General features: G+C 42.2%; 1 protein-coding gene and 2 pseudogenes across 1 annotated transcript; 2 read left to right on the top strand and 1 right to left on the bottom strand.

Annotated features, from left to right (window-relative positions):
* Positions 1-43,455: 43,455 nt before the first annotated feature.
* On the bottom strand, positions 43,456-54,731 carry LOC111968191 (alcohol dehydrogenase class-3-like; annotated as a pseudogene).
* An 885-nt stretch (positions 54,732-55,616) lies between these two features.
* LOC111967573 (H/ACA ribonucleoprotein complex subunit 1) lies at positions 55,617-58,833 on the top strand. Its single transcript, XM_023992695.2, has 7 exons — positions 55,617-55,719; positions 56,137-56,365; positions 56,598-56,752; positions 56,936-56,995; positions 57,709-57,829; positions 57,941-58,060; positions 58,173-58,833. The coding sequence occupies exons 2-7, from the start codon at positions 56,149-56,151 to the stop codon at positions 58,181-58,183; spliced, it is 684 nt and encodes a 227-aa protein (XP_023848463.1). The 5' UTR covers positions 55,617-55,719; positions 56,137-56,148; the 3' UTR covers positions 58,184-58,833.
* Positions 58,834-68,733: 9,900 nt separating this feature from the next.
* LOC111967010 (alcohol dehydrogenase class-3-like) overlaps positions 68,734-72,089 on the top strand; it is a 6,818-nt pseudogene continuing 3,462 nt past the window's right edge.

The following is a 72,089-nucleotide window of genomic DNA, read 5'->3' as shown; positions in this document are numbered from 1 at the left end:
ACGATTAATTTGGGCAAGATATGACAGACTTCAGAGTCCAAACAGATCAGGGCCTCGGCCGTGGTGGGAAAAAAGCTAAATACAGCTATTACTGTTTGTCCTCACCCTTATCCAATTCTCCTTAATCCACTCCACAACGCTGTGCTCTCCCACTTACCGGAAGCTTCAACATTTACCTCAGGATTTACCAGGTTTGGGCTKAAGTGGCTGTGAATGGGAAAGTGCTAATCTACAAGGCAGATTTAGGATTAGTCTGGTGAGGCAGGTGACATCAGGGCAGGGCTCTCATTGGCCGGAGGGGGGGGGGACTGGCTGGTTTCTTGAGTAGACAGGGTGGGGGGCTCTGTCTGCATATCTGTTTCTCTCTTTCTCTTTGCCTCCCTCTCTCTCTCCCTTTCTCTCTCCCTCACGGAGCCCTGATGAGAGAATTCCATTAATCAGTCGAGGATTAACAGGGACTCAAAAAAAAACGACATCTAATTCCCCCCTTCACAGCCACTGGGACAAGCCCTACACAGACACAGCACAACACAACAGCAGATCAGCATTCACAGTATCTGAAAGAGTGCCTTCTAATACAAGTTATTGATCAGTCTACCAGTTTATGTATTGATATTTCAACGCATTGAAGTAAATGAGGGATACAAAGTGTATTGAAAACAGGTGCTTCCGCACATGTGGTTCCTGAGTTAATTAAGCAATTACAATTCCATCATTCTTAGGATCGTGTATAAAAATGCTGGGCATGCCATTATTCTGGCCATTATTTTGGCTGTCTCAGTCACCACATCTCAACCCAATTGAACACCAATGGGAGAATCTGGAGCGGCGCCTAAAACAGCGTTTACCACCGCCATCAACAAAACACCAAATCATGGAATGTATTGATGAAGAAAGGTGTTGCATCCTCCAATAGAGTTCCAAATAATTGTAGAATCTATGCCAAGGTGCATTGAAGCTGTTTTGGGTTGTTGTGACCCAATGCCGTATTAAGACACTTTATGCTGGTGTTTCCTTGATTTTGTCAGTTACCTTTACATCCGCATACGTATAACGACGTTTCAGTAACTCTATTGTCGCTATGATGTGCCTTTGTTAAAATACTTTACATGTTGTTGCTGGGTCAGATTTTTTCCATGCGGTTTCCTTTTTCTACTGAAATATGATTTCAAAATGTTCATGGATCCTAACCATTTATGTGCTTTTATTCAAGTTAGGCCTCTGCGGGATCTGTCTCATATGTAGTATCTTGTGTTGTGATAAGCATGTCTGGCTGCAGGATTCTGACCTCAGAGCAACCCACAAAGTAATACTAACAAAAATACTATAAAATCACCAGGAAATCAGCCCAACATGATTTTAATATAAGAAATCTGCTCCCAACTATTCCCACACATAAATAGAGAGGCATATGTGATCGCATCTCAATGTAATCAAGGTTTGTAATTATACTGTTTTGGTCAAATACTATCTGTTTGTGGATTCTTGCGGTCAATTTGCAGTGTACAAACTATCTTCTGGTCCCCCGACCAGCCTGCTCAGGAATAAATTGACCCACGGCTGAAAGCAATTGCAGACCCCTGCCCTAGATCTTACCCAGTTCCCAAATGCTGTTAAATCCAATGCATTATGTCACATGCACAACTCACAATAATGCATCAGAGGCGTCAATGGGAAGTGGGTACATTTGCAGACAGGTTAAGTACATGTTGGCATGGCTCCGGCACTATCTGGGAGACAGCTTGGCTTCCCAGCCTCCCACAGTTTTCGCAGTAATGAACGAGCTGCCTTACCCAAACAAACAGGCTCTCTGGAGATGTACCTCAGCTACCTCCCTAATCCAGGAAGTCTCTCTTATCTCCTCACAAATGGTCCAGTGCTGAGCCGCCGCARGCTATGGTGTCATTCATCAGGTTGAAACCAAGACCATTGAACAGGTATGGATGTTTCAGTGAAAGAAAGTGACTGTTCGCATCAGGGCTCAGTCCTCAACCTACTGTTTATTTACACAGCCACCAGTCACATTGACATGTTTCTATGTGTCATAGATGTATTGCTCACTTTTTTTTACATAGAAAGGTATGTTATGTTGAGCTGGTTGAATGGGGGTACAGGTGTGTCTGCATGTTGAATTTATTGTGAGATTTGCTGACAAAAACAAAAAAAACACTGAACACTTACTGCCTGTATCTCATTTAGAAGCTTCAAGAAGATAACGCTCATTTTGTCTTTAGGGGCTAATAGTTTCAGTGTTGGCACGTCTGATACAAAGCATATAAACAACCGGGTTGTGCGAGTACAGTGCACATTTCTCCATCATGGAGTAATGACATTTGATTATGAAAAAAACCTACTGTATTTACCATAATAAAAATCGATGGTTGTATAGTGATAGTCCAAAAAGATTGTGCCGCCTTCCAGTGTTGACAGGGAAGAGGGAAAGTGGCAGTAAAAGGAAATCAGGGTTTGGCTGGAGAGGAAGGTAATTTGTGGAGGCGTTATGACGGGTGGCGCCGTTCATTAGACAACTTTATGGAGAGCTAAAAGCTCCCGTCCTCCCACGCAAACCTGACTGGTCCGTGTCAGGCACCGCACCCCTGCCTGCTCCTTCTGTACACACACATACACACACCACACCTACACCAACACACACACACACATAACAACACCAACCAACACAACCACACACACACACACACACTACCACCACACACACACCACACCACCACACAACACACACACCAACACCATACACACACACATACACAACACACACAACACCACACACACATACACACACACATACACACACACATACACACACACACACTACACACACACACACACATACACACACACACACACACACACACACACACACACACACACACACAACACACACATACACACACACATACACACACACACACACACACACATACACACAACATACACACACCACATTACACACACCACACCACTACACACAACACTAACACACACACACACACACACACACACACACACACACACACACACACACACACACACACACACACACACATACACACACACACAACGGGTTGAAAACCTTACCACCATAATCTGTGCTTTGCTTGAGGATGAATCTACACTTTTTGGAAATGCAAATACATTCCTCCTCTCAAGCATCTTACCCTCTGATTGGCTCATCAATTATCACATGATCAACTTATGTATTAAATGTGATTTTTTTTTTTTTACCTATCAACCATTAAACTGGCCTGAATCAAGTGTGATCAATTAATCATTTTGCATGAAAATGTAAACCCTCCTTGAGATTTGTACACTTTCTGCACACAGAATTGTTCTTTATTTATTTATTTATTTATCTTAATTATAATCGTGTATTGCCCGTTTCGAGGGGACTCCTCAATTACAACATTCTCACACTAAGACCCTCATCAGGTTAAGCTTTGATCGTGATACTCTCCAGCTGGTATCTTGTGTTTATAGGTGTCTGCGTTAAACGAGCTAGCAGTTTCCCATTGCTATCAGTTACCCTTGAAAGAGGTTTGAACCAGTTGCTAAGAACTTTCACCCATCAGTGTTGAGCGTCAATAGTGACCTGGACATTTCTTCCGACCAAAGGTTGTTATAAAGAGCTAAGTCCATAAGACCATGTTTGCGAGTTTAGAGACTGCGCCAACAAGGCAACAAGGACCTGGAGAGAATTTGAAACCAAGCGCCGCAGCAAGTTAACAAAGCCCAAAACAGCTGTGTTTTTACAATCACTGAAATACTACGCTGGAGAGATTTTTCATGCCGGCTACACATACTGCACCTGCCATTTCCATCGCAGCCGTGTGGTCACAAAGAGAGCATTTCATCTGTCAACAGGACCAAGCCCTCAATAGACCCTGCAAGCCAGTCAATCCTCCGAACACCCTGTGCACCCCCTTTGCACAACCTCTCAACCTGGCCATCTTGGCCAATTCAAATGGGATGTTCCCAAAAGGAACGCAAAGGAAGATGTTTTCCCTTCACCTGTCAAACCCATCAAAACATTGAAGGAGGGCAGTTCGGATGTGTTGTGACGTTCAGGACAGATTCACTGGCTGTTTTCCAATGTTTTGACGATCAAAATCTGTTGCTCACATTGTGGCGTTTGCTTTTAAATATTTAATTTAACAAACAGGGAATGATCATTATTGACTCTGCCACATGCCATTTTCATTGGAGGAGTGACATTTCACGAAGTTCACAAATGCAAGCGTGGGTAAATCGATCTATTTTTCTACGGGAACATCAAGGTACAGAACGTCAGGCTATGCGATATGCTTAAGATACAGCATATATTTTAAGAAACCTTATTTACAAGTGCCATTTCACGGAAGAGCTATAGGCCGATTAAAAGCATTGACCCTCATAAAGAAAGCTGTCATCGGGGCCATAAGCTCTAACTTAGTGACCGCAAATGGCTCTTGTCCTCAGTCCCCTACAACTGCASTTCAACCAGACACACCATGGGGTAGCATAGCCTACCCTAGGGTAAAACAAGAGAGGGAGAGAAAGAGAGTCCGTCGACCCAGTAGGGATTAGAGGGGTCACAGTGGATCAGCTGGGTCTTCCTCTCCCACAGAGGAGCAAAAGCAAATATTAATCACCTCTAGTACTTCACACACAATGGGCCCCTGGAGTTGTCAGGAGGGCCAGTGGAGCAGACGACACAGGTCCCGGGGACTAATGAAAAACGATGGACCAAAGGACGTCTGTCTGTGTGTGTGGTTACGAGTGTTTTGTGTAGGGTGTGCATATGTTTGCACTTCTGAATATGCACAGTATGTGTGCGTTGACAGAGAATGCACGCATGTGTGTGTCCATGTGGCTGTATATGAATAAGGTGGTCTATGGATGTGTGTGAGTCTATATTTTGGTGTAAACTGGCGCAAGCATATTCACACGCATGTCTGTCTGTGTGTGTGTGTGTGWGAGAGAGAGACCGGAGAGGACTGGAATGTGGCATTGTTTGTTTTACTCCCTGGCTTGGCACCATATCCTGCTCACCCTCCTGCCAATGCCTGGTCATTCGCAGTGGGACCCCAGCCCAGCAAGCCGCTCGCTTGCAGCGACAGCCCCAACTGGCGAAGCGCGGCGACAACGGCTGTGCCATCTGGTCCCGACGGCGGCCCACTATTGGCCCTGGTGCCAGTGTGGCGTGTTTAATGAGCACATATGAGCAAACAGCGCGTTGCCAGGTGGCGGTGCCCGCCGCACCATGTGACCAGGCGGGCTCCAACCTCGCTGTTCAAACCCGGGGGCATCAAAGGACGGCGTGGGATTTCCAAAGTAACCAAGGCGTAATCTACCCCCTTATTGGTCCCATTCATATTGAAATGCATGATCATAGGAGTTGCAGGAGCCCCTAATCTTGCCAATGAGCAGTCCGGCACAGCTGCGGGGATAAAGTTAGAGTGAGACCACCACTATATTAGAAAAGCTAAGGCCTTGCTGATTGGATTATGAGAAGTGGAGTGGGCGGGCGAGAGCAGGGGGAGATGGGGGGGTGAGGAAATGTCATCTTTCAGTGTTGGCCTGTGTGTGGTGGTGGTTGTATTAGGCTTGGCTCCATAAGGCCGATGGGCGGGGGAGGATAGGGGGCTTTGTCCCAGGGTTTGAGCACGGGACAGAGAATGGGGAACCAAAAGCGGCAATCAGCATCTGGACTCGGGCCTTGATTCCGAYTTGGCCTCCCAGCGTGAGCTCGTCTGGTATTAAGTTGTAGCGCGACAGAGTTTCGAGGACTAAACCGGGCATTAGCTGCCGACTTAAAGGTTTTTGCCGGTTACTCTGGTAGGAAGAGCCACCCCATTTAAGTGTGATTGAACACGGCTTAGATGTGGATCAATGATTATCCTCTTGACTGTTTTGTTTTGAGATTTCTTTCAGCATTCATTGGAGAGTGGGAGAGGAGTAGCCATTTTGTTTCAATGAGAAAGAACCAATGTTCGTCACTGAAATGTCGGATATTTTGATTTCGGAAAATGTATCCTTTATGCCCTTTGATTAACATATGCATTACACATATAGGTCTTTATTTTAAAGTAGACCAGATTAACAATTTTAAAAGGAATTCACACAACATGAAATCCTGCATTGAAATACATAAGTCAACCAGATGCAAATGGTGGTATATTGGCAATATAAATTTACTTACATTTCAAATGTAGCATTGTTCAATCACGCAAATGATTGCTTTTCCTTTGGACTTTCCCAATAATAGCTGCTGCAAAGTTATCACACATGCTGTCACTCTTGAATGAAATGTATTAAAACAAGTTGCTTGAGAAACCCTTCACTGGAAGACTCCCCTCTACGATATTCACTGGTAATTTGGGAAAGCACTAGAGGCATGAGTTCTCAACACCGCCTTCTTTGTTAACCCTATCCAGTTAACAGGCAACCCAATGTGGAGATAGAGATATGTGCTCCAAAGATTTCATACACAGCAATCTAATATACATAGGTGTTATATATTGACACAGTGTAGACTGTTGTATTCCCACAGTCTGAAATAGGTATAGGCCAGGCTATTTCATGTGAGTTATTTAGGTGCATCTGTTTCAGTCCTGTATCTGAAGGTATGGAAAAACAATGCCCCATTCCCTATCATTTAATAATCTGGCCGTCTACTTTTCAGATTGACATAAGAATGTCCTGGAGATACATCCTCTCACCTAAATCACACATTGTAAATATGACTGTGTGTGTGCCTGTGTGTGTGTGGGGTGGCGTGTGTGTGTGTGTGTGTGTGTGTGTGTGCGTGCGTGCGTGCGTGCGTGCGTGCGTGCGTGCGGTGCGTGCGTGCGTGCGTGCGTGCGTGCGTGCGTGCGTGCGTGCGTGTGTGGTGTCGTGTGGTGTGTGTGTGTTGTGTGTGTGTGTGTGTGTGTGTGTGTGTATCCGCAAGATGAGCATGCGTTCTGGGGTGAGAGGGCTCCTTTAATCCATCTCAAGCATGTTTTTAGTTTCACACTGGCAGACCTCATAGAACTCGGTATCAATTTAGCCAGCTTCGTTTGGTACAACCGAATAGCTCACACACTTGACATCTCATTTTAAAGCTTATTGAGTGTGAGGAGGACTTTGTGCCAAGCAATTTCACGGTTATTTGCAAAAGATTAACCTTGGATCGGGAATTGCAGAGTTTTAATCTGACAGTGCTAACTGTTACCACAGCTAAAGCCAGGTTTATTCCAATTAAATGAAACGCATTCACAAAGTGTTACATATTGTTGTGGACTACAAAGTTGTCTGTATTTGGATAAGACTTCTACACACTCTACCATTGTTGTTTATTTAAATAATGAATAATGCATTTCTATAATTGTTTCTCCTTTCCCTTTTCTGGAAATATTTTTTGGTGGTGCATTCTGTATCAACATTGTGCTTGGCACTAGTGTATAGCAGAAGCATTAAACATGTATATGTATTTATAATGTCTTATTAATTACATGTATTATAATGTGGACATCAACTCTCTCTCTCCCTTTCCCTCCCTCTTTCCCTAACCCTCCCTCTCTTCCTCCCAGCTCTGAGCATCTCCCCCGGCGCATCAAAGCAAAAGACATGGGGGAACCTTTGTGGCACACCAAGACACATTATGGAACCAGATCAGTGGACGACAGGCGGCAACTGAGGCCGACAGGGGCCGCTGGCTTTAGTGACTCCACCAAATTCATCATGTCATATTATCTCCGGGCCTTGCACGGCCACGCTGCCAGGGTCACAAAGGCCCCCTTCTCGGGTCGAGCACATCAGTGGTACATCAGTCCCACCGGCAGCATAGCTAGCGGAGCAATGCTATTATCCTTTACGGGAGGAATGCGTTGTTGAATGAATGAATTCCCTCCCACTGAGAAGTAGTAGCAGATGCCAAGATGGAATATTATGAGTGTGTAGCACTCATGCGATGATTGGTCAGGGTAATATGGTTATATATGGCTGTGTATACCTAGAGCATAATACATATATAGCATTATGGTTACATGGCATTATGTCCGTATCTCAATATATAGGGTAATATATTGTTATTTGTGCCGTGACATTAACAAGAAAGCATTGGATATGTTCAAAATAACTCTCCCAAAAGAGGATCGCTTTCTGAACTTGCAGGTTCTGCACTATTGAAAGAAAAAGAAATCTTGACCTTATACTATTGTTTGTCTAAGCTATTATAAGCTGTGAAGTGCATTAATATGTCAGCTCCCATGGATCAGCACCTTGGCCATATGAGTCCCCTTGGCATGGACTAGCCTGACGACAGAGCACGTACTCCATAAGCATATTAATGTCCTAACAGWGTAAAGAGTGTCAGCCTCATTAAGGCTTCATTACCACCACAAAGACTCCACTTCTCAGCATTGCTGGGGGACTTTGATGATCCACTACCCCCCACTATTRGACCGGGGGACGGAATAGAAGTTGGTGCCAATTTCGCCAAGTGCAAATCTCTAGACCCAGTGCACTCTGGGATTGGATGGGTTGGGTGACAGGTTGTGTCAGCTGTGTCTTTTACCTGTCGTCGAGGCGGTTTCGCCAAATGTACACACACGCGTATACACACACACACACACTGACTGACTCCCCCTCCGCAGAAATGCAGAGGAGGGCCAGAGCTCCAAAGCTATTTATCTCCATCTCCACACCTTGAGGTTTGGCAATAACATCTCATTACACTCACTATCCTTCAATAAACAACAGGGGCCTGAGGCTGGCTATTCCCAGACTGTGGCTATATAGCCCTGACCTTAGCACAAACCTGTTGTATGTCTTAACATGGCCAGCGACATGTAATACTGAGCACCCTCTGATTTCAGTGTGAGTGAGTAAGTGAGTGAGTGAGTGAGTGAGTGAGTGAGTGAGTGAGTGAGTGAGTGAGTGAGTGAGTGAGTGAGTGAGTGAGTGAGTGAGTGAGTGAGTGAGTGTTGAGCTGTTTGGTGGTGCTGTGTGCTCACTGTGCTGAGCAGTATACGGGGAGAGTGGGGAACAAAGCAAAATGGCCGAAATGGTTGGACAGGCCAAGGTTGATGGCTGCATGTCTTTATTAGGCCAGGTCAAATTGAAGTCTCTCACACGGAACTACAGCTCATGTTGCTTCCTTCAGTTCCGGTCAACTTTACTATAGTGTTATTGCAACATGATACCATAAGAAAACATCATCCTGTCACGTTTTTTCACAAAGTTACGCACCTAGCAGGTTTTGTGGTGTCAATGGGAAGAGATGAGCGTCGACCACTTGACGCTTATGTCAATACATCAAAGTCAATGGGGAAAGATGAGTGTCAAACAATTGAAGCTTATGTCAATACGTTGCATTTCATAGTAAAAGATGTGTGTCCCAAAGTTGATGCTTATGTCCATACATCGCAATCAACGGAAAAAGAACATTGTCACAGGATTTAATATTATGTCAATAAATTGCATTCAATGGGAAAATATGACTGTCACAGGCTTGRCGCTTATCGAGAGCTTGGGACTATAAGATTATATCTGCAAAAAGATGATTCTGAGATGAATGGCTTTAAAGTTCTGAACCCTCATTGGGTTGAATGGGGTCAGCAATTTTTTTATCTTGCATTCTTTTGAACTTAACAACATGAATTTGGGTATTTAGAGTACTATATAGGTAGAGAACATGGAACAGAACAAGTCTCTGTCAATACCAAAATGTTGACAAAAAATAGTCCCAAGCTCTTGTTATATCAATACATTTCCAGTCAATGCGAAAAGATGTGTCAACAATTGTCACTTATGTCAATGGATTCTAGTCAATGGGAAAATATTAAAAGATGAGACTCACAGACAGACATGTCTCTCTCTCTTCTCTAATCCCAACCCGTCTCTCTTCTCTCTCTCTAGTTCTGTATGCCTCCCTGTGCCACTTTCCACTGCCTAATCTTTACCCCCTCCTCTTTTCTCTCCCTTCTTTCACCCCTCAACCTTCTCTCTCTTTATCTTTATCCCTCCAACGCTCTCTTTCTTCTATCTCTCGCTTTCAATTTTTTGAAACATTTACATTCAGGGTGATTTAGCAGACGCCCTTCTCCAGAGCGACTTATTTGTTTGTACTGGGAATCGAACCCACAACCCTGGCGCTGCAAGTGCCATGCTTTACCAACTGAGACTCCCTCCTATCTCTCTCTCTCTCCCTCYTTTCTCCCACCTCTCTATCTGTTGACTCGCTCTCCCCTCCATCCTATCTCTCCCTCCTCCCTCCTTTATCCTTTCTCTCTCCCCCTGCCTCACTTTCCCCCTCATCTCTCTCCCTCCTTCCCCCTCCACTCAATCTTCCTCCTTCTTTCCCTCCTCTCACCCACCTCTATAAACAGAATATTGACACATAAATATGCATCAAGGGCATTGTCAGTAAGTCAGTACATACCATTTAAGGCAAAAAAGTTGGTGACACAGCTGCAATGGGTAAATTGGTGGAAGACTCAGACAGACAGACAGACAGACAGGCAGGCAGGCAGGCAGGCAGGCAGGCAGGCAGGCAGGCAGGCAGGCAAGCCGGCGGACAGACAGATGCAGGCAGACAGGCAAGCAGGAAGGCAGGCAAGATGAAAAGATGAGACTCACAGACATGTCTCTCTCGCTTCTCTAACCCCGCTTCTCCCCGTCTCTCTACTTCTCTATGCCTACCTGTACCTCTTTCTCTCTATCTCCTCTTTATTCCGCCTTCTTTCACCCCCCCTCTTTCCCTCCCCTCTCTTTGTCTCTCTCACTCCCATGCTCTCTTTCTTCTATCTTTCTCTCCCCTCCCTCCTTCACCCTCTCTCACCTCTCTCCTCTCTCTCCCTCCTTTCTCCTCTGTCTGTTCTGTTGACTCTCTCTCCCCTCCCTCCCTCTCTCCCCCATCCCTCCCACCCTTCTCGCCTCCCCTCCCTCCCCCTACACTCACCTCTCTCCTCTCTCTCCCTTCTTTCTTCTCTGTTTGCTGTGACTCTCTCACCCTCCCTCCTCTCCCCCTCTCTCCTTTTACCCTTTCTCTCTCCCCCCCTCACACTCACCTTTCTTCTCTCTCTCCCTCCCCCCTCCACTCTCTCTCCCTCCATATTTCCCTTCTCTCACCCACCTCTATAGTGTCCCCGGTCACAAATATGTCAAATTTGGGAAGATTCAACTTTTTTAACCTTTCGAAACGCCCCTAAGACCCCCAATTGTCATGGGGACACTCCTTAACAATTCCCTGAGTTTCAAGTCTTTACATTAAGAATTGACTGTTCACCAGAGGATAGAATACAAAGTTTTTGTGTAACTGCAGGAAGATAGTGAAGTACCATGTTGAGGATGAATTAACCCAGTAAGCTGAACCTCAACATCGGTTATCCCTATAAGGTCACGATTTAATTGAAAGGAAAAAACTAAAGTCTACAGATTAGAATGAATAGCTACAGGATAGTTAACAAAAATCTAAATGCAACATACAATCATTTCAATGATTTTACTGAGTTAAAGTTCATATAAGGCCCTAATCTATTGATTTCACATGACTGGGGAGGGGCGCAGCCATGGGTGGGCCTGGGAGGGCATAGGCCCACCCAATTAGGAGCCAGGACCAGCCAATCAAAATGTGTTTTTCTCCACAAAGAGCTTTATTACAGAAAGAAATACTCCTCTGTTTCATCAGCTGTCCGGGTGACTGGTCTCAGACGATCCTGCAGGTGAAGAAGCCAGATGTGAAAGTCCTGGGCTGGGTGGTTACACGTGGTCTGCGGCATTGTGTTGTTTGACAAAACTGCACATTTTAGAGTGGTCTTTTATTGTCCCCAGCACAAGGTGTACCTGTGTAATGATCATGCTGTTTAATCAGCTACTTGATATGACACACCTGTCAGGTGGATTGATTATCTTGGTAAAGGAGAAATGCTCACTAACAGGGATGTAAAGAAATGTGTGCACAACATTTGAGAGAAATAAGCTTTTTGTCCATATGGAAAATTTCTGGGATAATTTATTTCAGCTCATGAAACAACACTTTACATGTTGCGTTTATATTTTTGTTTAGTATAAATTACTTCTAGACACAAAGGGTCAGCGGACCTCCTCCACGTCCTCACCACTCTATTGCGGGGAAGAAAATAAAGTCTGTGGGCGTGGTGTAGCATTTGGCTGGAGCAAGGAGTCTGGGTAGCCAGGCAAGTGTCTGTGTGCCCATATGAACAAAATGAAAAAGCACAGGATATTTTTATCTTGATAAAACAGCTCTGCTTGGCTTGGTAAGTTACAGCATATTGAGAAAATAAGCCATTTCTATCCTCGTTGCATCAAACATATTTGGTTATGAGACAAGTTCATTTGAAACATGTTCATGGTGACACTGTGAGGGTAAAGCTCTTCAAACAAAAGTGGCCAAAAACATCCATCTTGGAGGAGAAGCGGAACAGTCTAGTAATGTGCTTGCTGAGACTACACTTTTGTTATTCCTCATACTTTGTGATTATTCTGTTCCTTCTTGTCACATATGTAGCCTACTCACTGTGGCGTGTTGTTTAAAAGGCCACTATTAACCTCTATGGGATCGGTAGATCCCATAGATGTGATGGTTGAGCTAACGTGCGCTAATGTGATTAGCATGAGGTTGTAAGTAACAAGAACATTTCCCAGGACATAGACATATTTGATATTGGCAGAAAGCTTCAATTCTTGTTAATCTAACCCCACTGTCCAATTTACAGTCGCTATTACAGTGAAAGAATACCATGCTATTGTTTGAGGGGAGTGCACAGTTATGAACTTGGAAATGTATTAATAAACCAATTAGGCACATTTGGGCAGTCTTGATACAACATGTGTTATATTCTCCTATATTAATTTCACATTTCCACAAACTTCAAAGTGTTTCCTTTCAAATGGTATCAAGAATACGCATATTCTTGCTGCAAGTCCTGAGCCACAGGCAGTTAGTAGCCTAGTCCTGTAACTGCAGGCGACAGATTTGTTCAAATGTAAAACCCTTCTATTTTCTCATTTTTAAAAGGCAAGATTCTCAAGGTAGGCTACAGTAGAATGATTTTTGTTTAAAATGTGTGGTTTTAAGCACCAAAACTCCAGTTTGCATTTTCAAGATGACAGTTCTTGTTCAATTCCCTACCAGATAACACTGCCATATTGAGAAAATAAACTTGTTAAAAGATAAATCAAAATTCATATTTGTAATTGTACTAAAATGATTGTGATATGTTTTGTGAACATAAGAAAATGAAAACCTAATGTGCAATTTAACAATGCTCTTTCTTAACCTACCAAGTACAACTTTATAATTCTTATTGGGTAAAACAATATTATTCCTCCCATYTTCATCATTGTCATGCATTATTCTGGCCACATACTTAACAGTTTGGCCTGTCAATCAATCAATGTGAGTGGGATTGTCAGGGGAGGAGTAGGATATTTGTGAGAGTTACAGAGTTGGTAGGGTTTCAGACCTGTCAATCGATGTGGAGTTTTTAGTGAAGGGAGTAGATTAGTAATCTAGTCATTAAAACACTTTTTCAATGTAATTTATTGTGGCAAAACCTACGAAAATGTGTTGTTCTGTTCATAAATATGAATTCCCCTGTTAAGAAACAGAGTAGAATTGCAGGAAAATGGTTTTTAAATAATCTAACATTTCATGGGGGAGGTAAGCATGACATAAGCATCAACCCTGTGACACTAATCTTTTCCCATTGAATGCAATGTATTGACATTAACGTCATTTGGTTGACACATCTTTACCCATTAGTCTGCGATATATTGACATAAGCATCAATCTTGTCTCACTGTTCTTTTCCCATYGAATGTAATGTATTTAYATAAGTGTCAAACCTGTGACAGTCATCGCTTCCCATTGACTGCCATATATTTACATAAGCATGAATTGATTGACTGTGATCTTTTCCCATTGAATGCAATGTATTGACATAACCGTCAACCCCGTGACACTCCTATTTTCCCATTGAAAAGATAAGCGTCAATTGGGGTAAGCTCATCTTTTCCCATTGGGAGCATGGTCAGTTGACATAAACATCAACTGTTTGACGCCGCAAAAAAATCGAAAAAGTCACAGAATTATTTTAAGGCAGATATTGGGCTGTTTATTGGTTACAACTACAATCTGTGTGGACTTGCAAAATAAACACATTTTAGCACTGAATCTTTAAAAAAAGATGAGCTTTTTTACATCTTCTTCTTTGAATAATTATTTGACTCCTGCGGCTGAAYCACAAATCACTCCCTTTCCCTTCCCCTTCCCCCCGGACCTCCATTTGCGCATTCATGAGTGCCTCCGCCATATGCACAAGTGTCCCAAAGCTGAGGGTGTGAAAATGATTGAGGGTGTAGGAGCTAATTAGACCCTCCATAGCCACTTCGGCCAAGCCAGGAAGGACTCAGGCTTCAGAGCGAAGTGCTATCCGACACGCACAGTGATATGTTTGGAGTTTAATACAAAAGAATGTGTGCATAATTATACGTCACATGTTTCTGTTTTGTCCGATTTCGAGACTTGATACATGTAACAGATTAAATGAAATTAAATGTTTAACTGTTACTGAGGTTTATATCTTGTAACACGACATGGGGGCGATTTGTTCTTATTTTTTTTTTTTAAGTGGAACATGAATTGCATCATTCAAGTCACGAATGTGTGCCGAAGTTGATGGATTTATTTATCCCCTAGCCACTCTCTGGATGTCACCATTTGAGTTTCGTCAGCAACACTTGACAACGAAGGGCCCTCCAAGCGAGTTGGTAGGGGCGAGGGGGTGGTTTGGGATTCCCTGAGCATCTTTCYCTCTGCTCTTGATCATTCTGTAATTTTGAGTTAAAAGAATCCCTTGATTACACAGGCATACTTCATTGTTGTCTGTTGATGGAAAACTAAACAGTAACCTCACTCTAAGTACAGTAGACAAACAGTGTTGATTTTTACCCATAAGCCCGCAGATATACCTAATTATACATTACCATTGACAGAACCCTTTGAACGTTTAGCCTCAACTCCAGGTTACTACACGCTCCCTATGATGTCACAGGAAAACCCCTTTTCTGGGGTTACTTTGCATCACCAAGGTTCACAAAAATGTTAAAGGACCCCACTTACRCATCGCCTTAGTCCTCTAGATTTCTGCTGTACAGGTAGTTTCTCCTGACCGCTATACTTCTGTATCTGCTTGCATTTTKGGGCCGAGACCTAGCACTGTAAAGCACTATGTTACAGCTCCTGATGTAAAACGGGATATATTAAATGTATACATTGATTGATTTAGATCAGTATCACAGTTTGTAATCTGCCCCACCAGCAAACATATTCCCAGGTAAGAAGAACCGTGGCCCGCAATCACAAACCGTCTCAGAGTAGGAGTGCTGATCTAGGATCACCTTCGCCTTTTAGATGATAATGAATGAGATAATATAATAGACAGTGGGGACCTGATCCTAGATCAGCACTCCTGCTCTGAGATGCTTTGCGAATACAGGTCCAGGGAGGGAAGAGAAATCCTGGACCCCACATCCCCATCTCCAGCTGAGGGAGCACAGTGAGGTATCCTCACACCACTGTGAGATCTGACAGCTTTATTGAGAACATCTTAGACTGACAATGAAGTCATATGGTCAAAGAATGGGCCTGCATAGGTGGAGGAGATCACAGATTTATTATGCTTTATGTGCACCAACGCCTTGATGTCATAAAATTTTACGATATGTTTTCCAGGGTGAATATTTTTTAAGCACATCTTTACCAGACCAGAGATATAACTCACTTCTGGTCGTAACTTATTGAGGCAGCATGTCAAAGCATTAATCTGAACCTGCTCCTTGTGAAATATAACGGCACTTCCATCGTGGCCTGTCTTGACTATTTGGTTCTGGTTTGAGAGTTTTCAGGGGCTTGCAAACATTCAGTTAGGCCTAGAGTAGGAGTAGGTCACAGATTTATTCTTCCTCTACAGTATACAATTTCATCTATAGGTTCCTAACAACAATAGTTACTAAACATCAGCTATTGCAGTCTACCGTTAAGTATCTGTTCACGACTCTTGGCGCTCCAACAACACGGGGAAATTACAGTTTGTTCTTTAGCGTGTCCACCTCGACTAGCTCCCTATTGCACCACGTTATGATGGACGTACACAAAAAAGACCGTCAGAGAGAAAGCATTTGGAGCAGGGCTCTTAAGTTTCTTGTCCTAATCATGACAAATGGTATATTCTCTACTGTGGCAAAATGTAATGGTCTCACATTTAATGTTGTAGTAATTTACATTTCTTTATCTTGGTTTTCCCGTGTTATTAAAACAAATGGTGAAGCACGCAAAGGTTCGGATAATACTTAAAGGCTTGACCATGGCCTAAGATTAATGCTTATGGAGCCTACTGATAAGAGAGAGAGAGCAAACTGTCTGGTCTAGGTCTCTAGTTTTACAGCCTCACTTCTGAATTAGGAGGGGACTCTGAGTGGAAGTAAACCTTTTAACATTATGCTATTACTGCTACTGAGTTGGTGTACATATCCTACATCACAGTGCCATAAAGTATATAGAACTATTACAAAACAGTCCCAAGTTCTCTTTTCTGGCATACAATTTAATCTCTGAATATTTATACGCTCCATGATGTTTATGCAGGCCTTATATGCCTGTATTGAACCTCATACCCATGGTTCCTCTAGGGCAATGCAGACTGCTGAATGAGGACCTTGTTACCGATGAATGTGTTTGTTTTTGATTTCCGTGTTTTGTTTCTGTTGCATTTCATACTTGATGTGTATCTGTGAAAGAGACCTTGGTCTCAGTAAGACTCCGTGATAAATTAAAGGGAAAAAAAGAAAAATAGAATGAGCCTAATGCTTAGTGGTAATGTCTCTTACTGAACCAATCATGAAATTCAATTAAACCTGCCCTAGCACAAACACTTTTTAACTGCTACAAAAATGCAGTACTGAAGTAGGCTACATATTCAACCTTATTAGTCAGTCACAGCCATKTATACAACACCAGTGTAATGGCCGGTGCGACTTGGTGCGTCAGTGCTCCCTCCAGTGGTGTTAAATTAGCATTGCGCCAGATGCTGAGACTCAACTCAATCCAACCTGCATTTAATTCATTGCAGTATTTAGTAGTTGTTTTTCCCCTCGCTAATGGTCAAATAAAATCACAGTAAAAAATAAACTTCTACACTATTACTTCTAATTGCACTATTACTACTACCACCAGTCTGTTAATCAGTCTTGCCAGTCTTGGCATTGGACATTTTTATAAATATTTATGAATTTAACTTATATTATACACCAGCCAGCCAGACATTATGAGTAAAAGCTGCCATTTATATCTGTCATAAAGTTTAAATAAAACAATTCAGTAGACACCTTGTTTGGAGTATTAATTTTTTTCTCCCTTCAAAGACTGCAACATAAAAACCTGTCATTAAGCAACATTTTCAGTTCTATCCCTCTTTTTCAAATACCTCAATTAGCGGTGGGAGCTTTGATCCCTCAGCCCTTGGTTCTGCAGACAGTAAACCTCCTTTGTTAATGAGCCGAGAGATTACTATATGGCAGCCTCTTTGCATGGCAGAACGGCAGGGTGAGACAAGTACAAAAGCTGCAGGATCTCTTAATGGAATAGATGGATCTAGGCCTTTACCGCAGGCCAAGCCCARAGTTGGCCACCTTGCCACCCACAGACTCCCCACAACCGTAGTCCCACCCCCCCACAACAAAATGAGTGAATTGCGGCATCCCGGATTTTGAAAGTGCTTCATGGGAGTTGTTTGGAGGAGCAGGTAACCTTTTCAGATGCCGGTGATTGTAGGTGTTCCCCCCTTGGCCGGATGGTGTGTAACCTGTTCGGGCAGGAGAGGAGAGCTCTGGGGTGGGAATGGCTGGGATGGTTGCCCCAGGGGTAGGGGGATTAAGATAGGCTCTTTGACAGGATGGGCCTGTATGTCTATCTGTCTGTGGGCTGGGTTGATTTCAAGGGATACAGGAGAGGAGCAGGGCAGGTTCGAAAGAGAAGTGACGCTGGTGTGTTGGTGGCCGAATTAAGGGATTTGACTTAAAAGCATCAGCAATCAGCATGGGTGTTCTTGCTGCATTGCTTTTTGTCTTTCTCTCTTGGTTGTTTGTTTCAGTGGGGTAGGGTTCGTTTTTTGTGTTTGTTTGTGTCTGTGTGTGTCTGTGTGATCTTTCAATAAAATGATTGATCTACACTGTAAATATAAAAAATGTAATAATAATAACAAAACAAAAAAATGTATAATTGCTTTGAGGTTCCGTTGGTGGCATTGTTGTTATTAGCGCTTTATATTGTTATTATTAAATATATTACTGGCATTTGGGTTCTTCCTGCAAAAATAAACACAACCCGCTCTTTTGACTTTTTCTGACTTAATAAGTCCTAATCACTTTAAGGAGGGGAGTCCTGTTTGTTTTTTATGACACTAACCCTGGGACCACACAAAATTAAAGCCCTTTCACGTCCCGGCTTAGGCTATCAATAGGGTATGCCACTAGAGATCTGCCAGGTTGCCTTGGGCCGTCTCTTTGGATAATGTTAGTTGTGGTGTCTCGACTTGTGTCTGTCACTCACAGAACAGTCTTTATAAACGCAAGAAATTTGTCAACATGGGAAATAGTGGTAGGCTAACACAATGCAAACGTAAGCTGTAGTCTTCAAGATATAGTATTGCCCTCTAGTGGGTGCTACAGTCCCTACAGGTATAGTCTGTTTCAATCCAGACAACTTTTACAGAAATATGACAAAAAGGTCCAAATCGGATGGAAGTAATGTAATGTAAAAGCTATAAAAGTGCTTTCCTCATGTTACAATACGACCTATGTGTTAGGTATTTCAATAAAATATGGGGTAAAATATTCAAACCCTCCCAATTATCAATGACAGAGGCTGACATTCATATGAAGGCCAGATTTTATCGATGTTTGCTTGAGGAACATCCTCTCAACCAAATGTGTTTGCACTTAACTCCCCAGACATGTGGGCTGGGGACTGAAATATCAAACAGAACAACTGTTTAATAGGTTGTGCATGACGCACGCACACACACTCAAAAACTCCTGTGCATATGCAGACACACACACACACACACACACGCATCCATGTAGCAGCCACACACACATATTCACCCAATACAGTTCCTAGATAGTGGTGCACCGTATCTCCATTACAAATGGATTCCTAAAATCATTCAAGAGACACTGCTTTGTGTAAAAAAAGATTGGTCCTACTGTACCACGGGACAGAGGCAGAATTACCCCATGTGCCAGGGGGATCTAATGCAATTAGTAGTGTTGACTTACACCGTGTGTGTGTCCTCGTCTGTGCAATGGCACAGGCTGCATCCGCCGGCATTCTACCATTCAAGGCAGTGTTTGTTTTCAGAATTTGCCCTCCTCCCAAACCCCCTTCCCCCCCACCTTCCATATCACTAATTAAAGTAAACCAATAGGATCGAGAAACGGGGGGGGGGGGGTTCAAAAAGAGATTGTGTTTGGAGACCAGATTTAACTCTACCGCAAATCAAAAGTCAAAAGACATCGGGGGCTGGCAAAACATACATTATTTATGGCGCGAGAGAGTGGGTTTGTTTAAAAGATTAGTGATTGGCCTCCATGTTAGCTTTAGCGTCCATTTGAGGAGCCTCCTTCCTTTTCAGGGGGCTCATTGGTTATGCTTTCCGCATAGCAGTGCTAATAACCTCAAATATGATGAAATTAACAATGGTCGCTCCTTTTATTTTATGGGGTGGATCAGTTTTAATATTGAAAATGGATTGTGGCTTATATCAACGTAATTGTCAGCATCAATTCCAATCCCCAATATAAATATATTTTTTGGTAAATATATATATTTTTGATTCATTTTTCTTTCTTTATTATTTTCCACTAACCCTACCACCCCTCCTGTAATTGGAGTAAACTCATAAACAACAACACTTAGGCTTCTATCTTTTGTTTGTTTTTAGTCCCATTCTTCAGCTACCCTTCCATCGCCTCTTCACTGTTGACGTTGAGACTTTGTTTTGCGGGTACTATTTAATGAAGCTACCAGTTGAGGACTTGTGAGGCATCTGTTTCTCAAATTAGACACTCTAATGTACTTGTCCTCTTGCTCAGTTGCGCCCCCGGGGCCTCCCACTCCTCTTTCTATTCTGGTTAGAGCCAGTTTGCGCTGTTCTGTGAAGGGAGTAGTACACAGCATTGTACGAGATCTTCAGTTTCTTGGCAATTTCTCGCATGAAATAGCCTTCATTTCTCAGAACAAGAATAGACTGACGAGTTTCTAGCCATTCTAGCCTGTAATCGAACCCACAAATGCTGATGCTCCAGATACTCAACTAGTCTAAAAGAAGGCCAGTTTTATTGCTTCTTTAATCAGGATAATAGTTTTCAGCTGTGCTAACATAATTGCAAAAGGGTTTTCTAATGATCAATTAGCCTTTTAAAATGATAAACTTTGATTAGCTAACACAACGTGCCATTGGAACACAGGAGTGATGGTTGCTGATAATGGGGCCTCTGTATGCCTATGTAGATATTCCATTAAAAAAAAAAWTATTAATCAACCGTTTCCAACAACAATAGTCATTTACAACATTAACAATGTCTACATTGTATTTCCGATGAATTTGATGTTATTTTAATAGACAAAAAATGTGCTTTTCTTTAAAAAACAGGGACATTTCTAAGTGACACCAAASTTTTGAACGGTAGTGTATATAACAGCAATTTAGACGCAATACCCCATAATTGTAAGAACCGACGCTGGAGTAGAGAAGCAGGTACGGAAAGTGAACATTTCCTTTTGCACATACATGAAACAGGATAGGAACAGCGTCAGAACCGGGTAACACAACGACATATTACAATTAATGCAAAAGCCGGGAACAGAGCTGGGGAACAGACAGATATACAGTGGCTTGCGAAAGTATTTACTCTCTTGGCAATTTTCCTATTTTTGTTGCCTTACAACCTGGAATTAAAATAGATTTTTGGGGGGGTTTGTATCATTTGATTTACACAACATGCCTACCACTTTAAAGATGCAACATATTTTTTATTGTAAAACAAACAAGAAATAAGACCAAAAAACTGAAAACTTGAGCGTGCACAACTATTCACCCCCCAAAGTCAATACTTTGCAGAGCCACCTTTTGCAGCAACTACAGCTGCAAATCTCTTGGGTATGTCTCTATAAGCTTTGCACATCCAGCCACTGGGATCTTTTCCCATTCTTCAAGGCAAAACTGCTAGAGTAGAGCAGCAGGTACGGAAAGTGAACATTTCCTTTTGCACAGACATGGAACAGGACAGTAACAGCTTCAGAACCGGGTAATACAACGTCATACAACAATTAATGCAGAAGCTGGGAACAGAGCTGGGGAACAGACAGATATAGGGGAGGAAATAACACAGGTGATGAGTCCAGGTGAGACCAATGAATCGCTGATGCGTGTGACGAGGGAAGCAGGTCTGCTTAAYTGTCACGCCCTGACCTTAGTTATCTATGTTTTCTTTATTATTTTGGTTAGGTCAGGGTGTGACGAGGGTGGGTATGCTTGTTTTGTATTGTCTAGGATTTTTTGTATGTGTAGGAGTGTTGGTAAGTCTAGGCATATGTATGTCTATGGTAGCCTGAATTGGTTCCCAATCAGAGGCAGCTGTTTATCGTTGTCTCTGATTGGGGATCATATTTAGGTTGCCATTTTCCCTTTTCGTTTTGTGGGTTCTTATTCTATGTTTAGTTGCCTGTCTGCACTAGCCATATTAGCTTCACGGTTCGTTTTGTTATTTTCTTCATTTTGTTCAGTGTTCATTCTTTAAATAAAGAAGAATGTACGCTTATCATGCTGCGCCTTGGTCTCCTCCCTATGACGGCCGTGACAGAAGAACCCACCACAAAAGAACCAAGCAGCGTGAAAAGGAGGAGCAGCGTTTAATGGAGAAATGGACCTGGGAGGAGATACTGGATGGAGCAGGACCCTAGACGCAGGTTGGGGAGTATCGCCTTCCGAAGGAAGAAATTGAGGCAGCAAAGGCGGAACGACGATATTATGAGGAGAAATACAAWCAAGGCAAGCACGAGAGGCAGCCCCAAGACATTTTTTKGGGGGGGGGCACACGAGGAGATTGGCTGAGTCAGGTTGGAGACATGAGCCAACTCCTCGTGCTTACCGTGGGGAGCGTGTGACTGGTCAGGCACCATATTTTGCAGAAATGCGCACGGTGTCTCTAGTTCCCATTCATAGCCCGGTGCGCTCTATTCCAGCTCCTCGCATTTGCCGGGCTAGAATGGGCATCCAGCCAGGACGCATTGAGCCAGCCCTACGTTCCAGACCTCCAATGCGTCTCCACGGCCCAGTGTATCCTGTGCCTCCTCCTCCACTCGCCCTGAGGTGCGTGTCCTCAGCCCGGTACCACCAGTTCCGGCACCACGCACCAGGCCTCCAGTGCACTTCCAGAGTCCAGTAAGTCCTGTGTCTCCTCCCCGCACTCGCCCTGAGGTGCGTGTCCCCAGCCCGGTACCACCAGTGCCGGCACCATGCACCAGGCCTACAGTGCGTCTCCAGAGTCCAGTACGTCTTGTTCCTAATCCTCACACTCGCCCTGAGGTGTGTGTCCTCAGCCCGGTACCACCAGTTCCGGCACCACGCATCAGGCCTCCAGTGCGCTTCCACAATCCAGTACAGCCTGTGCCTCTTCCCCGCACTCGCCCTGAGGTGCGTGTCCTCAGCCCGGTACCACCAGTTCCGGCACCACGCATCAGGCTTCCAGGGCGCTTCCATAGTCCAGAGCTTCCGGCGACAGTACCCAGTCCAGAGCTTCCGGCGACTTTCTGCCAATACCAGATATGTCTATGTCCTGGGAAATGTTCTCGTTACTTACAACCTCATGTTAATAACATTAGCTCAACTGTCCCGCTTGGGACCCACCGATCCTGTAGAGGTTCATTTACAATCTGTAGAAACTATGACAATAGAAATGTTCAAAACGTTTGTGTAGCATCACAGCACAGTTGAAAAATAAATGGCAAATTGAAATCCAATAAGGATGGTGTTAAAAGATAGATGTGAGGGGTTGAATGGAGGTGAAGGATGGGACTAATAACAAGATAACAAATGTAAAATATACTGTCAGTAAACTGTATGTGGGTTCAGCACTTTTGTGAAATAACTAAGTTAAAAATATATGGCAAATAGAAATCAAACTGGATGGACATCAGAAATAGATGGAGGTTAGAGGAAGGCCAGGACTAAAAACAAACAAAATGTTACTATTGTAAAATAGATTGTGTCTGTAAAATGTATATAGTATGTATAAGCTGGAGGTAGAAGCCTAAGTGTTGTTGTTTATTAGTTTACTCTAATTAGGGGAGTGGCGGTAGGGTTTGCGAGAAATAATAAAGGAAAATCTATTTTAAAAATGTATATATACATTACCAGTCAAAAGTTTGGACACATCTAATCATGCAGCGGTTTTTGTTAACTTTTATTATTTTCATACATTGTCGAATAATAGTGAAGACATCAAAACTCTGAAATAATACATATGGAATCATGTAGTAACCAAAAAAAGTGCTAAACAAATCAAAATATATTTTATATTTGAGATTCTTCAAAGTAGCCACCCTTTGCCTTGACAGCTTTACACACTCTTGGCATTCTCTCAACCAGCTTCATTAAGGAATGCTTTTCCAATAGTCTTGAARGAGTTCCCACATATGCTGAGCACTTGTTGGCTGCTTTTTCTTCATTCTGCAGTTCAACTCATCTCAAACCATCTTAATTGGGTTGAGGTCAGGTGATTGTGGAGGCCAGGTCATCTGATGCAGCACTCCATCACTCTCCTTCTTGGTCAAATATCCCGTAAACAGCCTGGTGGTGTGTTGGGTCATTGTCCTTTTGAAAAACAGATGATTGTCCCACTAAACGCAAACCRGATAGGATGGCGTATCGCTGCAGAATGCTGTGGTAGCTATGCTGGTTAAGCGTGCATTGAGTTCTAAATAAATCAGTGTGTCACCAGTGAAGCACCCCCACACCATGAAACCTCCTCCTCTATGCTTCACGGTGGGAACTACACATGCGGASATCATCCTTTCACCTACTCTGCGTCTCACAAAGACATGCGGTTGGTAGGAGGTAGGAGACTATGACACAGTGTTAAGTACCTCAATGGACTGTAAAGGTAATCACTCTAAAAACTATCATCACCGTTCCCTTAAGGAAATCACAAAAATGATGGACACATTAGAAATAGTGGATATTTGGAGACTAAAAAACCCCGACCTAGTGAGATATACATGGAGGAGACTTAACAGGCTAGTCGTCTTCACAACTTCCTTCTCTCTTTCTCTCTTGCATCAAAGGTTAAAAAGTTTTAATAGGAGACAGAATGCGATTGGATCATCATCTAATTGGCAATCACATAACTCTTACAGAATTTTCACATGGATGGGGATATTGGAAATGTAATCAAAGTTTACTGGAGGACAACTTATTTTTAACTAAGAAGATAATTCATAACTGACTTTTTCCAGTATAATATACAGTTGAAGTCGGACGTTTACATACAMCTTAGCCAAATACATTTAAACTCAGTTTCACAATTCCTGACATTTAATCCTAGTAAACAGTCCCTGTTTTAGGTCAGTTAGGACCACCACTTTATTTTAAGAATGTGAAATGTCAGAATAATAGTTGAGAGAATTATTTCTTTCAGCTTTTATTTCTTTCATCACATTCCCAGTGGGTCAGAAGTTTACATACATTCAATTAGTGTTTGGTAGCATTGCCTTTAAAATGTTAAACTTGGGTCAAACGTTTTAGGTAGCCTTCCACAAGCTTCCCACAATAAGTTGGGAGAATTTTGGCCCGTTCCTCCTGTCAGAGCTGACGTAACTGAGTCAGGTTTGTAGGCCTCGTTGCTCGCACACGCTTTTTCAGTTCTGCCGACAAATGTTCTATGGGATTGAGGTCAGGGCTTTGTGATGGCCACTCCAATACCTTGACTTTGTTGTCCTTAAGCCATTTTGCCACAACTTTGGAAGTATGCCTGGGGTCATTGTCCATTTGGAAGACCCATTTGCAACCAAGCTTTAACTTCCTGGCTGATGTCTTGAGATGTTGCTTCAATATATCCAAATAAGTTTGCTTCCTCATGATGCCATCTATTTTGTGAAGTGCACCAGTCCCTCCTGCAGCAAAGCACCCCCACTAAATGATGCTGCCACCCCCGTGCTTCACTGGGATGGTGTTCTTCGGCTTGCAAGCCTCCCCCTTTTTCCTCCAAACAAACAATGGTCGTTATGGCCAGTGAGTACTGTTTTTGTTTCATCAGACCAGAGGACATTTCTCCAAAAAGTAYGATCTTTCTTMGTTTTATTGTGGATATAGATACTTTTGTACCGGTTTCCTCCAGCATCTTCACCAGGTCCTTTACTGTTGTTCTGGGATTGATTTGCACTTTTCGCACCAAAGTACGTTCATCTCTAGGAGACAGAATGCGTCTCCTTCATGAGCCATATAATGGCTGCATGGTCCCATGGTGTTTATACTTGAGTACTATTGCTTGTACAGATGAACGTGGTACCTTCAGGCATTTGGAAATTGCTCCCAAGGATGAATCAGACCTGTAGAGGTCTACCATCTGTTTTCGGAGGTCTTGGCTGATTTCATTTGATTTTCCCATGATGTCAAGCAAGGAGGCAGTGAGTTTGAAGATAGGCATTGAAATATATCCACAGGTACTCCTCCAATTGACTCAAATGATGTCAATTAGCCTATCAGAAGCTTCTAAAGCCATGACTTAATTTTCTGGAATTTTCCAAGCTGTTTAAAGGCACAGTCAAATGAGTGAATGTAAACTTCTGACCCACTGGAATTGTAATACAGTTAATAAGTGAAATAATCTGTCTGTAAATGTCAAGCCCTGACCTTAGATATCTCTGTTTTTCTATATATTTTGGTTAGGTCATGGTGTGACTAGGGTGGGTACTCTAGTTTTTGTATGTCTAGGGTTTTTGTATGTCTAGGGGTTTTTGTATGTCTATGTTGGCCTGATATGGTTCCCAATCAGAGACAGCTGTTTATCGTTGTCTCTGATTGGGGATCATATTTAGGTAGCCATTTTCCTCATTTGTGTTGTGGGATCTTGTCTATGCACATCAGCCTTAGTGCACATCAGTAGCTTCACGTTTCGTTTGGTTGTTTGTTGTTTCGTTAGGTGAGTTTCAGTTCATTAAAATTATGTGGAACTGTACTCACCCTGCGCCTTGGTCTCATCATTATGACGAACGTGACAGTAAACAATTGTTGGAAAAATTACTTGTGTCATGCACGAAGTTGATGTCCTAACCGACTTGCCAGAACTATATTATGTTAACAAGACATTTGTGGAGTGGTTGAAAAACGAGTTTTAAATGACTCCAACCTAAGTGTATGGAAACTTCCGACTTCAACTGTACATTCCATTACAGCTGCGCCATCATAGGTTTGGACAACAAGTTTCTCTATATACTCAAACTCAAGACATCTCAAAATTCATAAAGTCAAACACAGACTGCGCATCTCGCCCACTTGACACATCAGAGTAGCCCAAGAAACGTTCCTGAATAAAGCCCTGATCATCCACATACCTGACAATAACTGACAACTGCAAGTAGACTGGTGCCACTGGACAGGACCCAGAGCAATGGAGCAATTTTTACCCCCTGGGGCCTGGAGTTTTTCCTTATATGTTAACCTAACTAGGAAAACTCTGGACCCTATAAGGTATGCCAGTGATTAATCAATGGTAAAAAGGTTTTATGAGCTATGATGGGATCAGTTTTTCCTAATCAGGTCACGTTATTTTTTTAAACTCCTGAAAAAAACTCCTGGCCCTGGGGGGGATGAAAACCTGTCAAACTGCAGCTACCTTATATTTGTTCATTTAAATGATATTTAGACTAGATTAGGAGGGGAATTTCCTCTATCCAGACACATAGACAACAACTGATAGACAAAACTCACAGGGCTGAGCTTTCTTTATGCATGTTTGCATCATGCAGCTGTAGGCCTTACAAAACATTTACTCACATCCGGCATCACTATTATGTTGATTCATTAATTACAGTTATTTATTATGGATTAAAAACGTATCGTCAGCTTAGCCGGACCGATTTTGAATATAAACTAAATTTGATCACATTCACATTTTCTCCTGACACACAAATGGACAATAAATACATAACGTTACCAATTAGTTTACCCTGACCAGATGGACAGGGCGCATAGGCTGTATGCAGCTGCTCTTATTAGTAGACTACAGTTGATCAGACTGAAACATTTTCTAATGTTTCTAATGATTTCTAATGTTTAGTTGTGGCCTAGGCTGCTGCAACATTTATATCATTAGTTTTTCCTTGTCTCTGTACGGAGTGATTATKTGTTAACATCTTTGCTAAAAAAATACCAGGGGAAGTGGAAAGCCTACTTGTGCGCACGCGGAAAAAATGCGCTGCGTCAAACTCTCTCTTTAATCGTTTAATGGATGATTCGATGGAAGCTATCAAATCATTCGGGAATTGTCTTCGACATCCAAGAAAAAAGAGTCGAAAGTTCGATATGTTCAGCAAGTAAAGCATCGTAATGTGCAATTACCTCTGCAAGCTCCTTGTAGTTGCCCTGGTCGGCGGAACTTTCCATCTCGTCGTGACCTCTAAAAGCAAATTCTTGCATGCCCAAAAAAACGCAGGCAAGGCCAGCAATACAGGCGGCTTGATGAAAGGTTCTCTGTTAGCCAGCTATACTTTTGATACCCGGTGGTATTGAACGCCCTCACCATTTCATCCTTCTTCATGAAACGGATCTCATGCAGAGGTCGACCCTCGCTTTTAATTCGCACATTTTCCGTGTACCCCAGAGAATGAAAGGGGTTCTTCAACAAAAAGTCCACAACATTGTCGGCAGTGTTGGCCATTCTACCATTCTGGTGCAGAAAACTGCACACTGACGCTGTTAACTAGCTACTTGAAGTTAGCCAGGCAAATTTAAATAAATTGCACTAACTGAACATAAAAATAAAGTTCTAAAACCAAGAAAACAATTTATAATGTACTTCCTCAGTCTCCTGTAATTTGAAAAAACGAATTTGAATTGAATAATAACTATTACTTTTCACTCTTAATCTCTATCCAACAATGTCACCAAGCTTCTAAACACATAGAAACCCCATAATGCTCTGTGGCACAATCCCAATACAACTCAATAGGTTCTTCTCTGATCCTAATTATATGATTGGATGGACAACATGTCAGTTCATACTGCACAAGCTTTGATTGGTTGGAGGACGTGCTCCGGAAGTGGTCATATTTACCATGTATGTCTATGGAAGGGGGTGTGGCCTACGAGCCTCCTAAGTTTTGTATTGAAGTCAATGTAGCCAGAGGAGGACAGAAGCTAGCTGTCTTCCGGCTGCACCATGGTGCTACCCCAGACAGTGCTGTTGAAGTTACTGTTTACTCATTGCAAAAAAGTGTTATTTAATCAATTGTTTGGTGACCTATGAATATATTTAATATAGTTTAATTTTCCGCTATTTTTATTTTTATGACATTTCACTGAGGATGGTCCTCCCCTTCCTCCTCTGAGGAGCCTCCACTGTCTTATACTGTCCCGAAACATCATTACCACTTAGCAACAGATGTGAGATACATAAACACACTCTCTCCACCCTTCCCCCACAAACAACCACAAGCTCAGAAGTTCAACAGTTGTTCCATCCCGAGCCCAGCTCAACAGAAGATATATACAGTTGTAGCTGTTAGAGAAGGCATGGAAAATTGAGCAAGAATAGGGAGATTTACTCAACCAATGTCATGTCCTAGCTGATGGAGCTCAGGTACACCACTTTCCCCTGAAAAACACACATGCTGGTCCCCCACTGGGGGGAGCATCTATGAGCAGTCAGACCTTTTGATWATTTTTTGCAGCCAGGGCTACAATAATTTGCCCCCTCTCTGATTGTCCAAGTGTGACCCCGCTCCCCATGGGTTACTGCAGCTAGTGTTGCCAGCACCGCCACTACCGGGATGGGGGTCTCCACTGAAATTCCCACCGGCTTGGTGCAAGGTCATTAAGGTTCTCATTAGCAGCTTTGAGAAATTCCTTATATATTATGCTCACCCTCCGTTGTTGGACCAACCCTGCCAGGCAGGCTCAGACTCTTGAGGGGGCGGTGCAGCTTTAGTGGGTCTCTGACCGCGTTCATCTTTCTATCTTAGTTACGTATAGGCTACACGCAGTAGGCCTATAAAATAGATAAGGACTTCTCCTTATTGTGTGGGTTGATCATGTGGGTGTCTAGGGTATAGGGTTGGGGACTGTTCCATCATGATAGGACAATAAAGAAATAGACAATATTTGTAATTTATTTTTAAATGTATATCCCATGTCTGCACACAATTGAATAATCTTTCTGTCACAACTCCTGCTCGCAGAAATAAATGGGCTCTGGCATTTGCAACCATTTTCCTTTTTCACTCACTTAACTCACCATACTTTTCCAACACAAAAGCACTCATCTTCCATGATAACCACACTCCCCCCACACACACATACCCACATATTGTGCCCAATATGTCCTCTGTTTACTGTGTTTTGATCTCTACCATGTTGATTCCTATCTAATTACGAGCTTTTGAGTACTTTTGTGTTCCAGTTCCTTATATTCTACTGCTGTCTTTTATCTTATTATAAATACTATAAATAGAAAGTTGAATACTAATTATTTTACAACGTTCCCGATCTTGAATGGTATAGTGTATTTGTAGTTTATTTATTTATTAATTGTTGTATTTGATTGTTTTCCTGTTTTTATTACAATATCTTCTGTGGTTAGTATTGGGTGTTCCATTATTCGACTCCTCTATGGGAGTCTTGGTGTCTCAGAACAGTCGGTTATCAATGTACAGTTTATCGACTACGAGAGCGACATGTTTCCCTTTTATTCTATTCACTTCGAAGAGTGGGTTCAGAACTTTGCGCCGTTCTGCAATTTCCTTTTTGAACTGATCATTCATCCCTATTTTCGTGCCAGCGAATCTTTTGCCCCAGAAATCTTTCCCCACACTTTGGGTCTTCACCCTCATTGTCTTTAATACCGGTAAAAAGTACCAGATTTTCTTGTGCAGGTGGTGTTACACGTGGTTTGCCACTGCGAGGATGATCAGCTGTCCATCCTGTCTCCCTGTAGCGCTGCCTTAGGCGTCTCACAGTCCGGACATTGCAATTTATTGCCCTGGTCACATCTGCAGTCCTCATGCCTCCTTGCAGCATGCCTAAGGCACGTTCACGTAGATGAGTAGGGACCCTGGGCATCTTTCTTTTTGTGTTTTTCAGAGTCAGTAGAAAGGCCTCTTTAGTGTCCTAAGTTTTCATAACTGTGACCATAATTTTTTTTTATTTATTTATTTATTTAACCTTTTTTTTAACCAGGTAAGCTAGCTGAAAACAAGTTCTCATTTGCAACTGCGACCTGGCCAAGATAATGCAAAGCAGTTCGACACATACAACAACACAGAGTTACACATGGAATAAACAAACATACAATCAATAATACAGTAGAAAAATCTATATACAGCATGTGCAAATGAGGTAGGATAAGAGAGGTAAGGCAATAAATAAGCCATGGTGGCAAAGAAATTACAATATAGCAATTAAACACTGGAATGGTAGGATGTGCAGAAGATGAATGTGCAAGTTGAGATACTGGGGTGCAAAGGAGCAAGATGAGCTTTGTACAGGTGCAGTGATCTGTGAGCTGCTCTGACAGCTGGTGCTTAAAGCTAGAGAGGGAGGTAAGAGTCTCTAGCTTGATTTTTGCAGTTCGTTTGCAGTTCGTTCCAGTCATTGGCAGCAGAGAACTGGAAGGAGAGGCGGCCGGCCAAAGGAAGAATTGGCTTTGGAGGTGACCAGTGAGATATACCTGCTGGAGCGCGTGCTACGGTTGGGTGCTGCTATGGTGACCAGTGAGCTGAGATAAGGCGGGGCTTTACCTAGCAGAGACTTGTAGATGACCTGGACCCAGTGGGTTTGGCAACAAGTATGAAGCGAGGGCCAGCCAACGAGATCATACAGGTCGCAGTGGTGGGTAGTATATGGGGCTTTGGTGACAAAACGGATGGCACTGTGATAAACTGCATCCAATTTGTTGAGTAGAGTGTTGGAGGCTATTTTGTAAATGACATCGCCAAAGTTTTTTGCCTACCGTCTGTAAGATGTTTGTGTCTTAACGACCGTTCYACAGGTGCATGTTCATTAATTGTTTMTGGTTCATTGAACAAGCATAGGAAACAGTGTTTAAACCCTTTACAATGAAGATATTCRGATTTTTACAAAGACTAAGAGAAATGCTACGTTTATTTAGTAAGATTTTTTAAAACGTTTTTATCTTGAATCATTCTGCTGTCTTCAGTCCACCATTGCTCCTCCCTACAATCTGTCCTCACCCTTCCCTCTTGTACTTGTGAGATCTACATGGACATTTATTTAATATGAGAGGCTTTCACTCTAACTAATCCAGCCAGGAGCTGTGTTGGTGAAGGGAAAGGGGGATGAGGGGAGGAAGGGTCGGTTGCACGTGTGTTTGTTTTCACACATATTCTGTAACTTCTAGCCCATATGGTTCTTCCAACATACTGCATGTTTGACTTTTTGATTATGAACCTGTACGCCCGAGACTGTATCTTGTGACCAGGATGATATTAAGCAAATTGGCAAATGCCTATGTTTGCTCCAAGGGATTCTAAAAGTATACCCAAACATGAAAAGAAGAGGTTCCAGCTCACTCAAGGAGTGGATCCACTTTTGCTGAAACAATGTAGATCAGGTGGAGGCCGGGGGGGTTGTTTGTTTTCACAGTGTGTGGTAGGAATACTCTCCACATTCTAAAGTCACCTGCCCGAATTTCACATCGAAGGATAAATCCTTGTTTTAAGGTTAAATGTGTTTGTGTTTTAAAATAACCCAAGGTGACCGTCCCTTTCAGGCTTAGCCTGAAACAAACCATCTTCCAAAAGTCAGTCAATCTTACTGCTGTTTTAAAAATAAAAACAATTCTAATAATAATCTAAGTAGGCATGGCTATAATGTAGGATTAATTCCTGAAAAGAAATGCCATGAAACGAYAACAGCAGAACAACAACAGAGACTTACAACCGGTGTATAGGCCTACCTTGAGCATGAGGACAAGCTCAATTGAACAGCTTATTGATGGTGTAAATTGTGTAATTGTTCGGTTTAGTTTAGGCAGACAGTGAGTGAATAATGGCCACAGGCCTCTGTAGCTTATCATTTGGGTTTTGTTTTCTTTTTACCATGACTAAGAGCCAAAGAAAGTAACATTTTAACTGTATTTAGTTGCAACCGTGTTTTGGGATGGGCACAAATCCATTTTGTGGACTGGCAAAATGCCAAGGAATAGTTTTTTGGGAACCTCATCTTTGGACTACACTGAGCTGTCAAAGAGGACCCAACCACAACCAAGTATTTCATGATTTGCTTTGTCTTACCAAAACCTTGCATTTCATTTGTGATGAATGCTATCAATTTGAGTGTCTCAAGCGCAAAGCATATTTGACCTGTCAAAAAGGCAACTGTAATACTTGCACGTACACACGCACACAAACACAACAGTTAAATATACTCAAATTCACACGAAAGTTCCTAACAAACCATCCCAGGAATTAACCAAATGTCATGCTCTCCATTAAATAGGGGGCATGCCCGGTTTGGGGATATAAAGCATTAGGGGGTAAACACAGAAAACTGAGAAAGCTATCTTATCCCACTCCATCTCCCAAACACATGAAATGATGCTGTTGAGTGAACAGTTGAGAAGAGGGGTTTAATGAGTAAGCCTATATATAGGCCATCATCAGAGACTCCCTATCTCACCTTYTAGCCTTTCAGGTGAATATTACACAAATGAGAAGATAGCGATTTTGGCTCCCAGAATGTTTAGGATGGGGTTTGGGGATAATGTTCTTCAAAAGAGTCTTTCTCTGGTTTTCAGAGTGTTTTTGGAACACTAGGCATGATCTTAGAAACTTTCAAACAGCTCTAAGGGACTTCAACTCCATACAGGTTTCTATCTCTTAGTTCTCTCTGAGGTCAAAAGAGAGTAAAGAGTTGAACTAAATTTTAAATGTTTTATTAAATCAAAGGTAAATAAATAAGGTACATTTGTGGCTATAGTGGCTAGCAACAATATTGGCTTACTGGCTTTAGGTTAGAGTAGCCATATAGATAAACCAGGTAAAAAATTTGTCAAATAATGTATTTACTTACCTCACTCAGCAAACTAAAACCCTTTCTCAAACAGCTTTCTTCTTGGTTCTTCCATTGCACAACCTCTAGGCCAAAATCAAACTAGCCCTTTCAATTTCGAGTGTCCCTCTAGCATTGCTTGCTAGCAGTATTAGCAGTTATGCAGAATTGCACTAATTGTAAATAATTTAGTGACATTTCGTGACCTTGGGACTATCAGGTTCTATTTGGCATTAAATTTTTTTTTTTTTATAATAGTTATTCACATAGAGTTGCTCTTTATGTGGTCCTTGACATGTCAGATAAAAAAAGAAGTACATTTACGATGAAAGAAATGAAAAATTAGGAAGTTCTATCTGTGCAAACACCTTTTAACTTGGTGCTATAAGGTTCTATCAGCAATCCAATCACACAATGCTGGGTTGTCAATCCAAATAATTGTATGCGGGGTGAAATACTTATTGAGTCATGAAAGAGGAAGACATCACAAAACAGTTCTGAGATCTGGGACTTGAAGAATACTCACAATCTCAAAACTATACATTTTGCAAACAGAACCTTATAGTCCCAAGTCCTTGATTATTTTTATCATAGGTTCTGGTCCTCATTTTAAATGACTTAGATTCATTTTCACCACATTTTCAGAAAAATGGCCATAAGCTCTTTATGGTCAAATCAAATAAATACATGTGCCTTAGAGGATATTTAATGGCCCTTTGGAGAGGCATTGTTGTTTTCCTCTTGTTCTATACCAATACAAAAATCTTCATGGAAGGGGTATTTCACAAAAAGTTACAAACTTACCACATTTTATTGATAACTAGCAAGTAGTTTACTGACTTTGGGTGTCAGAAATCAGAAAGAATATATCCGCTTTAACAAATGTGTGATGAACATGAATGAATATATTTGATGATGTGATTAGAAAGAAAGAAGGGTATTATCTTTATTTAGTCATTAAATGTCTGTACTTTTCTATTGAAATAATTTWAACATTCTGTGCCAGACTGACCCCAGATTGACATTTCAGAGCCATAAGATTATATCTGCAATTGCACCCCCCTAAAAAAATGATTTACAAATGTTTAAGTATTTTGATACTCTGTACATTAGGTACCTTTGATTTTAGTTTAAGCAAAGATTATCTATTATATTGACAAGATAGTCGACTGACCGCTCTAACGTTGGAAATACATGTTCTCGAAGGTGAAAGGCAGGTGGGAGGAGGTGAGATCAGGTGGCACTACTCTAGCCAATCAGAGGGCAGATACGCATGTGAATAACAGGCACAACTTCAATATAACTATTACAAAATGTATATTAGATCAAATAAGCCTCACGAAGCAAATTAGCCATTACATTTTTTGTTGACCAAATTCGACACTCTCTCATTCCTCACTTCCTGGTCTTATTTTCCTGGACAGATTTTGGGCGGAGTAAACCCTTTCGCGTCACCTCTTCCTCTCTGGTTTGAGCAGACATACTTCCTGTGTGCTGTAAATTTATGGAAAAGTCTAAGTGGGTTCCTTGGGATAAGCAACTCCAAAGTCACCACATTGAAGTTGAAATGTTAAACATTTAAAGCTGGAATTTGTAGCGGTGAAACTGCCATGTCCATTTGCAGTGGTGTAAAGTACTTAAGTACAAATAGCTTTTTGGCACTACTTAAGTATCTGTACTTTACTATTTATATTTTTTACAACTTTTACTTCACTACATTCCTAAAGAAAACGATGTACTTTTTTCTCCATTCATTTTCCCTGACACTCAAAAGTGCTCGTTACATTTTGAATGCTTAGCACTACAGGGAAATTGCCTAATTCACACACTTATCAAGAGACCATCCCTGGTCATCCCTACTGCCCCTGATCTTGGCAGACTCACGAAACACATGCTTTGGTTGTAAATTATGTCTGAGTGTTGGAGCATGYCCCTGGCTATCTGTACATTTAAAAAACAAGAACATGATGCCATCTGGTTTGTTTGAAATTATTATACTATTATTATATTAAAACCAAATACTTTTAGACTTTTACTCCAGTAGTATTTTACTGAGTGACTTTCACTTTTACTTTAGTCATTTTCTATTAAGGTATCTWTACTTTTACTCAAGTATGACAAATGGGAACTTTTTCTACCACTGTCCATTTGAACTATTTAAACAACAAAGACGCTACTTCAAACAACGAACACTTGGACATCATTGCATGAGGGATAGAAGAGCAGAGTGTGGACTGCACCTTTTTTTAGGGTAGGGGTTAAGATAAGGGTAAGGATGTCCCAAGGAACCCGCTTAGCATCTGCTGTAAATTTACAGAGTTCAATTTTTTTCTCAAATTTCCATTTGCATCTGTTTTCATTATAGTGTCTGTAAATAATTTTTTTCCCTTACTTTTGATTTTTAAAAAGGCAAAATAAAGTAAATATGAATATTTTAATTCAACTTTAAAAGTAACATTAATTGTATTGAATGTTTTGTAAATATAAATATTTTTACAGTGTAACAAAAAAGTATCACAGATCAYATTGACAACAAGCCACAATGTCTTTAGGTGTGTCATTATTTACTACGTCCCACACGTGTCAGTTACAGCGAGGGATGGGGATGAAACCAGACAGAGGAGTGGCAGGGACATACAGTAGTAATCTCACAATTACTACCTTACTTTTGTTGACAGACAAAACAACAGCTTAGCCTGTCACGCAGAAAATGTGTGTGTGTGTGTGTGTGTGTGTGTGTGGAGAGAGATATGCATTGTGAACAAAGTGTGGGTTGCTATAATCCTGTTTAAGGCCTTTGCTGTCTATCTTTTGCTGACTCATAATGAAAACTGACAGTCTGAAATACTGTAGCTGTTTCAAGATGTGGGATCCGGGCGCAATAGGCTAAAGCTATATTCAGATAAAAAAAAATAGATCATATAGGCTATGACAAGAAATCACAGGAGGTTGGTGGCACCTTAATTGGATAGGACAGGCTTGTGGTAATGGCTGTGTGTGGAATGGTATCAAATACTGTACATCAAACAGTTTGATGCCATTCCAGTAGTTCCTTTCCAGCCTTTATTATGAGCTGTCCTCCCTTCCGCAGCCTCCACAGCAAGAAATATACTTGTCCAATGTCCACATCTTCAAAACAATCCAACTGCTTGGCCTCTCATTACAGAGAGAGGCTTGGGTCCATATACTGTAATTATAAGTATATTCTAGAATCCAAGATTATATTCTATAATTATATTCCTATCCTCGGGCCTGGGGTTTCCTCCACTGATTCAGAGTGTGCCAGTGACACAGAAGCTAAAGCCTTTTAGCGGTGTCAGAGCAAGGCTGGGGATGTCACAGGCTATGCCTGGCATTAGCAGTATAATGGCAAGGATTTGCTGATAAAACAGGGGCCTCCACTGCTAGTCTTTAGTGACTTAAGCGGCGCGTCCTTCCATAGCAGTCGGAGCTTTGTATCCATCCCAATATATCTCTCTCACTTTCCTCTCTCTTCCTTTAAGAGACTCTCACAAACGCACATACTGTTTTTCCTCCTTTATGACGATTAACTGGGAGCTCAGTAAGTATGCTCTTCGCCGTGTTCATTAAACATGGCACATTTGTTAGTTTATTTTGTTGGTTTAAGCAAATTCAACCCACATAAAGCTCAGCAAATGGGCATAGCAAACGGGCCATCATCTCAACACAAAATGGGTTCTTTTTTTTACCACTGTGGATTTCCAATCAAATCCAACTTGAGGACCGAACAATCCATTTTCTTTTGTACCCATGTCTGAATTTGCATGGCAATTTTGTTTATAACATACGGTCACAACCATGTGAATGACTGACTTCACCTCCAACTTATAGAATAGTAAAAAATAGACAAATACATTCATCACCAGAGATGTCATGAAGGTGTGTCAGCTTGTGAACCACAACGAGCTGCCTACAGTAATTCCTCTCGGTTGTGCTATGCAACGGACGCTCTTGAATTCATTGCCATGCGTCAGTGCCAGCTTTACAATTACCATTGTCTGATCAGTCATAGTTTACCCATTCATTACAAAGATAGGTAGAATAGCATAGTAAATGGGTCCTAAGGAGTTTCACACACACAATCAGGGAGATCTCCTGGTATCACCAAAGTCTCATGCACTGACTAACCCAGAATGAGAAGGCGATAAATGCACAGTGCTCAATCGTCAATTCACATTTCTACTCAAAATCATTAAGTGCTTTTTTTTTTTACCTCATGTTTTAGTTTTAGAACATGTTTTGTTTGTGCTACCATCTGTCTGTGTCATATATACAATAATTTAATAATTAAGGAGGAAATCTCTTGATCCCAATCTAAATATTGTGGAAGACAAGACAGCCCTTTGACATTTTTTCCTACGAGGCTCTGTTTGTTCACCAGTATTTACCCACGCTGGCATTTCTGTTGTTTGTCAATTTTCTTTATGAGTCTCTCATGTCTGTCGGAATGCAAACACTGACAACACCTTGGCCGCAGGGTAAAAGCTTGATATTTGCTGGGAAAACAGAAAAGATCATTACAAAAAAAAAGCTGACTYGAGTCCAAATGGTACCTTTCTTAATAGTATCACATCTCATGTGGAAATTAATGTAGGGGAAATGGCCCACACAATATACAGGCATTGATTGAAGCTCAATGTTAAATTCAAATCTCCCTACCATCATATCTAAGCCAATATGTCACCAATCTGAAAATGTACAGATCAACTTCATTGGAGGTACACAAGACAAGACACTCCCGACCACTCGTCATGAGCCACCCGTCCGTTACCAAGAACCACATACCAGATTTTTAACAGGGTTGTTAGCATTAGCGTCGTCACAATGTTTCTTGCCCAGAACTAGCTCAATATCTTGGCGTCGGATAAGAACGAGACTACAGCGTCCATACAGTGACCATTAGACTCGCCACCTTTCGGACTGAATAAGTTTGTAGGGGCAGTTTTGATTAAATGTACAGTCGTRGACAAAAGTTTTGAGAATGACACAAATATTAATTTCCACAAAGTTTGCTGCTTCAGTGTCTTTAGATATTTTTTGTCAGATGTTACTATGGAATACTGAAGTATAATTACAAGCATTTCATAAGTGTCAAAGGCTTTTATTGACAATTATATGAAGTTGATGCAAAGAGTCAATATTTGCAGTGTTGACCCTTCTTTTTCAAGACCTCTGCAATCCGCCCTGGTATGCTGTCAATTAACTTCTGGGCCACATCCTGACTGATGGCAGCCCATTCTTGCATAATCAATGCTTGGAGTTTGTCAGAATCTGTGGGTTTTTGTTTGTCCACCCGCCTTTTGAGGCTTGATCACAAGTTCTCAATGGGATTAAGGTCTGGGGAGTTTCCTGGCCATGGACCCAAAATATCGATGTTTTGTTCCACGAGCCACTTAGTTATCACTTTTGCCTTATGGCAAGGTGCTTCATCATGCTGGAAAAGGCATTGTTCGTCACCAAACGGTTCCTGGATGGTTGGGAGAAGTTGCTCTCTGAAGATGTGTTGGTACCATTCTTTGTTCATGGCTGTGTTCTTAGGCAAAATTGTGAGTGAGCCCACTCCCTTGGCTGAGAAGCAACCCCACACATGAATGGTCTCAGGATGCTTTACTGTTGGCATGACACAGGACTGATGGTAGCGCTCACCTTGTCTTCTCTGGACAAGCTTTTTTCCGGATGCCCTCAACAATCGGGAAGGGGATTCATCAGAGAAAATGACTTTACCCCTGTCCTCAGCAGTCCAATCCCTGTACCTTTTGCAGAATATCAGTCTGTCCCTGAAGTTTTTTCTGGAGAGAAGTGGCTTCTTTGCTGCCCTTCTTGACACCAGGCCATCCTCCGAAAGTCTTCGCCTCACTGTGCATGCAGATGCACTCACACCTGCCTGCTGCCATTCCTGAGCAAGCTCTGTACTGGTGGTGCCCCGATCCCGCAGCTGAATCAACTTTAGGAGACGGTCCTGGAGCTTGCTGGACCTTCTTGGGCGCCCTGAAGCATTCTTTACAACAATTGAACTGSTCTCCTTGAAGTTCTTGATGATCCGATAAATGGTTGATTTAATTACAGTCTTACTGGCAGCAATATCCTTGCGTGTGAAGCCCTTTTTGTGCAAATCAATGATGACGGCACGTGTTTCCTTGCAGCTAACCATGATTGACAGAGGAAGAACAATGATTCCAAGCACCACCCTCCTTTTGAAGCTTCCAGTCTGTTATTCGAACTCATTCAGCATGACAGAGTGATCTCCAGCCTTGTCCTCGTCAACACTCACACCTGTGTTAACGAGAGAATCACTGACATGATGTGGGCTGGTCCTTTTGTGGCAGGGCTGAAATGCAGTGGAAATGTTTTGGGGGGATTCCGTTCATTTGAATGGCAAAGAGGGACTTTGCAATTAATTGAAATTCATCTGATCACTCTTCATAACATTCTGGAGTATATGCAAATTGCTATCATACAAACTGAGGCAGCAGACTTTGTAAAAATTTATATTTGTGTCATTCTCAAAACTTTTGGCCACGACTGTATCATTTATCGCTCTCACATGCTCATTTCTGTCCATTAAGAACCAGCGATGTGCTACCTTTTTGTAGCATTTCTGACAATGCTAAATTGTGTGCCATGCTGTGCGCAGTCCAAAGAAAATTACATGATTGCTAACCTGGTTAGCTACGTGACTAAAGAAGTCTGTGTTCATAAAATCAACTGTTTTAGAGACTATTGTATTTGAACCAAGCAAGAATAATAAATGTTCAATCAGTACTGAGTGAATGAACAAAATTATTTTGGAACAAACGCTTCTAGACTGCCCATTTAAACTGTCTGTTGAAATCAATGTTTTAAGAGCAGGGTTCCTAGTGTAATGTTTAGAGTCACAGCCTGTTGATCTGAAGATTGTGGGTTTGCTTCCTGGAGGATACATTTTGTCAAATATTTTGTTTATAGTTTTGACAGCCCTCTCCCGGAAACACACTTATTTTCACTTATTAGGTTGCTCTTAAAAGAGCCTTTGGGTTCATGGAGTGGCAGACAAGTGGCAGTGAGTGTGGTGGTCTGTACTACTACGTGTGTCTTGCTAGAACGGTGAGACCAGCTCTCAGACTCTCAAGGAAGTGATCGTTGCCCTCATCTGTGAGATGCACGCCATCCCTACGGTACTGCCCAGGACTTTATGGCAGAGTGGCGGATTGTGGGCATGCGCCTGTCACAGAGAAATGCAAGCTGCCCCATGTGGAGCTGACAAACGACTTACAGTGTATGCCAATTCAAAGCCTACACATGGTACTTTGCACACTACCAATAAAACATTTATGTTCTGTTCTAAATCTGTGAGTACTCCCATCTGTTTTCATATTTATACAGCCATTTATAAATGTGGGAATGTATGCTCTTTCACTGGAGTTGGACAGCTGTGTGCAGAATTACTAAGAACATTTGTAGCTAAAGGATTTAGAGCACATATCCAATGTCAGATTTGTAAATGTGTATATAATTTTTCTTAAGAGTGTTTTGTACTTGTCTAATGTTATATTTCACAGGTGTTTCTCAACAGGGTTTGTTTCAGGATTCACCAAAATTGCTCTTGACGAGCCACAGGGTTATGCATGTTTTTATTTATTCAAGCCCAGTGCTACCACACCTGGTTCTACTACTCAGCTGTTCACCATGAATAGTCGAATCAGGTGTGGTAGAAAAGCCTGCATAAACCTGTAGATTGTCAAGAGCAATTATGGCCATCCCTGAATTGTATTTACTAAGTTTACTATATCTGATGAATTTGGTTGTGCACTTTATATTTAGTGATAACTCACTTTTGTTTACAGACAATGTCGTACTAGGCCTTTTTTCAGTAAACTTTAAGGTACATGTTCATGCTAATGGGTACATGTTGATCATTTGTGTATTTTCCAGGAGCTTGCTCGATTGATTGTCTTAAGAGAGATCAGGGGGGGGGGTGGTTACAGTTGACTCCGAATTGGCTTAAATGGGTTTTTGATTTTTCATATAGATACACATATCATACACATACATACAGTACCAGTCAAAAGTTTGGACACACCTAGTCATTCAAGAGATTCTTTATTTTTACTATTTTCTACATTGTAGAATAATTGTGAATATATCAAATCTATAAAATAACACATATGGAATAAAGTAGTAACCAAAGTGCTAAACAAAGCAAAATATATTTTGTATTTGAGATTCTTCAAAGTAGCCACGCTTTGCCTTGATGACAGCTTTGCACACTCTTGGCATTATCTCAACCAGCTTCCTGAGGTAGTCGCATGGAATGCATTTAAACTCACAGGTGTGCGTTGTTAAGTTAATTTGTGGAATTTCTTTCCTTCTCAATGCGTTTGAGCCAATCAGTTGTGTTGTGACAAGGTGGGGGTGGTACACAGAAGATTGACCTATTTGGTAAAAGACAAAGTACACATTATGTCAAGAACAGCTCAAATAAGCAGAGAAATGACAGTCCATCATTTCTTTAAGACATGAAGGTCAGTCATTGTGGAAAATTTCAAGAACTTTCAAAGTTTCTTCAAGTGCAGTCAGTCGCAAAAACCATCAAGCGCTATGATGAAACTGGGTATCATGAGGTCCGCCACAGGAAAGGAAGACCTAGAGTTATAAGTTAAGTTCGTTCGAGGTAACTACACCTCAGATTGCAGCCCAAATAAATGCTTCACAGAGTTCAACAGACACATCTCAACATCAACTGTTCATAGGAGACTGCGTGAATCAGGCCTTCATGGTCGAATTCCTGCAAAGAAACCACTACTAAAGGACACCAATAAGAAGAAGAGACTTGCTTGGGCCAAGAAACATGAGCAATTGACATTAGACCGGTCTTTTGGTCTGTTTAGTACAATTTGAGATTTTTGGTTCCAATGATGATCTCTTCATGTGTGGTTCCCACCGTGAAGCATGGAGGAGGAGGTGTGATGGTGTGGGGGTGCTTTGCTGGTGACACTGTCTGTGATTTATTTAGAATTCAAGGCACACATGGCTTCCACAGCATTTTGCAGTGATACACCATCCCCATCTGGATTGCGCTTAGTGGGACTGTCACGGCCGTCGTCGGAAGGAGACCAAGGTGCAGCGTGGTGAGCGTACATTTTCTTTTATTATTGTAAATGTCGCCAACAAAACAAGAAACAAAGAAACAACCGTGAAGCTTAACAGGGCTATAGTGCCACTAACAAAGATAACTACCCACAAACACCAAAGGAAAAAAGGCTGCCTAAGTATGATTCCCAATCAGAGACAACGATAGACAGCTGTCCCTGATTGAGAACCATACCCGGTCAAAACATAGAAATACAAAACATAGAAATAAAGAAACTAGAATGCCCACCCTAGTCACACCCTGGCCTAACCAAAATAGAGAATAAAAGCCTCTCCATGGCCAGGGCGTGACAGGGACAATCATTTGTTTTTCAAAAGGACAATGACCCAACACACCTCCAGGGTGTTTACGGGCTACTTGACCAAGAAGGAGAGTGATGGAGTGCTGCATCAGATGACCTGGCCTCCACAATCACCCTACCTCAACCCAATTGAGATGGTTTGGGATGAGTTGGACCACCGAATGAAGGAAAAGCAGCCAACAAGTGCTCAGCCTATGTGGGAACTCAAAGACTGTTGGAAAAGCTTACCTCATGAAGCTGGTTGAGAGAATGCCAAGAGCGTGCAAAGCTGTCATCAGCGCAAAGGGTGGCTACTTTGAAGAATCTAAAAGATAAAATGTATTTTGATTTGTTTAACACTGTTTTGGTTACTACATGATTCCATGTGCTGTTTCATAGTTTCGATGTCCTGTAGAAAATAGTAAAAATAAAAACCCTGGAATGAGTAGGTGTCCAAACTTTGGACTGGCGCTGTATATATACAGTACATATTTACATTTTGGTGCTCATGAACTTCCTTTCTTTTTCGGCTTCAGWCCTATGACTACTTCTCACTTAAAAAATAGTTTGTTGTTTTTCATATTATTGAAATTTGACATATATTTTCAACCTTTAATAAATGTTCTACTATACTAATGAGATGGATTTACATCAGAGACAGGCAGACATTGTAGATCGGTTCACTAATCATTTTATTACAATTGAATGTTTTGATCAAGGCGTGAAAAAAGTAGACATTTGGCATGATTTGTATTGCAATAAAATGCCTATGCATTCTCATAGTGAAACAAAACAGAGATATCTCATAATTCACCATAACATAAAAACATGGACGGATTGAAGAAGATCAGTGGTTGAGATGGTTGACACAGCATATCACACGGCGAGATACATGATGAAACAGGGAACAAGATATGGCCCAAGTCTCTCAAACATGTAGTGGTGTATGTAATTCAAACAGCAGTTCCTTGGTGTATTAAGTGTCCTAGCACCGTGACAACCTAAAAGGTTGAGAAATTCAAACACACCCTCAAAAAAAGAAAACAGACTGCAACATGGATATTTTCCCACAGATTAGACAGACACATAGACACTTGTCCCCAAAGCAAGCCGTATACATCTAGAAGGGTGGGCTTGTCCAACATGTATTGATGAGAGTGCCAAGTCACATAAGCACCTGTCAAAACTTGTCTCTTCCTTTCTTCTCTCGCCTTTTGATCTAGCTCTCTCCCCCTCTCGTACCCATACCCCCATTCTCTCTCCCTTCTTCGCAAACTTTCTTTGACGGGGAGAGGAAAAAATGTAAGCTTTGGATCTCTGATTGATTACACACAGAACCCGGAGCCGAACGCAGAGAGGGGAGGCACCGGTTCATTTTCCATTTTAAATAAAGATGGAAAATCAGGGAAACTGCCAGGGCTATTCATTTGATCTGAATGGAACTTCAATAAAGCAAATACAAAGACAGCTATTTCAGTTCATCATTGGGAGGTATTCCCCAAGCAACCTTTTGTCTTGGGCCCTGACAGGCTGGAACTGTTATTTTAGCCCGCCAGAGCGCTCTATATTAAATCAATATATAATATTACCAAAGTCGAAACTATACCCCAGCTACATGAAGCGTATATTTCTCAACCGCTGATGACAATGTCCCATTTGTCTCTCTATCACAATACATTCTTGCTGATTCTTCTGCCTTCTCCCCAGTGCAAATGTATGTAATACTAGTTTCTTTCACATTGAATACCCTCGGGGAAATGTGTCTTGTGTCTCCCATCAAACAAGCGTAACATTACATGCTAGCAAGCTCTATTAAAGTGTTACACAGGGGGAAATATTGAAAGTATTTGATTGTATTAAGTTAATAGCTATTGTCTCAATTAATAGCTCATATTTTCCATGATTAATTAAAAACATTGATTGTCACAATTAAGGAAGTCCCTACCAGTGACAACACTGCACATCTCAACACTGAGGCTTAAGCAGTTGGGTCTAATATATCCCTCAGTATTTGATTCATTCTGTGCATGAGGATGGTGTCAGAGGCTTTCTGTTGGGTGTGTCTGCCATCTACTGGTAGATGTATTCAATGCAGGGCAACATAAAATCTGCTGTGCATAGAAAATATCCTATTACAGTGATATTATAATTATGGAAATAAAATGAGGTTGGTATTGGGAATTTCCTAGATTTGAGTGCACTCTGCAGAGGTAATTAAAATCTTTGGACCGTAGTAACCTAGGAAAGAAGTAGAAGGTAGTTTATAAGGTATATCGCTTATCTGAAGTCCACGGTCAGGAGGATAATAATCGACCTAGAAACTTAATCTTCATCCAGCTGGTTCAGGCCAGTCAGTATCACATATTGATAATTGCTCGAATGCTAGAGGGGGATGGGAGAAAGATCAAAAACCCATAGGTGAGCTAAAGAGCATTTATTTGAGACACTTACAATCTATCACATACTTTAGCTAACAATTAAGGGACAACGACACGAAGACATCATACGAGCTTGAACTATTTGTATGTAATCCTACTCGACAACTCCAACTCTAAAGCTGTGATGTAATTATCCAATGTTAAGTAGTGCTGTGAAAAAGTATTTGCCCCCTTTTTGATTTTCTCTATTTCTGCATATTTTGGACACTGAATGTTATCAGATCTTCTACCAAAACCTAATATTAGGTCAAGGGAACAAATAATAAAGACATTGATACTTTATTCATTTATTTCATAAACAAAGTTATGCAACACCCAATGATCCTGTGTGAAAAAGTAAGTGCCCCCTTATACTCAGTAACTGGTTGTGCCACCTTTAGGTACAATGACTCCAACCAAACACTTCCTGTAGTTGTTGATCAGTCTCTCACATCCCYATGGAGGAATTTTGGCCCACTCTTCCATGCAGAACTGCTTTAACTCAGCGACATTTGTGGTTTTTCGAGCATGAACTGCTCACTTCAGGTCCTGACAGAACATCTCATTGGCTTTAGGTCTTTCACGGCACTATATTGGACATAACTCAGCTGTCTAGTTTCCACACACACTGAGAGCTCTCACCTCTTCCCACCGTTCAGGAGGTCCAAAGCCTCATTGATCTGATCCAGGGTCAGAGTGTGGGTCACAAACACACCCAGCGTAAGTTTCTTGTTCATGTACTCCGCAACGAGTTTGGGGACCCTCTTCACACTCTTCCACCCTGTTGGAAAATGACACCATGTGCATGTGTATATGTTCATTGTTTGGTCATATATTTCATATAGACATATGAAGTACATTGGTAACACTACACCTGAACCCTTCATTTTTATTTGTATTTATTTATTTCACCTTTATTTAACCAGGTAGGCTAGTTGAGAACAAGTTCTCATTTGCAACTGCGACCTGGCCAAGATAAAGCATAGCAGTGTGAACAGACAACACAGAGTTACACATGGAGTAAACAATAAACAAGTCAATAACATGGTAGAAAAAAAGAGAATCTATATACAATGTGTGCAAAAGGCATGAGGTAGGCAATAAATCGAATAATTACAATTTAGCAGATTAACACTGGAGTGGAATAAATCGCTCAGATGATCATGTGCAAGAGAGATACTGGTTGCAAAGAGCAGAAAGTAAATAAATAAAAAGAGCAGTATGGGGGGTGAGGTAGGTAAATTGGGTGGGTAGTTTACAGATGGACTATGTACAGCTGCAGCGATCGGTTAGCTGCTCGGATAGCAGATTTTTAAAGTTGTTGAGGGAGATAAAAGTCTCCAACTTCAGAGATTTTTGCAATTCGTTCCAGTCGCAGCCAGCAGAGAAATGAAGGAAAGGCGTCCAAATGAGGTTTTAGCTTTGGATGATCAGTGAGACACACTGCTGGAGCCGGTGCTGCGGGTGGGTGTAGCCATCGTGACCAGTGAACTGAGATAAGGCGGCACTTACCTAGCATAGCCTTGTAGATGACCTGGAGCCAGTGGTCTGACGACGAACATGTAGCGAGGGGCCAGCCGACTAGGGCATACAGTGCAGTGGTGGGTCGATAAGGTGCTTTAGTAACAAAACGAATGGCACGCGTGATAAACTGCATCCAGTTTGCTGAGTAGAGTGTTGGAAGCTATTTGTAGATGACATCGCCGAAGTCGAGGATCGTGTAGGACAGTCAGTTTACTAGGGTAAGTTTTGGCGGCGTGAGTGAAGGAGGCTTTGTTGCCGGAATAGAAAGCCGATTCTTGTTTGATTTGGATTGGAGATGTTTGATAGGAGTCTGGAAGGAGAGTTTGCAGTCTAGCCAACACCTAGGTACTTATAGATGTCCACATATTCTAGGTCGGAACCGTCCAGGGTGGTGATGCTAGTCGGGCGTGCGGGTGCAGCAGCGAAGGTGAAAAGCATGCATTGGTTTACTAGCGTTTAGAGCAGTTGGAGGCCACGGAAGGAGTGTTGTATGCATTGAAGCTCGTTTGGAGGTTAGATAGCACAGTGTCAAGGAAGGGCCGGAGTATATAGAATGGTGTCGTCTGCGTAGAGGTGGATCAGGGAATCGCCGCAGCAAGAGCAACATCATTGATGTATACAGAGAAAAGAGTCGCCCGAGAATTGAACCTGTGGTACCCCCATAGAGACTGCAGAGGCGGACAACATGCCCTCCGATTTGAACACACTGAACTCTGTCTGCAAAGTAGTTGGTGAACCAGGCAAGGCAGTCATTAGAAAACGAGGCTACTGATCTGCCGATAAGAATATGGTGATTGACAGAGCCGAAAGCCTTGGCCAGGTCGATGAAGGCTGCAACAGTAATGTCTTTTATCGATGGCGGTTATGATTCGTTTAGTACCTTGAGCGTGGCTGAGGTGCACGTGACCGGCTCGGAAACCGATTGCACAGCGGAGAAGGTACGGTGGGATTCGAGATGGTCAGTGATCTGTTTGTTGACTTGGCTTTCGAAGACCTATAGAAGGCAGGGCAGGATGGATATAGGTCTGTAACAGTTTGGTCCAGGGTGTCTCCCCCTTTGAAGAGGGGGATGACCGCGGCAGCTTTCCAATCCTTGGGGATCGATGATACGAAGGAGGGTTGAACAGGCTGGTAAGGAGGGGTGCGACAATGGCGGACAGTTTTCAAAATAGGGTTCAGATTGTCAAGCCCAGCTGATTTGTATGGTCCAGGTTTTCCAGCTCTTTCAGAACTGTCTATCTGGATTTGGGTAAAGGAGAAGCTGGGGAGGCTTGGGCGAGTAGCAGCGGGGGGCGGCGGGGCTGTTGGCCAAGGTTGGAGTCGCCAGGAGGAAGGCATGGCCAGCCATTGAGAATGCTGTTGAAGTTTCGATTATCACGGATTTATCGGTGGTGACCGTGTTATAGCCTCAGTGCAGTGGGCAGCTGGGAGGAGGTGCTCTTGTTCTCCATGGACTTTACAGTATCCAGAACTTTTTGGAGTTAGAGCTACAGGATGCGAATTTCTGCTTGAAAAAGCTGCCTTTGCTTTCCTGATGACTGCGTGTATTGGTTCTGACTTCCTGAACAGTTGCATATCGCGGGGGCTTTCGATGCTATTGCAGTTCGCCACAGGATGTTTTGTGCTGGTCGAGGCAGTCAGGTCTGGGAACAAGGCTATATCTGTTCTGGTTCTGCTTTTTGAACGGAGCCATGCTTGCCTAATATGGTGAGAGTAATTTAAAGAATGACCAGGCATCCTCAACTGACGGGATGAGGTCATATCCTTCCAGGGTACCCGGGCAGGTCGATTAGAAAGGCCTGCTCGCAGAAGTGTTTTAGGGAGCGTTTGACAGTGATGAGGGGTGGTCGTTTGACCGCGGACCCGTGGCGGATACAGGCAATGAGGCAGTGATCGCTGAGATCTTGATTGAAGACAGCAGAGGTGTATTTGGAGGGCAGGTTGGTCAGGATATGTCTATTAGGGTGCCCATGTTTACGGATTTAGGGTTGTACCTGGTGGGTTCCTTGATGATTTGTGTGAGATTGAGGGCACAAGCTTGGATTGTAGGACTGCCGGGGTGTTAAGCATATCCCAGTTTAGGTCACCTAACAGAACAAACTCTGAAGCAGATGGGGAGCGATCAATTCACAGATGGTGCTAGGGCACAGCTGGGAGCTGAGGGGGTCGGTAGCAGGCGGCAACAGGAGAGACTTTTCTGGAGAAATTAATTTTTAAAATTAGAAGTCGAACTGTTTGGGCATAGACCTGGAAAGTATGACAGAACTTTGCAGGCTATCTCTGCAGTAAGATTGCAACTCCTCCCTTTGGCAGTTCTATCTTGCGGAAAGTGTTATTTTGGGTATGGAAATCTCAGAATTTTTGGTGCCTTCCTAAGCCAGGATTCGGACACGGCAAGGACATCAGGATTGGCAGAGTGTGCTAAAGCGGTGAGTAAGGCAAACTTAGGGAGGAGGTTCTGATGTTGACATGCATGAGGCCAAGGCTTTTTCGATCACAGAAGTCAACAAATGAGGGTGACTGGGGACATGCAGGCCTGGGTTTACCTCCACATCACCCGAGGAACAGAGGAGTAGTAGGATGAGGGTGCGGCTAAGGCTATCAAAACTGGTCGCCTAGAGCGTGGGGGACAAAGAATAAAAGGAGCAGATTTATGGGCGTGGTAGAATAGATTCTGGGCATAATGTGCAGACAGGGGTATGGAGGGGGCGGGTACAGCGGAGGCAAGCCCAGGCACTGGGTGATGATAAGAGAGGTTGTATCTCTGGACATGCTGGTCTCAATGGGTGAGGTCACGCATGTGTGGGGGGTGGGACAAAGGGGGTATCAGAGGTACGGAGAGTGGAACTACAGGGTCCATTGCAAACCAAAACAATGATAAGATCTAGCCTGAACAACAGTATGCAAGGCATATTGATATTTGAGAGAGACATACAATAAGGCATAAAGTGATTGCAGGTCTTGATTGGGAGAGCTAGCTAAAACACAGGTAAGATAACACAGCAATAACAGGGTGTAGTCTAACACAGCAACAACAGGTAAAAATGTGCGACGACTAGGAGAGAGGGTCGGATTAACTACACACAGATCCTGAGTTAAAGCACAGAGCCGACAGATAAAACACAAATAAACAGAATGGAGTACCGTGAATTAATGGACAGTCAAGCATGCATCAGCTATGTAGCCAAGTGATCATAGTGTCCAGGGGGCAGCCGTAGATGGAGCAGGGAGGCCTCCACTAAGCTAGCACGCGGCGTTTAAAGTTAGTAAGGGGGTGGTCTGCTCAGACGGAGGGGGTCTGCTCAGACGTGGTCGTGTCGACAGAGAATCCAGAGAATCCAAGCCGAATGGCGAAAGAGAGGTTGTGAATGTAGAATTGTGTTTGCTAACTGGTGCTAGCTTCGTGGCAGTGGCGCTAACTGCGCTAGCTGCAAGCTAGCTGTGAGGATCAGAAGTAGTGGCTCGGGATTACGGCAGGAATCCGGCGTTGTTGTCGAGAGACAGTCCGATGCTGGTAATTGGTGAGTAATATCCAGGCTAATAACAGGGCTGGTGTCTGTGCAGAAGGTAAAAGCTACTAGCAGCGGCAAAAAAATGCCTAAATTAGCTTGAGCTGATTTAGACCAGTTGTGATGGATTGGCAGGGCTCTGTGTCGGCAAAAAAAAGGTCCAGTCCAATTGGCAAAGAGGTATTGTAGCCCAAGAATTCGCTGGTAGACCTCTTCGGCTAGCCGGCAGATGGGCCTAGCTCGAGGCTAGCTCAAGGCTAACTGGTGCTTGCTTCGGGACAGAGGTGTTAGCCAGTAGTAGCCACTCGGTTGCAGCTAGCTAGCTGTGATAATACGGTGTAATTGTCCAGAGCTTGCGTCAGGAATCCGGTGATGTGGTAGAGAAAAAGCAGTCCTATATGCTCTGGGTTGATATCGCGCTTGCAGACTGGCAGGTATTGGCCCGGTATTGAAGCTGGCTGTGTCCGAGTTAAGGGCGAAGACCGCAGCAGTGGCTAACTGACTACTAGCTAGTAGCTAGTTATCTGGCTAGCTTCTGATTGGGGTTACGGTTCTAAAGTATAAAAAAAATAACAGGTCCGTACCACATTGGGTGAGGCGGAATGTAGGAATGTATATTCAGTTCCTAGATGGAAAGTGAAATTAAAATATATACGAAATGTATACGAAAAATACGAATACTATTTACACAGGACAAAGACACATCCGACTGCTACGCCATCTTGGATTGTTTACTTCATCATAGGGGGTACAAAACGGCATTACAGATGACATGCATAGTCAAGATCGTTATTGTTAGCTTATGACAATTCACTTTTCACTGTTATGGTACAAACAATGTTTAGATCTGGCTTTAATATGTCTAATACCGTCAACTCACCTCCAAAGTATGTCCACTTCAGGACCACCAAGAGGTCTTCAGGGACTAGAGATATCTACCCTACCTCTGTCCATCCTACAACACAGACACCCCAGGCATCCTTACACCTCTCCAAGCAGCTCTCTGGAAGAAAAAGGAAAACATTTCAGAACTGAGACGGTTTGTCCATTAGCTATGTTATTCTGGCCATTTTTGTATACTGATAACACCAAACTATAGYTTGCCAATACCCACAACGATGGTGAGTGACCAAACAAACCGTCTTACCTGTAGCCAATTGCTTTGAATTTGACCATTTGAAAGGATGAAAAAAAAACAGAAGTCGAAGTCCACCCCTCCGCCGGACATCTCCACCAGCACCTCCTGGATGGGCTTGCTGTGGTCCTTGGGGTTCACAAACTCAGTGGCCCAAAACGCCTCAGCCTTGTCAAACTTGTCCGGATTGATATCCACTGAGATGATTCTGGCAGCCCCGGCAACTTTGCAGCCCATGACTGTAGCTAGGCCCACAGGCCCCAACCCGAGCACTACACATGTGGAGCCAGGATCAACCCGAAGAGGGTTATGGAATCCTTTATAATTGTCTTGACATCACATTTAAGCCTGTTGAGACACAAGACTGCACTTAGCACGAAACAGCACTGAAAGTACATACAGTACCAGTCAAAAGTTTGGACACACCTACTCATTCAAGGGTTTCTCTTTATTTTTACTTATTATTTTTTTTTTTACATTGTAGAATAGTGAAGACATCAAAACTATGAAATAACAAATGGAATCAAGTAGTAACCAAAAAAGTGTTAAACAAATAAAAATATATTTTATATTCTTCAAAGTAGAGCCTTGGGCTCCCAAGTGGCGCAGCGGTCTAAGGCACTGCATCTCAGTGCTAGAGGCGTCACTACAGTCCCTGGTTCAAATCCAGGCTGTATCACAACCGGCCGTGATTGGGAGTCCAGTGCACAATTGGCCCAGCRTCGTCCGGGTTTGGCTGGCATTGTAAATAAGAATTTGCTCTTAACTGACTTGCCTACTTAAATAAAGTTTAAAAAAAWWWATATATATATAAATAACACAAAAAATCCAAAATACCTTTTTTCTCCTCCATTTTTTAAGAAATGACAGCTTTGCACACTCTTGGCATTCTCTCAAGGTAGTCACCTGGAATGCATTTCAATTAACAGGTGTGCGTTGTTAAAAGTTAATTTGTGGAATTTCTTTCCTTCTCAATGCGTTTGAGCCAATCAGTTGTGTTGTGAAGATAGCGCTATTTGGTAAAAGACAAAGTCCACATTATGGCAAGAACATCTCAAATAATCAAGAGAAACGACAGTCCATCATTACTTTAAGACATGAAGGTCAGTCAATGCGGAAAATTTCAAGAACTTTCAAAGTTTCGACAAGTGTAGTCAGTCACAAAACCCATCAAGCACTATGATGAAACTGGCTCTCACGAGGACCGCCACAGGAAAGGATGCAAGGACTGACCATCCATAATATCAAATGTATAGTTTTAACCATGTTATACAGTGTTTGTTTACATTCACGTTATTGGAGTAAAACAAGCTTATATTTTGGGTTCTGATGGGGTACAATAATTGAACTAGCTCATGAGGAACTTATAAATTATATTCTTTAAGAATCAATGTGTATGTCATTCATTTAAGTCAAAACATGGATGTAGCAACTACGGATTCTAGCCTTAAGGTCTCAAAATAGCCTAGAACAGATCAATGGTAGAAGAATAACACAGTATGTTTATTACTGTATATCGAAATTTTTATTCACAAAAACATGATTCTTACTGGTTTACCTGGTGAGAATTTGGAGACTCCAGGGCCGACACCTTCCACCACGCCTGACCCCTTGTGGCCCAGAACCAGTGGGAAAAGCCTCAGGTGCATGCGTACACCAGTCTCATAGAGGTACCCCTAGTCAGCGTGGCACATTCCACTTGCTGCAATCTCTCCATCAACAGAAACAGAACACAGTTTATTTTTAGGTTAATATCCCTGTGAGCACTAGGCTTTACATAAGCATTGGTCTGGGAAATGTTTATCTTAGGGGAAAGTTGTGGTTACCTTTATACACACTTTGTGAGCCTTAGGTGGGGCAACCTCCACTGTCTCAATAGACATGCTCCCACGCTACTGCTGCCTTGCACTTGATCACCTGGGGTAATAGTAATAGATTCAATATATGCATTATATAGAGATTTCCTCAGATTAAAAAAAATWAAAAAAATGGGTGCTTTATTACACAGACGGCTACTGCATGGGCTTACAACAAGACAGACGAGTCATTGCTTACCTGGCTCTCAGTGTTCATTATAACTTCTTCCAGATGTGAGTCTAGGGGAAATAAAGCACGTCAACAAGTGGGCAGATAAATGTAAATACTTATAGGCATGACAGTTGCAGTTCTGTCAAACATTTACACTTTACAGAGGTTTCAGTTAMGCTAGCTCTAGTCCAGGTTGTTACGTGTGGCTCGAAGCTCAAGTTGCACTCAATGATGTGTATAAACCCTGGATTTCTGATGCTATGTAAGGGCCAATGAGAGGCTTTGAAGCCACCAGTGCAATATTGGCACTCCCCAGAAGGAGCAGTCCTCCATAGGAATTAATGGAATTCCACAGTATTTCAACAAAATGTTACAAGGATAAAATTACACGGATTTAAGTCATTCTTTGTTGCAACATAAGTACTCTCCAAAAAGACTATGGGATATGTTTTTATATGTTTTTTTTTCATTTTAAAATGTTCAGTTTACTTTAAAAGTATACATTAAAGATGGACTCCGCAGTAGAGGAAACAGTGTCACTGACCGCTACACGGCTGTTGTTATTGTTTTGTTGACGAAGCGGAGGTGAGGAACGTTGCACAACATGGCGGGAAAAAATTGCAGTACATGTTCTATCACGCTGCAATGATGTCCGGGGGGGCACTGTTAGTTGTTTTCAGTGTACTTCTTTGTTGTTGTAATATCGCAAACGAATGTGGTAGTTTCACCATTAAGGATTCCAGCTTTAAGGTGTCTGTAATAGAATATGCTTATCAAAAATTAATGTAGACATTAATAAATGCATTTCTATAGCTTCAAAATATCATTATTTTTTACGACGGAGGAGGAATAATAAAATGGCTGCACCGTGGCTTCAAAACAGCGCCACTGTCAGTTATCTAGGGTTAATACTGTAATGAAACAGCAGGAAGCAAGCCCGAGGTCCGGCGCGCTATCGACTGTGCCGCAAAAGCATGCTCGAGTCGATTTCCGCGCTTATAAACCAGGGTCGTTACAATACATATCATTGGTCTCAGGTAACGCCCTGGACAAAAGCTACGCAATGCAAAGGGGGCACACAATTGCAGTTTTAAACAAATTAGTATTTACATTTTTTAAATTCTTATACAGCCTTAATTAAATTAGCCTTCTCTAAAGAATATGTAAAGAAAGCATGTGTCTTCTCTCAAAAGTCTTACTGTTGACTTGGTAGCAAATCCAGTTCCAGACCTTGCAGCGTTGTCAAACTGGGTGTGCGGTGTTCTCAGGCAGGGGATAATCTCAATTGTTTCATCCTCGCGCCCTCTTTCTTCTATGCGCGTCTCCTTCTTAAACCCCATTGGATGRGAAAGTCAGCGGTCCCGCACCACTAACCTTCTCCTCCAATGAATTTTGAGAAAGACACGAGGAAAAGACGCGCGGATAAGCAATTGAGGTCTTCCCCTAGTGTCCTTCACAGGAAGTCGTGAATGAACGACAGTCTGAGTTTTACGACAATCCGGATTTCTCTTCAGTTCTCACCATAGAGATAGATAGACGACTCATCTTTGTATCTGTGCCATTATAGCGTATGTGACATTACTGGGAAAGGGATAGGGGGATTGTTGTACAACTGAATGCCTTCAACTGAAATGTGACTTCCGCATTTAACCCAGCCCTTCTGAATCAGAGAGGTAAGGGGGCTGCCTTAATCGACACCCACATCTTCGGCGCCCGGGGAACAGCCTTTTCTCAATGGCAGAAAGACAGATTTTTACCTTGTCAGACCCACTAGGGGCAGCAACATTGAGGCTATCTCAATTTTAAAGTAGTCCATTTTCTTCTTCATTGGTTGATTGGTCTCAACTCATAGGAATCCCCACCCAGTTGACCACTTTAACATTGTGGAAGCCCTCAATGGCAATGCCCATGCTAAAATGTTTTTTAAACCAGGTGGTTGGAGTCCTGGGTGCTGATTGGTTGAAAGCTGTGGTCGATTAGACTATATTCCACAGGTAGTACGCAACATTACTTGTTTACTGTTCTAATTATGTTGGTAACCAGTTTATAATAGCAATAAGACACCTCGGGGTGGTTGTGGTATATGGCCAATATATCACGGCTAAGGGGCTGTATCCAGCTACTCCACGTTGGGTCGTGCGAATAGCAGCCCTTAGCCATATACCGCACCTCTTCGGGCCCTATGAATTAAATATCCCTGAAGAGACTTCTATCAAACTCTGTAGGTCTCACTTTACGGCACCACCTGAAAGCACATGTGTTTTCGTCACGTAGAACTTGTGTCTGGCACACTTCACTCCATCAGCTGAGCTTATTTGTGTTACAAAGGTATGTCAATCAAATATATATGTGTATTTCATAAGTTGCAATAATGTGCAATATATGTGTATTTCATAAGTTACAATAATGTGCTCAGCAAAGCATATCGTGATACTGTAGTCTTTTGATATGTTGAAAATAAGTAGTCGAGCTGGCTAGCTAGCTTGTTCAATTGATCCCTTGCAAGTTGCTGTACTGATATAGTTCATAAACGTCAAATCATGCATTGATCAAGTCATTAGTTAATCATTTTACTGTTCGTTGTTTAGCTAGCTAGTTTTATCGTCGTATTTAGCCAACAAAGCATTTGGAAACATCCACTAACGTTACTGACAATGTTTGAAGAACGTGTAGTATTTGAAAGTGAATTGCATTGAATTGTATCTATGCAACTTAATCTTATCTCCCGTCCTCCAACTCTCTCAGGTACACTAGAAAATGTCCTTCCGAGGAGGAGGAGGAGGTGGAAGAGGGGGCCGTGGTGGCGGATTCAACCGTGGTGGTGGAGGAGGATACGGTGGTGGTGGTGGCGGAGGAGGATACGGTGGTGGTGGTGGAGGATATGGGGGTCGAGGTGGCGGCGGCGGTTTCCGAGGTGGTGGACGAGGAGGTCGAGGAGGCTTCCAAGACTATGGCCCTCCAGAATATGTTGTTGGTAAGATGAATGAGACCGCCATGTGATGCACCCATATCGCGTTCCAGTGATGGAAAGGGCATTGTTAATGCTTTGCATCTTGAATTTACACTACACCAGTTGCACATCTGGAATGTCCATATAGTCTGCCTGGCATTGTAACATCAGTTGCCCTATTTGTACTTTCACATACTGTTCCCAGTTTAAAAAAAAWTCCTGTACTGACCAGATATCCTTGCTCTTGTCTCTGCAGCATTAGGAGAATTCATGCACCCCTGTGAGGATGAAATTGTGTGCAAGTGTGTAACTGAGGAGAACAAAGTTCCCTACTTCAATGCACCCGTGTACTTGGAAAACAAGGAGCAGATCGGGAAAGTGGACGAAATCTTCGGCCAACTACGTGACTTTGTATCCTTTCAATCTTTCCTTGTCTAACCAGAGTCATCTGGGAAGTGGTTGGGAACATGTTTCATTTTCTTGATCTCATTAATAACACTGTAAAACTTGTATGCTTTAATTCCGTTTCTACTGGTTAACAATGAGTTTCATGTAATTTGTGACACTGGTTTGCCCCTTAACCTGAAGAAACAGTATTTCTCTGTTAAACTCTCCGATAATATGAAGGCATCCTCATTCAAGAAACTACAGAAGGTAAGCAATATCAGTGTATTATTACATGTAACAGAACTGATGGTAGTTAAAAGTGCTTTCATGGTCGACGTGACCCAAACTGGCGTCCATGGTGTTAACAGAGAATGCAAGATATCAGAACCACCCCCCCCGCTCGCTTGTCAACCAATCATCTATAACTCGTACGCAAAGGCCTTTTTATGGAGGTTCACTGAGCGCTGCGTGGCACCTCCATACAGCCAACGTGTACTTCCGTTTTCTCGTGGAACCTCTTCTGGATTGACCATAAATTTGGTCAATTGGTTGATTGTTTAGCAACAGCCGACACATGCGCCACTATGGGGCAAAATAGAGGTTGGCTTAGACTTTTGACAACATGTAAGCCAAATTTCGTCTGTTTTATTGAAAACAAATACATTTGGACAATGAACCCATGTCTCAAATACGTAGTTGTTTCTGAGCTAGTTAGTAAATTTTAAGCCATATTAGCATTTACATGAAATATGGTGACAACAACTCGAAACAAGACCGTGTCAAGAACAAGCTGAAACAAAACACTTAAGATTCCCCACGTGGCAGTTTCTTGTCATTCCTGCTAGCCTCCAGAATCACATAACGCTGACTACTGTCCTATGGAAGCGCGTACATCGTTTCCGTGACTGTCAGCTAGTCCATCTATAGCATAAACATTGCTATGGCATGTATTCCGTAACTCATCATATTCTGGTCCACAGTTCTACGTAGACCCAATGAAACTCCTACCACTCCAGAGGTTCCTTCCCAGGCCTCCGGGTGAGAAGGGTCCCCCAAGGGGAGGCAGAGGAGGTCGAGGTGGAAGAGGAGGTCCCCGTGGAGGTAAGAGCAAAATGTCAACAGCTCAGGCCCCATGGCTGTTTTTCTTGTAAATAAAAAGGGGGGGGGGGTGTTAGTACATTTTATACCAAGATAAAACTTTTGCCCTTCCAGGTGGATTCCGTGGTGGCAGGGGGGGTGGTGACCGTGGTGGATTTGGCAGAGGAGGTTTTGGCGGTGGTCGAGGAGGAGGGTTCCGAGGTAGAGGAGGTGGCGGTGGACGAGGATTCAGGGGTAAGTCCAAATCCTAGAAAAGGAATCTTAAATGAACGTGAATAGACAAGTTGTAAAGCTGCTTTGCRTTTCATGTTTCTGTGGTGTTGATATGCCTTTTTCTATCATCCAGGTGGGAGATGATGACAAACTGTTTTGTGTCGGATCCTAGCCAAGTGTCCATACCCGGCACGAAGCAAATCGGTGCAATGCCTGAGCTTGGCTCTTTTGAACTTGACTTATGGAGAACAGGCATTGCATAATTTTATACTGCTCAGCTGTCAATTTGTGTTTTTGTACACCGATCTTTGATAAATAATGTGTGAATGGTTGGCTTTTATTCAATGACCTTTGAATGCACTCTGCTGTCACAGGGAATGCTGTCATTAATGGCCCAGTTGCTTTTGCAACTCTTCAACATTGTTCACACTGGATGGTTTTGTGGGTATATTTTGGATATGTCACATTGTTTTTCTTATACCTTTGGCTATGATTCGGAGCTTTCAGTTAGACCAAAATATGGGCCCCTTGGGGGCACTGGACTGTTTTATCAATGTCATGGTGGAGTGCAACAGTCATTTCAATGTTGATAAAGCCAGAAATCGATGACACCCTGACGTTTATAAGACTGTTTGTTTGTGGATGATATGATGGACATGAGTAAATTTGTTTTCATTACAATAAGTGGAAAATATTTTATTGCCCACAGATGATGAAATATGATTAGAGTATTGCTGTCTTTTTGTAAAGGAAAGCCTTTGAATAAACAGTGCTCTGTAGGTATCTCCAATTTATTTGGACATCTGACTTAGTGTCTTATTTCCACTAATGCTATATTAGCCTAGTGTTCCTGAAGCAAGTCCTTCGAATTCAAGCTGATTGTGTATCTGTTTTCAACACCTGTTTGTCCAAACTGTTCAGGTACTGAAATAAAACTTGCTAGTACAACTGTCAAAGCAAATAATCCAGCAGCTCTCTCTGCAAAGGCATGCCCCATCATTCTGATGAAGGCAGCATACAAATGTTGCTGTTTTGTTAGCTGCTTATATGGGTGAAATGTGAGCATTTGAATTGTCATACCGCACACTTTTGTCAGGGTCTCATTTCGGTCCAGCTTATTGATGTCCTATATCCAGCCATTATGTCTCCTGAATGGCTACAGTGACTAATCTTGGGTAATACTTCTTGCTTTAACAGCTATGTGGTCAACATGAGAGCTACTCCACACACTTAAAGGAAATTGCATTGCAGTGTCATATGTTCATGCCTTACTTCAGTGGCTGGTTTCCCTGTTCAGTTTGTATGCAGGGTRCTTCTAAGAAGGGGTAGTAAAGCCCCTCCCTATATGTGAATACTGTCATCCAAGAAGCCGGGGCTTTTTTTTGTGTCACAAATAGGTAACTAGTCCACTTGCCTCAAACCACAATGTTGCTGCTTCAAGCATACCCCCACCCCTCAATTTGTTACAAATGTACCAATTGACTGCGATATTATCCTTTTATAAGATGTTTGCTGTAATTGTATTTAGCCCACATTTCCTGCCCATTCACTGCATATGTAGTTTGAGGATTTCATAGGTTTTTGGCAAATCATGGAACTCAGCGTTCCTGGTTGGACTCTAGACTAGTTCTTAAGCTGCCCGCAAGTTTGGCTCTTTACTGACTCAGATCTTTTCATCTGGTTCAGTCAAAAGAGTGAATCGTTCATGTAATTGTGTTCATTTGAGTCAGTAATGCCCAGAGCATGCAGGACCCTCTACCGGCAAACGAATGGACAACTCAAAATAGTAATGATTCTACAAGCCTCTCGTTCACCGTAAGGGGCTTATTGGAGCTGTCATTTGTGACAGACTTGTATACGTGTGCTTTAAACAATGCACATTTGTTGCTTGCTAGGCATACACGTTATTTCTTGGTACATTTGAAACGATGTCTATTTGTGGCCGCAATTGGACTAGATTGTGAACTACTCTTTGCGGAACGTATCAAGTACCCCTGACTGCAGTGTGGGKTACGGGGCCGGGCTCAATGTGGGCGGATGTTTGACTCTGCCCACCAGTGTTTTTTTTCTTTCATCTGAGGTATGACAGTCACACACTGAATAGAAAACATGTGTTTGTACAAGGCACACGTTGAATAAAAACGTATTTAATTTTTGAAGATCGTAAGAAATCTATAATGCTGTATCAGCACATGTGTTGTAACACTGTTTGCTTCATGCTGTATTTGAGACAAGCTACTGATATTGTTGCATTGAACAACAGACTTGTTATGTATGTCATGCCCTGTTAACATTGTGTTGATATATGTCATAACTTTGTAATTATATTATTTCATTGAGCATATATATACAGTTACTACCTATCCTGTTTTATAATGTTATTTACTTTTCTCATGAGAATGGAGACAGACTATACCATATAGATTTGTGGAGTAGTTAAAAAACAAGTTTTAATGACTCCAACCTAAGTGTATGTAAACTTCTGACTTCAACTGTATATATACAAAATTCTTGTTAACAAACTATGGTTTTGGCAAGTCAGTTATGACATCTAGTTTGTGCATGACACAAGTAATTTTTCCAACAATATTTGCAGACTATTTATTTCAGATTATTACAGATTATTTCACTTAATGCACTGTATCACAATTCCAGTGGGTCAGAAGTTTACATACACTAAGTTGACTGTGCCTTTAAACAGCTTGAAAAATTCCAGAAAATGATGTYATGGCTTTAGAAGCTTCTGATAGGCTAATTGACATTATTTGAGTCAATTGGAAGTGTACCTGTTGATGTATTTCAAGGCCTACCTTCAAACTCAGTGCCTCTTTGCTTGACATCATGGGGAAATCAGCCAAGACCTCAGAAAATAAATTGTAGACCACAAGGCTGATTCATCCTTGGGAGAAATGTTCAAACGCCTGAAGGTGCCACGTTCATCTGTACAAACAATAGTATGCAAGTATAAACACCATGGGACCACGCAGCCGCCATACCGCTCAGGAAGGAGACGCGTTCTGTCTCCTAGAGATGAACGTACTTTGGTGCGAAAAGTGAAAATCAATCCCAGAACAGCAAAGGACCTTGTGAAGATGCTGGCGGAAACAGGTACAAAAGTATCTATATCCACAGTAAAACGAGTCCTATATCGACATAACCTGAAAGGCCGCTCAGCAAGGAAGAAGCCACTGCTCCAAAACCGCCATAAAAAAGCCAGACTACGGTTTGCWRCTGCWRRGTACAAAGATCGTACTTTTTGGAGAAATGTCCTCTGGTCTGATGAAACAAAAATAGAACTGTTTGGCCATAATGACCATCGTTATGTTTGGAGGAAAAAGGGGGAGGCTTGCAAGCCGAAGAACACCATCCCAACCGTGAAGCACGGGGGTGGCAGCATCATGTTGTGGGGGTGCTTTGCTGCAGGAGGGACTGGTGCACTTCACAAAATAGATGGCATCATGAGGCATGAAAATGATGTGGATATATTGAAGCAACATCTCAAGACATCAGTCAGGAAGTTAAAGCTTGGTCGCAAATGGGTCTTCCAAATGGACAATGACCCAAGCATACTTCCAAAGTTGTGGAAAAATGGCTTAAGGACAACAAAGTCAAGGTATTGGAGTGGTCTTCACAAAGCCTTGACCTCAAGCCTATAGAAAATTTGTGGGCATAACTGAAARATAGTGGGCGAGCAAGGAGGCCTACAAACCTGACTCAGTTACACCAGTTCTGTCAGAGGAATGGGTCAAAATTCACCCAACTTATTGTGGGAAGCTTGTGGAAGGCTACCCGAAACGTTTGACCCAAGTTAAACAATTTAAAGGCAATGCAACAAAATATTAATTGAGTGTATGTAAACTTCTGACCCACTAGGAATGTGACGAAATAAATAAAAACTGAAATACATCATTCTTTCTACTATTATTCTGACATTTCACATTCTTTAAACACAGTGGTGATCCTAACTGACCTAAGACAGGGAATCTTTATTTTGATTAAATGTCAGGAATTGTGAAAAACTGAGTTGAAATGTGTTTGGCTAAGGTGTATTTAAACTTCCGACTTCAACTGTATATGTTTTAAATTACACCGCATKATTTCATTTTGGGGATCTTTATTTTCCACCCGCACGGTAGTTGGTGGAATGCACACATATTTGTTGTGAAAGCCATTATACTAAAGAAGAAGAGGACAGTTGTTGGTCGGAGCACGTCACGGCATGAGCGTTTATTAATCCTGCTGTAGAATTCGTTGCTGCCAGCAGGTCAAACGAATGACTAAAATGTATAGGGGGTGTTAAGAGACTTAATTAGGCCTATGCAACCATACCACCGTTTGTCTGCCTTACTAACGTCTGCGTAACACCTGCGTGTAACGTTAACTAACATGTCGTCATACCATCGTCTTACTAACGTCTGTGGGACGCCTGCGTGTTAATGAAAGTCATAAGGTGTTAATTCTATCTCAACCATAAATGTTAGAAATGTTTTAAAAAATTCCGTGCAAGCCGACATTCCTAAGTAGCCTCCGAGTGTAGCCTATGGCTTGTGTATTTCCTGTTATCGCTAAGGGCCTAGAAAAGATTATGTCCAATCTATATGTAATCTGTCTTTCCCTCAACACYTCATGGCATGGTATGTTATCTTATCTCACTGTATACAGATCTAAATGTTGTTAGCCAATCGCAGACTGTGTTGTGACCAGTTCCCAAGTAGCCTAAATCAGACAAACAATAAGAGTTGTGTCCGTGGCTTTCAGTCGAATAGAGGAGTTCACATGCTTTCCCAGTGGGTCCGTGGTATTCGGGATCCTTGGGATGTCCCTTCCTCTGTCAAGTATAAATGTAAAGTGGTTAAGTTTTGTGTTAGTTTAGGGTTTAGTGACCGTTCATAGAGTGAGAGGCTGGCGTGGTATTTGAGAGCTCGGCGGCGACAGAAACATGMATTTTTTWTTTTTTTTTACAAGCGGCAGAGACGATTTTCGTGTGTCTGCCCCAGGTAGTTTCCTTAGAGACGATGAAAATAATTACCAAGATGTCCTTGATCCAATTGAGGAGTAAGTAGGCTATATTTAAGTTGTGATATCGTTGGGAAATATTTAGACCTATTGTGTTGATAAGGCAAATTTGGTTTATTTGAAAATAATACATTTTAGTTGATAACGAGTTGAAAGCACATAGGCAATATTATTTACTGTGTAGAGTAGGCTAGTGTACAATAATAACGCAATTTGATATTATTTTTTATTATTATTTATTAAATCAATTGTAAATTAAAATATACACATGGTGCTATAGGATATACATATTTTACATTGTAAAACACTACCCCTACATGCCATTGTACTATAGGATATATACATATTTTACATTGTAATACGCTACTGTGTGCTGGAGCTATGGGTTTGTTTTTCCACTGTCAATAGGCCTACACATTCACACTCGAACTGAATTGAATGGGGGATGCATATGTACTTTTCACTGAAGAAGGGAAATGAGGTACAACATACAACTGATCAAAGACCTAAAATCATGCCTGACAAGACCGTTGAAATCATAACGGTATCCTAATATAGTCTGGAGACAGGGGTAGCCTATTCTACAATAATGTAACTATGTGCTAGTATTATTTATCTAATTGATAAATTAAATTGTAAATGTGGATGGGTATGCTACATCATTCAATTGTACAAGGTAGATACAGGAGTAGCCTATAGACTACAATAATAATGTCATTGAATGTGCTATAGTATAACTTATTTCATTGATTAATACAATTGTAAATGGGGATGGGTAGGGTACTTCATTCAGTGAATCCTGAATGTCTTGCTATCTGTGGGAGTATGTTAATGAAGGCTTTTCAGCTGTTGAACTATGGCAATGTCTAACTAATTTCTAAACCTATCTTTTTTAAGAAGATAGTTAAGAAGTGATGAGCCAGAGAAACCAATCAGCGTCACTGCAGCTGTTCTACAAACCACCCACACTGCTCTCCCTCCACTATCAACCGCATCCTCTTCTCCTGTTCTAACTAATTTGCTGCCACACTGAAAATGATTGTACATACATACCACTGTGCCCATCTCATTGCAACATGATCCATCCAAGGCCGAAGATGTACGCCTAAAATGTGAGAAATGTAACAAGATTCTACAGTATCTGTCTCTTATACACATCTAGATGTGTATAAGAGATGTGTGTGTGTGTGTGTGTGTGTGTGTGTGTGTGTGTGTGTGTGTGTGTGTGTGTGTGTGTGTGTGTGTGTGTGTGTGTGTGTGTGGATGGTGTATGGATGGATGGAGTTCCAAGAAAAGACATGAGAAGATGGCAAAGGAGATAGTGATGACAGTAAGAGCATACAGTATGAAAATAAAGACCCCTTGGGATCTAAAATGAGTGTGGGGGGCCCTCTTGTGTCTCCTTTTTGTCCAATTGAGGATACTACAGTCACCCCTAGGTTCTTGGAACACTGCTATTTAAGTCTGAGCAGAGGGTGATGAAAGCCTTCAAAGGTGGTGGATGTTTGAGTATAGAATGAAATTGGTTCCAACAAGGCTCTTTTGCTGTCACCAAAGGAGAACCCTTTTTGGTTCCAGGTAAACTCAGCAAAGAAAGAAACATCCTCTCAATGTCAACTGCGTTTATTTTCAGTAAACTTAACATGTGTAAATATTTGTATGAACATAACAAGATTCAACAACTGAGACATAAAGTGAACATGTTCTGCAGACATGTGACTAACAGAAATGGAATAATGTGTCCCTGAACAAAGGGGGGGGGGGAATCAAAAGTAACAATCAGTATCTGGTGTGGCCACCAGCTGCATTAAGTACTGCAGTGTATCTCCTCCTCATGGACTGCACCAGATTGGCCAGTTCTTGCTGTGAGATGTTACCCCACTCTTCAACCAAGGCACCTGCAAGTTCCCGGACATTTCTGGGGAGAATGGCCCTAGCCCTCACCCTCCGATCCAACAGGTCCCAGAAGTGCTCAATGGGATTGAGATCCGGGCTCTTCGCTGGCCATGGCAGAACACTGACATTCCAATCTTGCAGGAAATCACGCACAGAACGAGCAGTATGGCTGTTGGCATTGTCATGCTGGAGGGTCATGTCAGGATGAATCTGCAGGAAGGGTACCACATGAGGGAGAAGGATGTCTTCCCTGTAATGCACAGGGTTGAAATTGCCTGCAATGACAATAAGCTCAGTCCGATGATGGTGTGACACACCGCCCCAGACCATGACGGACCCTCCACCTCCAAATCGATCCCGCTGCAGAGTACAGGCCTCGGTGTAACAATCATTCCTTCAACGATAAACGCGAATCTGACCATCACCCCTGGTGAGACAACACCGCGACTCGTCAGTGAAGAGCACTTTTTGCCAGTCCTGTCAGGTCCAGCGACGTTGGGTTTGTGTCCATAGGCGACGTTGTTGCTGGTGAAGTCTGGTGAGGACCTGCCTTACAACAGGCCTTTAGTCCATTCTCTCTCAGCCTATTGCGGACAGTCTGAGCACTGMTGGAGGGATTTTGCGTTCCTGATGTAACTCAGGCAGTTGTTGTTGCCATCCTGTACCTGTCCCGCAGGTGTGATGTTCGGATGTACCGATCCTGTGCAGGTGTTGTTACATGTGGTCTGCCACTGCGAGGACGATAAGCTGTCAGTCATGTCTCACCGTAGCATTGTCTTAGGGGTCTCACAGTACGGACATTGCAATTTATTGCCCTGGCCACATCCGCAGTCCTCATGCCTCCTTGCAGCATGCCTAAGGCACGTTCATGCAGATGAGCAGGGACCCTGGGCATCTTTCTTTTGGTGTTTTTCAGAGTCAGTAGAAAGGCCTCTTTAGTGTCCTAAGTTTTCATAGGTATTTTTGGTATTTTTGGTTCCATGTAGAACCCTCTGTGGAATGGAGCCCAAAAGGGTTCTACCTAGGCACAGAAATGTTTCTACCTGGAACCAAAAAATGTTCTCCTATAATTTTATTTTATTTTAGGTTGTAGATAGCACCTTTTTTTCTGAGTGTAGGCCTATATTGCAGTGGTGATCCCGTGGTTTTCTGTTAAAATAAATGCAACAGGCCCTGTGCGTCACTGGAGGATCTAGCAAGACAGCGAATCATGGGATCACCAACTCAGTATGACTATAGTGAACATGTCTTACATGCACCGTTATGCAATTATTAAGAGACTACAAATAGGTAATCCTGGCGACCAATGTTCTAGCATTAATTAACCAGAGATGTCAAGGTGGTACCCAAGAATATGCTACAGTATGTGTATAGTGTAAATAACAACTACCAATAGACTTACTGAATTATAAGCATTTAGTCAATCAAAGAATTGCTCTGTAAAACGAGGAATGCAGTTATTCTATTTAACTAATGGATGAAAGAATTGACACTCAAGCAATTACAGTGTACATGAAATACATTATACATTACAGAATCACACAGAGTATATGACTATCACCAATAGGCTAAAACAACGTGGTGACACGTGTCTTCAGTTCAGAATAATCTCTAAGAGAAACTTCACTGTCCTTTTAACCAAATTCATGCAGAAACTCACGCCCAACCTGAATGAACATTTCAAAAGACAGGAAAACACAGCCAGATTCAAATCGAATCAACTCATTGTAAATGATAGGAGTGCATCCTTTTGTCGCTCCCTCTTTGAACTTTCCGCCGACTGACGAAAAAAATAACACTCCCTGTAACAATAAATCCATAGCACTTACAGTACAATAAAATATATAATTCGTAGCTCTTTGTGAACTCCTGAAAAATTCAAACATGACAATTTTATTAACACAAGAACATTAATTTTGTTGATTCATGTTTTCATCTTTATTCACACCTCTCCTGGCATCAGTGACCAAAGGACTTCCATGAGAATGTCTCTTCATAGAGATCGCAACAGATAAGGTGTGTTTGAATCTTGCGATAGGCCTCAGATGATCTGCCATCCAGACAATGTAATAAATTGTGATTGAGTCATCATGCTGGGCCTCGCACTCCAGCCAGTCACCAGTCGCGAGTATATCACCTTCTCTCATTCTTCCACTACATTCATGGAAAACAAATGAAAAATCGAATCTTTTTGTTGTTGTTGTTTTTACCGATTCTTGTTTATTCACAAAAAGCAGAAGATAGTAAATATCATTAATCACAATGGTTAACTTATGCAAATTAAATAGGAAAACATTTCAAGCTTATTCATAGGATTACATTTAGCCGAATTGGGTACACATATGGCGTGGGGAAAAGTAAAAGAAAGGAAAACACAACCAGATTCTAATCTAATCAACTATATTTCAATGATATGAGTGCACCCTTGTGTCTCTCCCTCTGAACTATCCACAGTTTCCCTGTAACYATAAATCCATAGCACCTGCAGTACAATAAAAAATATTACAATTCATAGTTATTTACTAAATCTTGAACAAACATGACAATTTAATTCACGCAGTAACATTAATTTAGTTGATTCATGTTTTAATCGGTCTTCACATCTCTCCTGGCGTCAGTGACCCCAGGACTTCAATGGGAACGCCAGCCAGTCAGGAGTATTATCACTGTCTCATCTTTCCACTACAGTAGTCATTTATGGAAAACAAATAAAAAATCAAAGGGCCTGTAATGCCAAATAGTGTCCCCCTGCAAAAAAGATTTTTGTGTTTCCAGGACTTCATTCCCGAAACATTGCAAAGAATACTGTCCGAAGATGCTTTTCCTTCTCAGGCCCMACAAGGCTGTAGAGATGGACATTGGCAGTTGAATCTGAATAAAGGAGTACGTTGGCTTTTGTTTTTGTTTAATTGTGTTTTGTTAATTATTTGGGCTGATATACAGCCAGCTAGCTAGCCAGACAGTTGTTTAGCTAATGTTAGCTAGCTAGCTAACTGTTTTAGTAGCTTTTTGTATGTATGTAGCTTGCACTTCAATGGCATCCCTCGAGGATATGTTATTTGATCTTTCCAACCAGGTGAAGTACTATGAAGGCACTGCTGATCTCGACAAGACGCTCAACATTCGTAGGGGGCAGAAATTCACTATTCAATGTTAAGCAGTTAACTTCTATTACACAACTGGAAGGATTTAGCTATGAACATCAATTTTTCAACAACCATTTTCCATCTAGGTAGTTGGTCATCTAGAAGTTGCTAGTTATGCATTAAGTTATGTGTCTGTCATATTGACATATCTAGCTATAAGTTAACCCTGATCAATCAAATGGATAGGTCTCAGCACTTATGGTCATTCCAACTGCCCTTAACTAGGTGTCTTTGCTAGGCAGACACACAGACAGAGAGAAAGAGGGGGAGAGGGAGAAAGAGGATGAAAGTGAGAGTGAAAGAGGATGAAAGTGGGAAGAGTGAAATACAGAGAGAGATTGGGGAGGGGGGGGGGAGAAACAGAGAAAGACAGTCGTGTAAAATGACTTAGACTTGAGTATTTCAACAACTCTTGTCTTCAAACTTGTTAGGCAATCATATCTACTGACGAGGGAAGGATGGCCAGCCACACAGGAGGATGGCCAGCCACACAGGAGGATGGCCAGCCACACAGGAGGGTGATTTTCACTGAGGAGAAGTAAGCCATGCTGACCGAGATGCATGTCGGCCATTTCGGAGTGAAGCGCATGATTGCCAAAATCAACATACGCTTCTTTTGGCATGGGATTATCAAGGATGTGGACAGCTGGGCAAGTGAAATAACATTTAACCTTAATAATAATAACTTAATAATAACCTTTTGTTTATCGATCACATTCTATTATATCTGAAATTATTATGATTTCAAAGAATGTCATTTCAGAGAGAACACAATGTTTCAATTTGTCACATTGTGCTTAAAGGTCAGTAACTGTCTAGCCTGACAGAAGTTTGAGAGGTTTTAGACTGTGGCGCAGGTGTTGAAGACCATCCGTTGTTTCACCATGGCACCAGTGTCACTGTTCAAATTTTGCCCTAATAAGTTGTTTTCTAACAATTGCTTTATTTAACCACAGCATAGTTCAATATTATAGATTGTGTGTCATTATCCTTACAAATATGAAAATCTGCATAGTGAATGACACAGATATGGGGAAGAATTAAGTAATCTTCTCTCTAACACTTTTTATGTTAGGGGTGGACCTCATTGGACCCTTYACGAAATCCAGGAATGGCAACAGCTGGTGTCATTAAGGTGATCGATTATTGGGTAGAGGCAATACCCATTAAGGTCTGTAAAGGAAGAGAACGTGCTTAACTCTAAATTCCCTTCTGTAACCCAATTAAAAAGGGTGCTTGGAACCAAAAATGTATTTTCTTTTGTATGATATTAATCAAGGACAAGACTGGCAAGGCCACCTCCAAAGCGATGATGGACATCTTCAATACCCATGGTTCTCCTGAGGTCATCTTGAGTGACCGAGGTCGTGAACTCTGGAACAAGGCACAGATGTTATAGGTTATAGTCTGTCAACAATGGTTTTTACAATTCGTTTTTGTTTTCTGCATGGTACATAAGACATTTCAACATCTTCCATTGTCAACAGATATCCCTTTCCGACTCCCTCCTCCAGGTTTGGATGAATGGGACCAACCACAYCCTCAAGACTGCCATGGGCAAGTCCCTTGACGCGTTCCAAGAATGGTGGGAGGACAACCTGAATGTCATTCTCTTTGCACACAACAGCAGCGTCCAGGCCTCCAGAGTACTCACCCTATCACCTGCTGTATGAACGGGAGCCTCTTAAAGAAGAAGTTACAGGTCTGTAAGAGCCAGAAATCTTGCTTGTTTGTAGGTGACCAAATACTTATTTTCCACCATAATTTGCAAATAAATTCATAAAAAATCCTACAATGTGATTTTCTGGATATTTTTTTTCTAATTTTGTCTGTCATAGTTGAAGTGTACCTATGATGAAAATTACAGGCCTCTCTCATCTTTTTAAGTGGGAGAACTTGCACAATTGGTGGCTGACTAAATACTTTTTTGCCCCACTGTAGCTCACATAAACGTGGTTACATATGAAACCTTCGTTATGTTTCACTGTATTGAATCACTCCAATATATTGGTATACCCGTACCAGATTTAGTTGGTGCTAGAAGGATCTGGCCAGCCAGCGGCTGGACCAAGACGCAGGGGCCGCCCAGGACCAAGACGCAGGCGATGCCCAGGACCGCTGAACCAAACGCGGAGGGAAGTGCCATATTTACCCGATAGTACCTAGCAAAGGTGCAAAAGGAAGCCCAGCTGGCCGCAGCACAGATATCAGCGAGGGGCACTCCTCTCAGTAGAGCCCAGGACGCAGCCACACCTCGTGTTGAATGTGCCACCACAGATCCCAGCACCGGCCTGCCAGCCAGGCGGTATGGTGTCGTAATCATGTCCACGATCCAGTGAGAGAGCCTCTGCTTTGATGCAAAAGCAATTCACAGCACACACATAGAAGAAGCCAGTCGGCAAAATGTGTTTGTGGCAGCAAGAGCCACCATACTAATGGATGCACACGGAGTCGTAGTGTAACGCTAACGAAACACAAGTACGACAAACCACGGCGGAAGATACAGATCAACCGTGCGCACCGAGTGGAGCACTCAAAGAGGGGCTGGCCATGTGACCAGCTGCTCCAGGCTGTAAACAGCCAGTAGGTTTACTTCCACGCAAGATATTACACTTATCAGTGACTTACCAAGCGAACGTCAGAAAGTTTGTACCTTAAACCATACAGACGTCTGCCGAGAAAATGAAAAAGAACGTGTGTCGGCCATGGGGTCGATATATAGGGGCGGACCCCAGCCGTGACACAGGTGTACACGGGAGCAAATCTGTAAATCCTCACCTCGGACGTATCCCTCCGCCGCGGAGTGATAACGATATATTGGAGTGATCCAATATAGTGAAACATAACATTCCACAGGCCTGATCAACTATGCGAAGGAGATGTGTTGTGCTGCATGAGGCAAATGGTGGTCACACCAGATACTGACTGGTTTTCTGATCCAAGCCCCTACCTTTCTTTTAAGCTATCTTTGATCAACAGATGCATATCTGTATTCCCAGTCATGTGAAATCCATAGATTAGGAAGGGCTGTCCAACCCTGTTCCTGGAGAGCTACCATCCTGTAGGTTTTCACTCCAAACCTCATCTAGCGCACCTGATTCTAATAATTAGCTGGTAGATAAGCTAAAACAGGTTAGTTACAACTGGGGTTGGAGTGAAAACCTACAGGAGGGTAGCGCTCCAGGAACAGGGTTGGACAGCCCTGGATTAGGGCCAAATTTATTTATTTAAATTGACTGATTTCCTTAAATTAATTGTAACTCAGTAAAATCTTTGAAATTGTTGCATATTGCGTTTTTTGTTGTTGTTCAGTGTAGATTGGCCTCACAGTACAGTAATATTAGTTAGGATCATGGTTCCTTGCTGTTTCAAGTTCTCTTGTCTGAACCAGTCCTCTCCAGAATACCTTACACAGGCAGCCTAATTCTGATCTTTTACCCAATCATTGGCAAAGGAGTTGATCCTAAGGTATGTAGGTAATAGGTTAAACTGACTGTAGTAGCGAGACTACAGATCAAATTCCTTCCAACTGTAAGGAGGCCAGGTGCACATTGAATATGTAATCACTGACCAGCACTCTCCTCTCCAACTGCACTCTCCACAGACAGACACCACAATCAATCTTCAAAATCATATTTTCTGTGTATGAAATGGACAGTTGACACATTGCGGTTCTCTATCTTCCAGGTGATTAAGTGCAAGGCAGCTGTAGCATGGGAGGCTGGGAAACCCTTGTCCATTGAGGAGGTGGAGGTGGGCCCCACCGAAGGTCCATGAAGTGCGCATCAAGGTAACAGCCCCTTCCCTACGACAAAAATGTCTCAGACAAATGCTCCTGTATTGTATTTGCACTCACATGACAATTCCAGCAACAACATAACCAACTCCCCCAGCCTGCAGCAGACCTTTGTTTCGTGTGCAGTATCTTTGGTTTGTATGTGTGATTCAATACATCTTCCCCCTAGAATAATATGTATGTGAGCTCTTTTGAT

Source organism: Salvelinus sp. IW2-2015, linkage group LG8, assembly GCF_002910315.2.
Source record: "Salvelinus sp. IW2-2015 linkage group LG8, ASM291031v2, whole genome shotgun sequence".
Classification (NCBI taxonomy): domain Eukaryota; kingdom Metazoa; phylum Chordata; class Actinopteri; order Salmoniformes; family Salmonidae; genus Salvelinus; species Salvelinus sp. IW2-2015.
Note: the sequence above shows the minus strand (reverse complement) of the source record. Positions and strands in the feature narration are given on the sequence as shown.

Excerpts from the sequence above, each read along its gene's own strand:
- LOC111967573 (XM_023992695.2), top strand. The coding sequence starts at position 56,149 with ATGTCCTTCCGAGGAGGAGGAGGAGGTGGAAGAGGGGGCCGTGGTGGC. Across the intron at positions 56,366-56,597 it reads CCCTCCAGAATATGTTGTTG|CATTAGGAGAATTCATGCAC; the intron begins GTAAGATGAATG and ends TTGTCTCTGCAG. Across the intron at positions 57,830-57,940 it reads AAGAGGAGGTCCCCGTGGAG|GTGGATTCCGTGGTGGCAGG; the intron begins GTAAGAGCAAAA and ends TTGCCCTTCCAG.